This window comes from Salvia splendens, chromosome 16, assembly GCF_004379255.2.
Source record: "Salvia splendens isolate huo1 chromosome 16, SspV2, whole genome shotgun sequence".
Taxonomy (NCBI): domain Eukaryota; kingdom Viridiplantae; phylum Streptophyta; class Magnoliopsida; order Lamiales; family Lamiaceae; genus Salvia; species Salvia splendens.
The window spans coordinates 11,257,975-11,328,134 of NC_056047.1; the positions used below are offsets into that span (position 1 = coordinate 11,257,975).

Genomic DNA, 70,160 nt, shown 5'->3' on the forward strand with positions numbered 1-70,160 from the left:
CCATTATCTTCGTTCAACTCCCATAGTACTACTTGTAAATTGCTGCAACGTAGCTATCAAACACCCTCTAAATGTTAATACTTTCTTCGCCCCAAAGTATTTGCTCCATATTTCATTTTGAACCGTTGTAAGCTACTTGCAATATTTTCTTTTATTTATAAAAACTTTTATCTTACTATATATATCCTCTTTTTTTCTACTTTATGGAGTACTTTATTCTCGGTCCACTTACATTCAATCGACAATATTCTTAAATTTCATATCTAAATGCATCAACTAAATTACTAATACAAGATGGATGGAGTACTCTCTTTGTTCCTTGTTAGTTGAGACATTTTTTTCGGAATGAAGATTAAGAATAGTATATTAAATGGATAGTGAATAAATGAATAAAAGAATAAACTAAAAAAGATAAAAGAGAAAAAATAATTAGAGAAAATATTATTTTTTATTAAAAATAAAAATAACTCAATTATATTAGAACTTCACGATTAAAGGAAGGATAGGTGGGAGTGGGACGACGCCTAATCAGGTGAGTCAGGCGCACAAGACTGCTACTCATTATCTTTAAAAAGTGGCAATGGCAAACCCGTGACGTGAGCCCTTCAACATAACCAATCATATATTTACAACAAATCTTTTTGTTTTGTGTCCTTTTCTACTCCTAGCCATTCTGTCCTTTCCAATTTCACGTGCATCGCTTATTCATTTCTTCTTCTTCTTCTTTCTTTGGCCATGGAATTTCAACAATTGAACAAAATAACATGTGGAGTAACAAACAAAAAGGACTAGGCCCATTCTGAGGGGATCTTTAAATAAATTGGGGATTGCTTGAGCCCTTTTGCAATTAAAAAAAATGCTTTTAATATTGCCCAATAATTTGCTATTATAATATTTCTGAATTACTTATTATGATTGGTTGAAACTTGAAAGTCAATTGAGACAATGCCCGATTTCTTGATCATCCCTCTATACATTACCCAACTGATTCTGGCATATTAGGAAATACTCCTATGTCTGCCGATAGGAGTATTATTTTCCCATTTTAGTCCCACCACAGAAGTCACAATTTATTTTTACTATAAATGATAATATGGTCCTACATTCTATTAATTAACTCATTCTACTCAAATTTCATTTAAAACTAGTAATAGTAGTATTATAAAAGTAGAACTCATATTCCACTTTTTTCTATCTAATTTTGTTAATATTTTTTAAAATTTGTGCCGTTAAGAAATGAGACTTTTAATGATGGACGCAGTAGGGAGTACTAAGAAAAAGGCACACAATTATTGAACCACCAAATATGGAGCTGTCTTTTGTCCACTACAACTTGGCAGCAGCAATTCCTTGTTTTAAGTTGTCACGGTTCTAGATGCAACATTCGCCCACAATTTTATAATAATCTAGGTAGAATTAAATATGATCGGTTGCTAGTTTAACTTAATTAATTAACTAAATTCTGAAACTCAGATTAACCAAGGACCCTTTGCATGTACGAAATCTATAAATTCATTGATCATGTGTGAGAACTCTGCCTGCAAGCCAATTTATATATTTTTTTAATCAAAAAATAAAAATTAATTCACTAATAACTTATTTTTTTTATCTATAAATACAACATGATACCATCACATTTAATGCAATTATTTACAGTGTCATTTATTTTAATTTTATAAAGTGGATAATAATTAAAAAATATGAAAATAAAATTCAGTCGTGGTAATAGTAGAAGTATGGATAGAAAGAGGTAAGCGATTGTAGAAGTTGTGACCTGATATAGACATTTAGGCAAATGATAATGTTACATAAAAGGGGTATAATGAGTTCGGGTAAGAAATGTGGTGTATATTGTGGATAATTTAATACAATCTACCGTCGTTACTAGAGTTGACGCTGGCGTGGAAGACGCCTTCAGAGTTATTCTCTCGTCTCACTTTATCATGCATTATTGAAATCAAGACAAACTGAAAAGAATTTTGCAGTTTCTCACTTTTGTCACTTAAATTAGGTCTTATTGACATTTTATATGAGAATTTGATGAAATGCATGTGCTATTTTAAATTATATATTCTTCTTATAAAAGTAGTATAGAAAAAGAAACGTGAAGACGAAAACCACTCTTTGGGTTACCTAAACACTAATTATTACCCCACACCATGTGTTAATCATTTATCTAACTAATCAATAGTGATTAAAACGAATTTGTATGGTTTAGTTAGTCAATATAAACATACCATTTCAAGTGAACGGTCGTTATTTAGTGAAATGTATAGTTAGAACGTAACCATAGGCGGCGGTCTTAAAAAACCTATATTGTTGTATTTATTTCATAATGTACATTAGGTAACATGTACATTTAATAATAATTCGGTCCTTTAACAGCATGATTTTATTTTAAATTAACAAAAAACTCCATGCAAAAAGACAAGAAGGAAATATTTGATTCCGATAATCGAGTAGTTGGATTCACCATATTCACCTTCATCTTATTATTCATTATATATAAATATAGTTACATTGATACACAATAGAATAAATTATTCGTTATTGATATCGTATTACTAATTTTTATAGATGCAAGTGCAACCCACCACTTCTAATCTGGCTGGCTTTCCTCTGTTTTAATTACAAGAAATATACTGTTATGAAATATTTAAAATTTGGTTTTCCTTGTTTATACTGTCAATTTCATCGCTAAAACATATCACAATCTAAAAAGGTTGATATAACTAGTGCAACTAGCTCTCGTTATTACTTTAGGAATAAACACCATCAATTCTCACATTCTGTATACGGAATAAAGACAAATTCTTGTCTACTTATTCTAATTAAATTATTTCTAATTCTTCGTTATTCGAATATGTGGTACATCCTTTTGGCATAGTCCCTGTTCATCATAATTAACATTCCAATTGATCCAGTTCCTACGCACTATGTATATACAGACATAGATAAGGATTATTTATTACTACTCCCTCAGTCACTCAAGACAATATAAGAAAATGAGATTTTGCTAGTGGAAAGAGTAAAGCAAGAAAAATAAAAAAGTAGAAGAGAAAATACCAAAAAAAGAAATAACCCATTTAACCTGTGACGTCTTAAAAAAAGGAAATACGAAACACTTAATAAGAGTATCAACAATAGGGAGCCGCGGCAGGGGGCGACCATGGGCGCGCCACCTAGTTGGCTCGGACACGGCTCTTGGGCGCAGCCCGCTGCGCCCTATTGCAGCGGCCAAGAGCTGCAGCTCTACCCAACTTTTTTTTAAAAAAATTTCTTATTTATTTCCTATAAATATACTCATTCCTTTCATTATTTTCACTCCATTCCAATCTCCACTCTTTTAAATTAATTATACCAACAATTGAAAAAATAATTAGATTTTTTTATTGTGGCTTGTCCACTAAGGGAGATATGTTTTTTTGTGGTCCTGAACAAGTTTTTATAGCTATGAATAAGTTTTTGTGGCTTGGACTTGGGCATGGTATTCTTATTGTGGACACTCCAAGTGACAAAGGGTTGTATGCACAATGCACTCACTCAAAAATATCAAAATTACAACAGAATCACCAATTGACGGTTTAGCACTGAAACAAATAATTACATGTAACAACAGCAACTGCACTCATCATTATCAGAATCAAATTTTTTCCTATATATCTAAATTACATAAATCCAAAAACTCAAAGTAGCTAGCCCATCATCAAACTTTTTCCATTTTATACACACATCTCATCTCTTACCATATTCACCAATATAAATATATAAAAAAAACAATTACTACCTAAAAGCTTCCACTAAATAAATAAAAGTTGGATGATATGCAGTATTCATGGCACCACAACCTTATCAACAAAGCGGTTGACGAGCGCCAGAGCATTGCTGGTGACCTCCTTGACGTCGACGGCCCGGTCGCAGACGTCCGCCTTGAGCGCGGCGTCCGCGATCCCCTCGAAGCCGTCTGTGCACGTGTCCTCGTTGGTAAGCGCGGCGCTCATCCACGTCTGCACGTTGCTCATCTGGAAGCGGAGCTCCTCCCCACCTCCCACAAGCTGGCGCATCTGCTTGACCGAGCCGCGCATCTGCCCCACCGCGTCGCGGAACAAGCTGAAGCAGTCGCGGAGGGCCGACGCCGCGCGCGGCTCGGGCTCCGCCTGCCGGCTCAGGTTCGCCACGTACACGGACATCATCGTGGCGCGGGCCAGGCTCACGCCGATCGCCACGGCTGCCAGCCGACCCGGGTCCTGCTGCACCACGTTGGCGTACCCGTTCAGGGATTGGTAGCAGAGCTTCGGGTATTGCGTGCTCTCGCAATTCGTGCGGATGAACTCGGCCGCATTTTCTTCTGCGGGGCCGGGGGCCGGCGCGGGATCGGCCGCGGCTGAGGTAGTGAGGAAGAGGGCGATTGTTAGGAAAATTGAACGTAGAGCTCTCATTGTTTGTTTGTGTTATGTGCCATGGAATTGTGTTGGGGGAGTTTTAAGTAGGGAGGCACTAAGGGTGCGAATGACGGTTATGCCCTTGTGACAGGGAAGCTCATCATCTCATGTGAATATTTGGTATTGGTATAGTAGGGCCCGCATTCCTTCTAAAAATATTGAGTATTAGCCTCTTACCTATTGGAGAGAATCATATGTGATCATGCCAAATATTAATAAAGTTCTATCATGAGAGAGCTTTTCATTATTTAATTAGCATTAGTTGCGTTATATAACGTTGATTGTGTTTGTTTAATTAATGATATCCCCAAATTTTAGGGGTATCATGTGGTTTATTCTTTGTCTGCAATAAATGAGAAATGCCATAATATTTTGAAAACTGCTGGATACTAATTGTAACAAGCATGCAAGCGGCACTTCCGGGTATATAAAGTATTTCATATCCCATTAAACTATTTTACTAAAATTTTATCACTCTAGAAAGCTAATAAGAGTATATACAATTAGGCCTCGCATTTCATTTATAACATTTTCTTTTATACTATATTTCTTAAAATCCGACTCAGATTAGTAGGACGACTTTTAGGGAGTAAAGGAGTAACATATTTTGTGTCACCTTTTTTAATATACTAAGTAAAATTGTGTTTCTTAATTACTAGATTTATTTGTTTGTATTAATTCTTGGTTTCATATGATGGCAATCATTATCCCACTGGCAAATTGCCGGAGTTATGTATGAATACATATTCTAGTTCATGTGTTGGGACTAAATTTCTACTGTATGGTATTCGATTCCTCTAGAACCATCTATAAGATAATTTAATAATTCACCAATAAAGTAAAAGATTGGGGCTAGCTATCTCTTGTTTATAATCGTTAATATTTGTGGATGTGGTATGACTAACGAGGCAGCTTGCAATAGCGGCCTCTATTTGAGTTCTGGATGTCAGTACTCATTTTTGGATACTTGTACTCTTAGAGCATCAGCAATAGAGGCGTCAAAACCGCGACGCCGATTTTTCGCCGACGGCGGTTCTGACGCCGAACCATTGCGACCGGCATCGGCGAAATCGGCGTCAATTTCGGCGTACCCATGCCGATTCGTGTGGTGACGCCGGTTCTAACGCCGATCCCCACGGCGCCATTGTAGGCCCCGGATCGGCGTCAGACCGGCGTCATAATTTAATTTTTTTTTCGAAAACACTATATATACACGCTTTGGACGTCATTTTCATTCGCATCACTTGTTTTAACGAGTACTCTCTCTATCTTTCTTTCTGTACAAGATCAATTTAAGAAATGAGTAATGCCGGTGGTAGTGGTGGTGGTAGTGATGGGGATGCTGATGAGTACGAGCGCGTTACTGATATAATGTACGCCTGTATTATCATGCACAACATGATTGTCGAAGAGGAAGGTGTACAACTGACTGATTGGGCCAATGACGATGATGAAGCAGGTCCAAGCCACGGCGTCGCCGCCGCCAACGTACGAGGTAGGGTACCTCACGATGAAGAAGCCCTCCTCCAAGCACATGCCGACATGCGTCAGACGGAGGCTCATATTCGACTCCAAAAGGATTTAATTGAAGAGTTGTGGGCGCGGAGGATTGGAAGGCATTAGTTTTTATTTAAATTTATGTAATTTTTTTAAATGTATTTTTTTAAATTATTGTACTTTTTAAAATTTTAATAGTATTATTCAATTTTCCTGTATTTATCTCGTAAATTAAATTCTGTATGTTGCTACAATTGTAAATTAAATTTATATAATTGTTATTAGTGATGTGGATAGGCTATGTGAGAGCTATTTGATGTCCAGTTGCATGTCCAGATGATGTGGCAGGAGAATTTTAGTGCTGGATGATGTGGCAGTGGGAAAGCTATGTGAGGGCTATGAGAGGTCCTAGACCATTGTGGATGCTCTTCCAAGGGCCGACGCCGATCAATCTACTAGTAGTTTAAATTAATGGATTTTAAAATAATGAATTGCTAGCTGTAGGGGATTAATATTAACATCAAACTTAATAAAACTTAAAATAAAATAAAATAAAATAGGAGAGTTTCACTTTATTTTATTTCTTTTTATCAAACGCTGTCCGAGACGTGCATATACTGGATAAACAAACCTCTTTTGATATATTAAGTCGTGGTTGTTTATTATAATGTGTATCTATATATTTCAGTAAATATTGATTATGGTCGAAAGAGAAAGTAGTAAAGACAAATCTTAAAAATAAATGCCAAAAATTATGAGAGCGCACATATCAACTTTACACGCTGGAATAAATGTATGATACTCTTTAATAATGTGTGGAGACAAAACTAATGCTCGTGATAAATCGACCCCAAGAGGTTGACAATTATGTAAGTCAGAAATCAATCAGTATATAAGCTTTAAACATTTGGGATAAGAAAGTGAACAGCGATAAAATAGGACTGTAAAATTCACCAAATTAAAAGTAACAACGATAACTTTCTTAGACGTGTGCAGGTGCAGCATTTCAATTTTTAGCACCTCTTTTTATAATTACCTACAATACTACTTACTTATTTGAAAAAACAACTAGTACCCATCATTTTAACACATTATTGTCTTTGCATATGATAAGCTTTTCACTAACCAAATATTATACTCCATACGCTTTATAAAATAAATTTGATAATAGAAAACACAGATTTTAATGTAAAATTATAAGAAAAATATAGACAAAAAATAGTTGAAATTATTAGTGAAAATGGAACTCATCTCATTAGAAAATTAAATTAGTATACCATAATTAGATAGAGACTAGTATAGAAGGATGGACAAAGATGGATAAATAAGACTATTTTGTATTTAAAGTGAACTTGCTAAAATGTCGAGTAATGTGCTTAACTAGGGAGTAGTATTTCAATACAGGCGGTAGTACCAAAATTTCTCTTTGTATTTGAACAAATATTATTGGACAACTATAAAAATTGCATACTATCGGCACACAAAATTTGTGTACTTGTCGTATTACTGATGCCTTTAACTCTTTTATATAGAAGTATTTATTTATTATAAATATAAGATCTTTTAAAGTAAAAAATATACTCTTTCTTGAGTCGTACTCTTTTTTAGATTGTCCACTATAGCTGAGCCATTTTTTTCTTTATTTTTTTTGGCAAAAATCAACCTATTTCTTCTCACTTATTTTACTATTTTTACTTTATTTCTCCATCTCTCTACTTTTTTCCTTCCTATTTCATTCCCTCTTCACTCAATTCACTTTTAACATAATTTTTTAAATCTCGTGTCGAAAAGAAACGCCTCGACTACAGAGGGACGAATGGAGTACTATATAGATTAATTAGCCATCCGATTGATCTAAAATTTAAACATTTAAGGTTAAAGTAGAAAATAGCTAGTTCTGTAAATTTTCAGTCCAATAAGTCCAAAATTTGAATAAACCAATAATCGGTAAGAGGTCCGATTCACATCTTTAACACATAAGGTAACTTGTCTACACTTTTCTTATCTAGTTGTCTCGAGACACATGTCATTCCCATTTTATAAACTCCAGGGCCAATAAACTTTGATTTTTTTCTATATTTCTAGCAGTAATGAAAATCTGTTGCTTTTATTTTAATTTCATGAATTACGAAAATAAACGTATCGAATATTAATATAGGGTGTGCCATTTGAAAAATAAGTGTCGTCTCTATTGTGACAACTGACAACAATGGGACATGCACAATTATTTAATCGAGACAAGTAACTACACTCGTGATTGTTTGGTTATCAAAATTGTCACCTATAGAAGAGATGAACAATATTAGGAGTGTAGATGAATATAGCCAAAAAATGGTGTCAACTTCAAGCTTTATATAATAACCTATAATTGCGTCAAATTATTCATGTTTTGTTCATTAAAGAATTTGAGATTCTGAGCTGAATTACTCAAGCCTAGGTAAACATTATAAAATTAAATTCCGATTTCAAGTGACAGCATGCTTTTGAAATAAATACTCTCTCTGTTAATCAAAAGTGTGTAACATTCTTAGTACTACCAATTTCATAAAATCGTAGATCGATTGTTTATGGTGGAGAAAAAGTGACATTGTGGGTAAATAATTAAGTCGGATGATGTATGATAGTCGATAGACCATATTTAGTTTTTTACATAAAAAAGATAAGTGGTAGTAGAAAATTAGGAACACTAGAAAAAATATGTATAGTGTGTATATGAGTTGAACAAGCGTTAGAGAGGTTAATGTCTGGGGTCAAATATTTCAGATTTGAGTCCCTTGTGATGCGGCTCATCTAAAAAAAATTATATATATGTATATTGGTAAATAAGGAGTACTAGAAAAGAAGAGTGATTTTTTTAATAAAATAGATTGTAAAAATGTACATTTTTAATAGACACATTTGGCAGTAATTATAGCACATAATAAAACTCAATTAAGATATTACAGTCAAAAGTAAAAAACTATAAGTTGTGCATATTTATTAGCTTGATTAATAAAGCTCACTATTGAGATATTGGGCTCATAGCCGTCCGCATTCGACACAATACAAGTGGGCTTTATGATGCACTCAAATTCTGGCTCTGTCAAATTGATTTGGAATTGAATCATTCATATTTCTATTCGTGTAGTTGGATGTTTAAGTTTATTAAAATCCTATGATTGAGATATTATCAATGAAACATCAATATCGAAATCATTATCTGAATCAAAATCTGCGTTTTAAATTTTCAAGTATCCATAAACAAATTAATCTAAAGTGTTTTATTAGTAATGGATTCGGATCGACAAATAAAAAAAATTACTTACAAGTTACAACAAGGGATTATATAATTAAATTGAATACATAAAATTGAAAACTTGGAAAAGAATAAAACTTTTAAAACAGAAACATTATAAATCAGAGTATAATCATGTTAACTTTTAACATACAAATATTGCCTAGGAATGATGATATAATTATGTTTTTAGAAAGCTTATTATAGAGTAGTTGAATGGTAAAAGAGAAATTAGTAAGTCCGAGAGTGATTGCCTAAACAAATGGTGGATTAAGTGGTGTCAGGACGGAAACCACTAATGTTAATTATGGTGATTAATAAATGTAGCTAGTTTTGTGATTTTAAGGCCATTGATTTAAAAATGACAGCTATTTTCAGTAATCCGAAAGTGTATATAAAGATATTGAACCACAAATAACTTGCATCTTTTCCATTAAAATCTGAATAAACATGGATTATTCTAAGCCTACAGATGATGGTGAGAAACATCCAGCAGCGCCACCTCCTGTAGGCCCTCATGACGTGCACCCTGTACCGCCGACCAACCTGAATGTTCAGGGCGCCGGCCCTCCCGCCCGGTGGACCACCGGCCTTTTCGACTGTTTTGAAGATGTCCCCAATAGTACTATAATAATTCATATTCCAATGCTATTTAAATTAATAGTGTATTTCATTGTATTACATGACATTTCATTTTTGTACGTACAGGTATCATAACATGTTTCTGCCCCTGCATAACATTTGGACAGGTTGCGGAGGTTGTTGATAGAGGCTCAGTTTGTAAGTGAATCTTTTTCAAAAAATTAATCTTGCAATACACGGTAGAAGTGAAATTAATGAATTTTACTCCATTTGATTAACAATTAATCTTAATTAAATAGAAAATGTGGTGTGTGAAATTTGTAGCATGCGGAGCGAGTGGTGCATTGTACACGCTGATAGCAGTGGTGACGGGATGGCCGTGCCTGTACTCATGCTTCTACCGCACAAAGATGAGGCGCCAGTACGGGCTTCCTGAAATCCCGTGCCCCGATATCCTCATCCACTGCTGCTGCGAGCCCTGCGCTCTTGCTCAAGAGTACCGCGAGCTCAAAAACCGTGGATTCGACATGAATCTCGGTATACTAGTAGTAGTAGTAGTAGTAGTAGTATAATTTATAATTATTTATTTTGATTTTGATTTTGATTTTATAAAAAAACAACTCTATATGTAGGATGGGACGGCAATGCTAATAAGCAGAACCAAGGTATCACAACGGCCCCGGTTGTTGAAGGAGGGATGAACAGATGAGTTGTGCATACATATACTTATACATATAATCCGTTCATTTAATTAAATAATTACCCACCACATTAGGCTCTTTTTGGTCTTGCCAAGGTAGGTTGTATTTTTGTGGAAAACGTAACTTCTTTTTTCTCATTCTTTCTTGAATTTATCGATGTACAAAACGAATCCATGAAAATAAATTCATTCGATTTGTATTGTTGATCTAGTATTTTCTTTTATTTGATTAATATATACATCAACAAATCGCACGAGATCGATTTGAATCAATAGCTCAGTTTTTACTTTCCTTTGATCTGTGAGTGAGAATGGGACCGGGTAGGAGGCAGGGCGGAGCAGGAAATTAATTGAGAAGAGGCAGAATTAATATATAATTTTTTTAAAAGAATTTTAGGTTGGGGCATTTACGAAAGAAATTTGAAAACAAAAAGTACTCCCTCTCCCTCCGTCTTATAGAAATAAGCTAATAGGCCTCCGTCTTATAGAAATTGGCTAATTGGGAATGACACAGATATTAATATAATTGGTAAAATATGAGAGAATGAGAAAAAGTGGTTGAAATAATGTAGTGGATGGTGAAACTCATAAATGCTAAAAAAAAGAGAAAAAGAGGATTATTTCTATAAGAGGAACGAAAATAAAATCCAACCTATTTCTATGAAACGGATGGATTATTAATAAAATTTGTTGGGGGGTGGTGGGATTTGACCCTTATATCTCTCAAGTAGCTCCGCCCATGGAAGGAGGGGAAGAAGAGTTGGATGAGCCGGGTTCGAAAGAATTTACTACTAACGCCTCTTGACTATAAAAGATAGTAGTACTTCCTTTGAAACCTAATATATGTCTCACTTTGATCCGACACAGATTTTAAGAAACGTAATACTAGTAAAAAGTGGTTTGAAAAAATTAACCGAATATGGATCATACTTTTATATTATTTTTATAATAAAATGTGAATGAGAATTAGTTAATAAAATATAAGGTCTATAACAAAAATTGATAAAAATGAAATACTCAATTAATATGAATGGACTAAAATTGAAAATTGATAAATATGAAGTCCCAGAATTTGACACCGGAGTAAGAAAAGGTATGGTGGTCACAAGATAAGGATGTGCAATAATATCATAATATTGTGAGGCCCAGAGCAATGCGTTTGGTTGCATGATAGGGTTTTATTTTTCAGAGGAATTATTTGAGTGAAATTGTAGGGAGAAAAAAGAGAACAACCGTAGTTGAAGTGTTAGAGGGCGTTTCACGCCAGATTGAAAGAGAGAATGAGATTAATAATTTAATTCTTCATTCTGCTTAATAATAATTAAAGACTCCACACATATTAATAGTATGTATGGTATAAAAAGATCTCTTATAAACTACGAAAGCAAATCTAATCCTAAGCATTAGGGAAAGTAAATAAAATCATAACAACTAAATAATAATACTAAAAACATAAATAAACTAAGTAAATATACGGAGAGAATACCAACTCTATGGCAGCAAATGACATTGCCTAGTTTGTTGTCCGCAAGTTGACTTAGTAGTTGTTTTGGTCAGCACTTATTTCATTTATATTTGTATCATTATCATCCATTCTCAATTTGGTTGATCAATCATTGTGACCGCCAACTCCAGCGCTAGGGCATCTCAGCCGGGTGGTTACGCCACTCCGACTGGGATCCCAGTGAACTCCACCCCGCCAGAGAAGCCGGAGCCAACACCTCCTCTTCCCCCGAACGCTCAGAGTGAGCTCCCCTGGTCCACCGGCCTCTGCTATTGTTGTTCCGATTGCAACAGCTGTGAGTTTCTTTTCTTCGTTAATCCACACCGTCTCTCTTACTTCACAATTCCTTACTCAATTGTTTTTCTGGTTGGTGTGTTCATAATTAATCATGTTGCTTGACGTGGTGCTGCCCATGCATTGCGTTTGGCCGGATTTCTGAGATCGTCGACAAAGGATCCAGCTGTAAGTATACTAAACATATCTAATTTTCACTTCGTTTTTCCAAGTCACACTTTGACAAGACACATATTTTAAGAAAAGTCGTTGAAAAAGTTAATGGAACATTGATCCTACTTTTATATATTAGTATTATAATAAAATGAGTTAGTTATCAGAATATAAGGTCAATTACCAAAAGTAGTTTAGTAAAAAAAAGTGGGATAACTATTAAGGGATGTACTCAAATGAAAAATTGGAACTAGGGGAAAGAGTATTCAATTATAGTAAAAATTTTCATAATCAAGTTATTTAGTTATTATAGAATTTGGAAAGAATGAATTGTGGGAGTAGACTTTTAGGAGGACGACCTAACTACCAACTCTGGGTAAAACATTCTTTAAAAAAAATCTGGGTAAAACAAAAACCCTAATGTCAAAGTCCATGTACATCAATGCGTTGTTGCCCATAGGCCATAGCATTAAGTTTGTCTTTTCATGCTGATATTTTTAATCTTTATGGTGACTTTCTTATTGATATTTTTTTATTAGTAATATAGTACTAGTATAGTGGTATAATTGAGGGAGGTAGTAAGCATATAAAGTTGAATGAGTAATGAATAATTGGGATGGTGCAGCATGCTTAATGTATATGGGGTTTCCGTGCTTGTACGTATTCTCAATGCATATAGGGTTTCCGTTTTTGTATTCGTGTTTCTACCGATCCAAACTGAGGCAGCAATACTCACTCCAAGGATCTCGCTGCTGCGACTGCGAGACTTGTGCTCTCTGTCAAGAGTATCGTGGATTCGACATGACCATCGGTATGTTATTTCTATTTCTTTCTCAATATAGGGAGTACTAAATGTTTAATTTTATCACAACACTACAAATTAATCACTATATAGCGTTTTTGGTCGCTTATTCATAATCATAGGGAAAATATATAGTAACTAGAATAGTTTTGATGTGGTAACTTTGTTGCAGGATGGGATGGAAATATGCAGAAACAGAATCTGAATCGGGGGATAGCCAAGCCTCCCGTCGTTCAAGGAGGAATGACCAGATAATTATATTCCATGCAAATCTCTATCTATCTATATATACTACTATAATATTGGAAAAAACATGTAAAATGAGGGAAATTTTTGATGTGGCCAAACCTTTGGCTTTTCATCTTGTGTAACCTCCAAATGCATTATGGGATGCCTTAATGCCATGACTCTTCATGTAGGCACACATATCCTATAAATAGATGGAGTTTTGGGAGATGAGAAAACCAACAACAAATATTCTCTCTACTTTCTCTAGGCTCTACATTCTAGTGTGCATCTTAGAAGTATTGTATTGCTCGATTCTTGCTTCCAATTTAAGTTCACCGGAGCCTACGAGTTTGAGATGCTTCAACTCGATAGGAGGAAAGTGCTTCATCTTTGGGGACATTACGCCAATCCGTGAGCACTAGCCGAGGCGTATTTCGTCTTGCGGAGAGAGGGTCACCTCGACTCGACTTGAAGAATACTATAGTTTGCATCTTTTTACGTTCGTTGTAATTTATATTGTTACATTTACCTTCCGGTTTTTGTTCTTTTGTAATAGCAAGGGTTGCCCGTGTAAAGGCGGCAATATTTCCAACATATAATGCTTTCAATTCCATGCAAATCTCGTGTGTTTGTTTTTGTAATGTAAACCAATAATTAGGCTTTGTTGAACTTATATATTCAGTGGGATTGATCGATAATTATTGTTATTGTTTACTTACACAAACTTAGAATTGTGATAAGGCTCGTTTCATGCATCTATTTTATATATAAATTCTATTTTTTCTACGGTGCTAACATGCATTTATAAGTCCATGTGAGTGAATTATCTGCCAAGCCCAAGAACGAAGAACAATTACTAGGACAGGGAATTAGAAGAGAAAAAAGTGAAGAAAAAGAGCAAAATCCTCGAGGGCACAATCGTCAAATCAAGAAGACCGTTGCCCTAGAGATTTGAGCCACGCCTATAAATACCAGGAAGCTTGCGATAAGAAAGGAGATGAGTTAGAAAATTTCCTTGGCATTTCCGGCCCGCTCTCTAAAAACTCACTTAGCTCACGCACTTGGTTCAAGGGGAGATCTGGGGTAGTTAGTGTGGTGTTTTGTTTAGTTGGAAGGTTACACCACTCCGAGAAGGAGTGAAGAAGCAATTTACTTTTCGCACGTACTTTTTATCTCGTCGATTTCCTTGTCGGGAATCCGGCGACTGCTTTGTGACTCGTTTACAGTTTATGGTTAATCTAGTTTCGATTCTGTTTTCGTTTGATTCTGATGCTTATTGCTCTGAATTACTGTGTTGGATGCTTTTCGCAATTGATTTGTTGATCGTAGTTGAGATCGGTGTTGATCGGAGTTGATCTACTGAATTGAGATTGAATCGGAGTTGGAAAGATGTTGAAAGTTGTGGATCTGGCCTAGTTGGTGATGAATCTGATAGATCTAGTTTAGATTTCTTTTAATTGTTCGAATCTGAGTACGTAAGTTTGGATCTGCATGGGAACCTTTGTTATTGCTGATTACTTGGTTCAATAGATTGGATCTGATAGTTCTTAGTTTAATCTTAGCGTTCGTTGTTTGATTTGAAGCATGCTCTGTTTTCATGTTCTGTTCTGTTTGTTTCGTATTTGATTGTTGAAGAAGATGAAGTCGATCAGTAGTTATAGTCGAGTTTGCTTTAGTTTGTTAATTGCAGTTTTCTGTCAGTGGCCAATTAGGAAAATTTGTTTTTCCGTTTACTTTTGCATGCCTTGTGTTTGGTTATTTTTGGAAACTCTTTTAATTGACACGGGATTTAGTGAATACTCTCAAGTTGCATTTGGATACGAATCATGCATGCATTTACGTTTTACGTACTTTCAATTCTCCAGATCTGGTAGTTAGAATAAACTAGATTTCAATTCTAAGGCCTAGTAGTTAAAACTCAATCCTCATGTTGGGTGGCAGCAGCCAACCCTCCAAAAGTTCTCTCAATGTATTCTAACGTTTCTATCCTCGTGGATTCGATCCCGACTTCCCTATATTAGCCAATAGTGTAGAGGGTTGCGGTTTTGAAGCGGGATTTGCTGTGACAACGACTGCATTCTAAAAGTTCACGATTTTCCAAACCCTGTGCTCTAGCGAATTCTCTGGACCTAAGAATTTGCATTTAAAGAAGAGCTATAAAAAAACACACCGCATCCGCCCAGCTTCAAATTGTCTAGTTTATTTTCACGTTATCGACCAAATTGGATCTTTTCTGGCACAACTTTTCCATCAATTTGTACACATAGATTCAGTGGCGGACACAAGTGGAGGAGGTGAGGGGCTTAAGCCCTTCCCAAACTTATTTTTAAATAAATTTCTATTATAAATTTTTTCAAAATTAAAATACTTTATCTTCGGCCCTTCCCAAATTTATATCTTTTAGATTTCATGGCAAAGAAATTTAGTGGAAAGGAGGGGCTGAAAGATAAAATTACAGAAAAAAAAAACTTAACTTCTTGAAACAATGGCCGCGGGAGAATTGGGACGAGGAAGAAGATAGAAATAAATAAAACCTCTTCAAACTTAAATGAATATAATAATAACAGTTGAAAAAGTCAATCTCTACCCCCTACTTAAATGGTTGCACGATTTAACTTTTATCTCTCCAAATAATACGTATAGTGTAACTAAGTTTTAAATACTTATAGTAACATTTTTTAAATTGTTTCCTAAATTTAACGTTTTTATTCACACAACAATTACAACTTGTAATTGGTGAGGTGATAGTCAATTTTTTTCTTTTTCTTTTTTTTGTCATTCTCTCCCTTTTTTAAAAATAAAATTTTTAGAAGTAATACGAGTTTTAATCCAAATTAGTCTATTAAAAAAATAGAAAAAAGTAATGAAATTAATACTAAAAGGTCGTGGGATCCATTTCCTGAATGGAGAGTTTCTATTTTTAGAAAACAAACTAAAAGTAAAGAATTTCTATTTTTAGAAAACAAACTAAAAGTAAAGAATTTCTATTTTTAGGAAATGAAGGAAGTAGTTTACAAAATCACAGTTTGTTAGATAATTATGCATTTTTACGTATCAGATATTTATTGTTTTAGCAAAACAAACATAACTAGAACATGAATTATATTATTCTTTTTGTTAAACTTGGGCTGGATTAATTTTATATATTAGATATTTATGCATTTTTGTAATTTTTACTTCATTTATCTCAAGGTAGCTGGGGTGTTTTTTTTGGGCACATGATTTAAGAAATTGATGTTAAAGTTTAAAGTGGAGAGAGTAAAGTAAGAGAGGAAACAAAGTAAGATAGATTAAGAGAGTAAAATATAAGAGATGACGGAACAAAAAAATAGTCTCATTTGTGGACAGCACGGGTTCTAATGAGAAATTAATAAAGTAAGAGAGAAAGAGAAAAAGTAGGTAAAGTAAATGAGATAGAAAGAAAAGTAGATAAAAATATGAGAAAGAAACTTTCCATTTTTAGAAATGGGACTAGTCGATATCCAAAAATGGCAAAACGAGACTATTTTTTATGGACGAAAAAGAGTATGAGAAATTTTAGTAAAGCCCCTACCAAACTTTATTCCTGCGTCCGCCACTGCATAGATTAGAGGGCTATATATGAGACTCATCAAAGTGATTTAAAAAGTTGTTAAACAAGGTTTGCATAATGGTAATCTTAACCGAAAAATTCAAAACAGGAGTGGCAAAACAAGATATTTTGGCTCACATCAATACTAGAGTATAGACTTATCATATTAGACATACTAAGAATTGAGAATGATCGTTGTATTTTCTGCAAGGAAGATTCAAAGTCATTGGAGCACATCATTGTCAAAACTTTTGAATTTTTGGTCACGATATCATTAATTCCAAGTCTTAGCTAGTCCCTATCAAACGAATCCAAACCAACGGGTAGCAACGCAGTTGGCAGCACGGAGTTGTGATGATCTTGAGGTCACGGGTTCAAATCCCGCCACCCGCTGAAAGACTTTCGGCCTTAATCCGCAAACCCGATCATGCAGGATTAGTCAGATTCTACCAAAAGCGGGTTCGGTACACCTATGGTAAAACAAAAAAAAAAACGAATCCAATTCCCAACAAGTTTATTTAGTTTATATATGACAGTTATTAAATGAAGCTAAACAAAGCATTAATTCATCTCATCAAGGATCACATAAAGGATGCATTAAATTTCTTCAACAATAATAATCACAAGTTCTTAAATTTGAACAGGGTCCTCATCAATGTTTTAAAAATCGGACCGGCAAGCGAACCGACGACGTTACTGGTTCACGGTTCAATCGGTCCAACCGGTCGAACCACCGGTCTAACCGTTTACTGTTGCAAATATATATAAAAATATATTAAATTTAGTAAATGATTTACAATTAATAATATATCACAAAACATTAAACCTTATAGATAATTAGTGATGTATAAATATAAATAATATTAAAATTTAGTAAATATATTCAGATATATATATATATATATATATTTAATATTAGTTAGTCTAGATAAAAAAAATTAATATTTCATGTATTAAAATAGATAATGTTTATATTAATTTAAGAAAATTTATTTCGTAAAATAATATATAATTAAATACGAATTAAGTACTTATTAATTAGTTTAGATAAGATTATTCATTAATGTCAATATATATAAATTAAGTATGTAATATAAAAATTTATTTATAGTAAATAATGAATCTTATATGGTACTAATAATAATATAGGTGGTAAGTAGAGCATCATTAAAATATAAAGGATGATAATTATATATATTATAATTAACAATTATATTAAAGAATAATAAAATTAAAATGAATTATTAGTTTTTTAGATAAAATTAATGGTTAATGTATAAAAATATTTAATGTTCAAATTGTTCAATGAGTCCATGTGGTGGAGTGGTAGAGGTCTTCTTAACTAGAAGAGAGGTCATGAGTTCAATCTCTACCAACAACAAATTTTAAAAATTTTTGAAAAAAAAATAGAAAACCGGTTTCCGATTCACGGTCCGACCTGCCGGTTCCACCGGTTCACGGCGGTTCAATGCAGTGGTGGTTTAAAGGGGTGAACCGGACCGAACTACCTACCGGTTCGCGGTCCGACCGGTCGAACCAGCCGGTCCGGTCCGGTCCGGTCGAACCAGCCGGTCCGGTCCGGTCCGGTTTTTAAAACATTGGTCCTCATCTTTTAAACCTAGGCATCCGTTTAACTTAAACCCTTTTTTTAGTCAAAGCCATGCCTCACTACACATGCAAGATCTTTATTTAACAAAAACAAGATGATCTCCTCCAATCTACTTTTAATTGGTAATTTAATACATATTGATAGATATAACAATATATTTTACCAAAAACCAACTTACGCCAAACTGATTATTACAGCAACACCAATATGGTGACCAGTCTTCATAAAAAATAGTTAGTCCTTTTTTGTTTTCCAATAATACCCACGCCAATTCCAACAACATTGTCTACGTCAAACCATACAAATTTTATTTTTAAAAAGAGTGATGCTAAATGGTCATAATGTGGTCGGCCATAAAGAATTAATTTAGTCGATATAAACTTATATGTGTGTGAATGGACTTGTGAGTTGATACTTATCTTTGAATTCTATTACGTAAAACACATTAATATCACGAATTACTGTATACGTTGAGCAACAATCAAGAAATGACAGTAGTAATAAGTTGAACAAAAACTACGAAAGAGCAACACTAACATGTTGAGCAACATATAATGAAGATGATATAAAAGTAAAATCAAGTAGTATTAAACCAAAAATTTAAAAAAAAATCAATTTTTTTGTTATTTAATTAATTTATGGCTAACCATAACGTGGCCGCACAACATTATTCTTTTAAAAAACACTTCCTAAAAAGAACCAAAATTACTATACGCCCATGTTCAGTCATTGTAATCGAGGTTCTTGTTTGGGGCACTTTGCAGAAACCGAATTCCTTCTCATGTCCTTTTCTTACAAAAAACAAACACCTTTCAAATAGTAGTGTATCTTTTCTCTTTCTTGGACACTATACCAAATTACCAATCAATAAACCAACACCCTCTCTCTCTCTCTAAAAGCTTTGACTGACTGCATGATTGAAGAAAATACTAGTAGATGAAAACACCATCATCATCTGGTTGAAAATGGAGATGCAGGGAGCAGAAGAAGAGCTGGAGCGGAGAAGCAAATTCTTGAACAGTTTGATACAAAAGAGAAAGAATGCAGCTGAGCAGGAACAGAATCATGATCGCATGAATGTGCGTGTGAGAGCCTCGGATATGCCTCTGCCTCTACAAAATCACGCCTTTAAAACTGCTAGAGACATTATTGATTCCATGGCTTCTCTCAAGCTCAACAGCAATCGCCTCGCTCTTTCCCTCAAAAAGGTCCCTTTTCTTTTCTTTTTTATTATCAGTTTCTTGCACACTTGCAATTAGAGTTTTTTTAAACTTTTCTTGTTTTTGTAACCTTTTCCCATATAAAAAAGATTGAATTTTTAGCAAAGGGTTCATCTGTTTTTGTGAAATGCAGAATAGTTTCATGGGCTTGTGAAGGCTATGATAATGTGTAGTGTTGATTACTGAAAGAACTAACCATTTTTCCTATTCACCATTCGTTAATGTAAATGAATAGTATGGTGTTATTTTGTGGATGTTGGTTGTGCAGAGTTCTAGGAAAAGCTTTGAAAAGTTGAAACATTTCCTCAGTTGCAATAAAAGTTCATTTTTTTGAGAAGGTGCACTAAAAAAATGCTTTGACTCCTCTTTTTTTTCCACAGAAGACCAACTTTCTTGAAAGCAGCGTGTGCAAGCTTTTACTTGGTTTAAAGTTGAATAATAGTACTAGTAAAAACTTAGAAGTGTGTAGATGGTAATGCTATTTGAGATGTGTATGATGTAATAGTATCAGCTCATAATTCAGCATAAAGTTTGATAATGATCATTGCTTCCTACGGTAATCAACCTTTTAAATTTTCAGTAGTGATATTGGAAGAAACTTGATGTGGAGAAATCATGTTACATGAAGAATATATAGTAGTATTTCTTTCGCACCATTTCTTGCATAAGCTACTTGTGTCTGAGAATCAGACTTTGTTTGATTATATTCATGTGTTGTGAATGAGTACGAACTTTGTCTGGCGACCATGGTACATGAAGATATGAGGAGCATTTATGGTATTTGCAGGAGTTCGACTCAACATATGGTCCGGCGTGGCATTGCATTGTTGGAACCAGCTTTGGCTCATATGTGACACATTCCCTTGGAGGGTTCTTGTATTTCTCCATTGACAAAGTGTATGTTCTTCTCTTCAAGACTGCCGTGGACCCTTTGGAACAATGATCTACTGTTTCTTGTATATTTTATCCATGTTTTAAGTGGTAAGAAAATGTAGTTGGATTTAGGGGGAAATGTTCTGAAAAATGGAAAAAAGTACTACATGGTTTTGGTTGAATGTAGTGTGATGGTTTGAGGAAGTTGATTATAGATTTAAGCAGTTGCATTGGGTTTCTATTTCCTTATGTTGGCATTAAACATATATACAAAAGAGCAGCAGCATATACCCCAGTCCCCAGGATTTGTCTGTGCTACTTATAACTCTAAATTCAGTTGAGAAACACAAAAGGCACAAATCATGAATCATTGAGAAATTGATGTTTTGTTACACAAATGAATGAATCAATACTTTTCTACAACTCCCAGCTATGTTACACAAGGAAATTCTCACCCCTAACTCTTCTGGAGAGAACAAAATTGGGTGTGCTGGACTTGTGTTAGGGTTTCAAGCACGACTTAGTCGGAGACATGAATGTGGATATATATCATTACAAACATGCAGCAGTCCATAACACGAAACCAAGTAGTAGTACTAGAGAGTGCCCGTAAAAATCTTTTCTGCACAGAGAGCGCGAATGACCACCAGAAACCGTAGAATTGGTTGATGGAGCGACAGCTGTTGTATTTGTGATGGTGCCATTTCTTCCAGCACTGATGCAGAGAAAAATTCGTAAGAAAAACTTGAAATATGTTGCATTGAACAAGATAGAGGTCAATAAATAGTTTACTCCACATATATATTAATTGTATCAACTAGCAAAAAAATTACTAGTACCTTCCAGAAAAAATGCAAGAAGCATGACCTGCAATATGACAAAGCAACCTCTTGTGAGATACTCAAATCAAATTAGTTGCATAAATCTTGTCATGATCAAATGTAGCTGGAAATTCCCAATATAAGGATAGAAACGTGCTTTTGCGGACTTACTTGGGTCTGTTGTGGTGATCATAGCAACACCATTAAAGTTACAGGTCCCCTCACCCATTGCCATACGGTGATAGTATGCATCAAAAGCATACGAAGCATGGCTAGCAACAGTATCAGGTTCATAGCATGGCTGCCCCTGCAATAAAGGAGAGCAATCTACTTTCCCTGGTCCACACGCCCAATCTAATGCTGCCTGTAACATCTTCTTGTCAGCGCCTTCCCTTGCAACACAATAAGTCTGATTAGTAGTATCGTTTGCCAACACTGTCCCTGAGCCAGTCAGGCGCAGTATATAAACCGGCACCCCATTGCCATCAAAGAGCCCCCAGTTCTTCTCCGAAACGGGTCCTGGCCTAAGATCTTCATTGTATAGTTCGTAAATAAATGTACTAACAGCGATTCCAGGGTGTTTTGGGGTCCCCGTGTTGTTGAGAATGTGCCTTATGAGGTTACTGTTGTATGTGTTGGCGTTGTCTAGGGTGGCATCCGGCTCTGATGAGTCACCCTTGGAAGGCCAACCTGACTCTGTCACCACGATGGGGATATTAGTGAAGTTCAGATACGATGTTGCAAAGTACGCTGCATCAACTACAGCATCAAATACATTGGTGTAGTGGAGGAGCGTATTGAGATCAGTAGCTTCCTTGGTTGGAAGAAGAGGTCGGAAAAGAGCATAGTCCAACGAAATGGCACCACTAGCTTTCATGTAATCATAATATGGATAAACGTTTAGCATAAGGTAAGAGTCTGTAGATTGCAAAAACTTGAGCAACGGCACCATGACAGGTTCCCAAGAGCGATTGAAGAATGCTTGAGAGGGCGGAAACGGGTCAAGGATTATGGAAGACGAGTGTGGAGTGGAAACTTTTATGTGAGAGCCAAGATTAGAAGCCACGAGGGCAGAGTGAATAAAACTCATAGCAGAGACAAGAACTGGAGCAGCATTTGGAAGCGTGGTTAGAACTTCCGAGCCAACTGCTATCGCAGTTATATTTGTGGCAGGGACATAAGCAAGAACATTGCGAGAAATCCAATTAGTTGCAGTGGAATTAGACTGCCCAATGCCTAACAGTTGATCATTAGGCACGGATACGGTGACATGTATACCAGTATTAGCAAGAGCTAGTAGCATTGCTCTGTCAGCATCAAAAAGCCTTACATGCCGGATTTGCTGAGACTTTAAAAGGGCCACCACTTGGGTCGGATCTGGCATGTCCGAGAGGGAAGTGCCTATGTTTACTCCAATGAAAGCAGCTGGAGATGAGAAACCAAGACAATAAGATGATTTCTGGTTGCTTTATATTGGCAAATCAAAAATTAGATCTTGTGAACTCAGATTAACTCACAGTTACCCTAATATAGAGAAATATTACCATTCTTATGATCATTCTAAATTTTGCAGATAAACTCACAGTTATCATACACTAAGTCATAGCTTGCAGCCTACCACATGATTGACTCTTACAGAAAGAACAACCGATGTATCAAGAAAGCTTAGGCAGATAAAAGCCATGAGGTAATAATCTATCTAAGAAACATTATTTACCAAAAGAATGTTGCAATTATTACCTAATATGCACTAACTTAAAAACAAAAACTTGAAAGTAGCTGACAGACAGTTGTGGAAAGCCCTAGTTATTAGCCCATTTGATTAAACAAACTACAAAATATCAAGTGATCCATAATCACATGACTAACATGTCAGATTCCCAACTATTAAACTGGGACATTCAACAATAAGTTGGGGCACAACATGATGTCTTGGCCCTCCCATTACTCAATGGGTCTCCTCAACCACACTTGCATTGTGCTATTCATACACAAACACAGACATCAAAGAGGGTATGTGTAGAAATATATGGTGAAGAAAAAAACCCTGTACATATGGTGTGGGGTCAAGATTACCTCATAGAATCTTTGGTACAATAATTTGTGTCCAAAAGAAAAGCAACATGAGCTGGTTACCAATATACTAGGAGTACAAAACTTCAAATACGGCCAGGAAAATAAATAATTAAGGATTTTCAGTTACATGGAAGAACTTGCACAAGCAGAAATATTCTTATTTCTTCTAAAAACACAATCTTTATCATATTTCAGCTAAAAAAACAATCTTTATCATATTTCAGCTAAAAAAACAATCTTTATGTGCAGAACAAAATACCCCTAATCCAGAGAGCAATAAATCACAAAACTTAATAACAGAGATCGAAATGCAACTAAAAATGAGCTCAGTTAGAAATCCATAACAAGAAAGAAAAAGTAAAACATAACTTTCAAACAAATCAGCTACCTTCTTCATCAGCGCAAGAAGCAGAAATGGCCATGAGGAAAAGAGCAAGAAGAAATAAACCCATTTGGCGAAGCCTTTATGTTTCTTGAACTACAAAGCTCCAATCCAAAGAGCCAAGTGCCCACGCTATTTGAGAAAAAACCCAAACAAAATAGGCGGGTGAAGGGGTTGCAATTGCTACTACAGCTTTGGCAGTGGTTGAGTGAGGAGAGAGAGGAAATGAGCGTGTGTGGGGAAGGGGGTGCTGTCTGTAGAGGAATCGCCTGTGTGTTTTCTGTGTCGTATCACTTTACTGTACTTTGTCAGAAATCGACGGCCAATATTCAATTTCATTTTCTATACTTTGTTTTTTTTATATGCGATTGGCATGCTGTAGGCCGTTTGAACATTGATTGCCCTTTGCCCTTTCCTTTTTTATATAGGAGTATTTTCTTTTTCGTTTAACATTAAATGGAATTTGTAGATCGATTTAATAATCTTGTACAGATAATAATTGCATTTAGTCCATCTTGATCTAATGCAGTAATCTTGTAAATCTATGACCTATTTTATTTTTTTTATAATATGTGACTTTTTGTGAAAATTATGTAAAGGCTACTTTTAGGATTAAAGTTTATTTTAGTCTAAAATATATGTTTAGTACATTAATTTTGATAGCTTCGGGTACTTGACATTATGAATTTGTCCATTTCTACTCTTAATTAAAGTGACGGTTAAAACAATTTTGATTTTGATTTGTAGCTGAACTACCATTAATTAAACACTTTAAACACCATACTAAAGTTCGATTCCTAAACATCATGATGAAGCTTCGGGTCCTAAATGTTATGAATTTGTTCTTATTTTACTAAGAATTCACGGAGCCAATAAATTTTTACATTAAAGAGTTTTATTTACGATGCCAACCCAAATTTCGGCAAATATTCGATGTTTAAATGTAATGAAACATTAAGGACTTTAAAGTTAATAATCCAAATTTTGAATTTTCAAATTTATTTTGATTTTCTTAGACATAAAAAACTAAAATAATAATTAATGATGTTTAAGGGTTTATTAATAATTCTGTAAAGTTTGAGTGGTTGCGACATCGCATGCGGGAACTCATAAGCTAGATTTGCCTTCAAAGTGTGCCGCCAACGTACAATATAGTCAAACATCAGAATGTAAGACGTACGGAGTATATCACAATTGATTGGCAGTTGTAAATTGTACTCCCTTCGTCCCAACTAAGTTGAGTCGTATTTCTTTTTGGAATGTCCCAGCTAAGTTGAGTCATTTTTTTTTAAAAAAACAAAACATTCAATCACTCTTACTTTAATAAATCACCTACTTTACTCTTTTTTCATCTTTCCTACTTTATTCATCTCTCATATTTTTCAACACAATTTCTTAATATCCTTGTCCAAAAGTTTTGACTTAACTTAGTTGGGATGGAGGGAGTACTAGTTCTTAATTTGGCAAACAGTGCTATTAGGACATTGTCATTGGTTTTTGTTCAAATTTAGTTTCCTACATGTGCGTTAATTGGATTAGTTATAAGGAGATCATGATTAAGAATCATAGGTATGAACAATTAAGTTTGAGGTCAAGAATATGTTAATGAGTAAGAGAACTAGAGAAGATAGGGAGATTATGGCAGTCAATTTTTAGAAGAAAAAAAAAACGAATGACGAATCGTTTAGCCCATTTATTGTCGTGCAGTTCTTTATTTTAGATATTTACACCATGTTTAGGGTAGGTTATGTATGGTTAGGTACCAGAATCAAATGGTAATTATATGAGTAAACAATAGTATTATATATTCACGAAGCAAGAAGTTCTATTATTCAATTGTCATCGTATTATATATCGAATTAATTATCAACTCCCCTTATTTTTTGAGCTGCATAACATACTACTTCTACTAGCCTGGTTCGTAACTTTTTATACAGTATAATCTATTTGTATCTTAAAAGCTTTATTTTCACTCTGTTTCTTTTTTCTTTTTTCTTTTTTTTTTGTTTTTCGCTTTGCTGCATCCAAGACCTTCTCTGTCATTTTAGAAGTTTAGTAAATAAAAACTTAATTTTACACAAATTTTTACATGTAACTAAGAATTTATGTACACAATATATATATATAGAGGATAGTAATAAAATGCAAATTCTAAATATTGTACAAACTATATATATATAGTCCATAAGTTATAAGTGGAACAAAGTTGAATTATTGGTTTACAGTAGAAAAACAGACATGAGATTTGCATGGAATTGAAAAGCATTATATATAGAGAGAAATTTGCATGGAATATAATTATCTGGTCATTCCGCCTTCAACGATTGGAGCCATGGATATTCCGCGATTCTGTCTCTCCACATTTCCATGCCATCCTGCAACAAAACAAATTAACCACATCAAAACTAATAATACAGTTATATTTTTTCACACCTTCCTTTACTAGTAGTACTAATTTCCCAATGAATAAGTGAAGTGAAGAGATAGTATAGATTGCAGCATTTAGGAAGAAAGACTATACCGATGGTCATGTCGAATCCACGATTCTTAAGCTCGCGATACTCTTGGCAGAGAGCACAAGATTCACAGAAGCAATGGAGCAAGCAGTCGCAGCAGGGAGATTCGTGGAGCGAGTATTGCTGCCTCATTTTGGAGCGGTAGAAACACGAATAGAAGCACGGGCACCCTGTCACGCACGCTATCAATGTGTACAGTGCTCCATTCTGAATACAAGCTGCATCATCTCAACTTCATTACTCAATCAACTATACACGCTTACTCAATCATACCACTCTATTCAATAGGAAAGTCACCACACAATGATTATTAAGTGGTAAAAATATGAGGAGACAATTAATGCGATGCAGGGGCAGCAGCGCATTAACCTGGAATGGATGGTTCATAACATAAGGTTTTTACCCATAATATCCTTTTGTAATTTAGTTAGGATTCATTAATTAAATAACTTGATTAAGAGGGTGAAAATTAGATATGTATACTTACAGCTGGATCCTTTGTCGACGATCTCAGAAATCCGGCCAAATGTGATGCAAGGACACCAGAACGTCAAGCAACCTAATTAATTATTAATTCAGTAATGATAGATTCCAATTTGCAATTGTGAATTAAGAGACGGTGTGGATTAATGAAGAAACTCACAGTTGCGGACATCGGAAAAGCAACCGCAGAGACCGGTGGACCATGGCACCTGAGGCTTGGGGGGAAGAGGAGGCCTCGGCTCGGGCTTCTCGGAGTAAAATGTCTGGGTGGAGCTCAGCGGGATCCCGGTCGGAGTGGTGTAATCACGCGGCGGAGATACTGTGGCATCGGAGAACTTCTGATAGTCGGTGGAGTTGGAGTTGGAGTTGGATGAGTACATGATTGGTTCACTCAATCGATCGATGAATCCAACAATGGGAGAGAGAGATGATTGGAAATCAAATTATACTGGAGTAATAAATAGGCGATGGGCGAGTTCAGTGTATTGAACGAGTCAACTCGGGTAGTAGTCAATGTTGTTTGCTGCAACGCGCTTCTCGCCCTCTCACCATCATATGATCACATATCCAAGTTGTGGGATTTTTTTTAGTGCATGTGTCACCTAACTAAGAATTTCGTCCAATGCTGATTTTGTAAATTTATAAACCGTATTTTAAAAGTCGTTTAATTGGAGTTTATTGGAATGTTCAAAGTCGTGTAAATTTCGTCCAAGGGCAAAAAAAGTGAAGACATGTGTACCACTTCATTTATAATTTAATTCCATTTTTAAAAAAATTACTAGTTGAAAAATGTTAATATCATTTCCACTTTTAATATAATAACTACTCTATAATATTTTAGTGAAATATGATAATTATTCGATATAGAAAATATAAATGAAATTTTAATTGTGGATGTGTCTAATGATAAAATAAGACAATTGTCTTTTTCATAAGTAAGAATTTGTACTTAATTATCTAATAATCTCCACATCTCTTAAGAATAGATTTAATGGACTGCGCAAGCCGCAAATTTTTAATGAAAAATAGTATTAATTATAATGTTAGTGGAAAAAATATCTGGCCTTGAAATTTGAAAATATCTTAAATAGTTACATAGTCAAAGAAGTAAATATGTTGATTAGTCCATAAACTAAACTTTATAAATGTAGACAAATAACAGTATCCTTGTGGTGAAGAAAGGGTTAATTAATGCACAAACACTTATATGAAACAAATTCAATATTCTTAACCTTAATATGTATAATGAGTTCGAATAAGTATAACATTTGTTATATGAAATATATTCAATATTCTATCTGAAATAGCGGCACCTGTGAGTCTGTGACCCGTGTGTAAGTTTTAGAAACTTCGTGGAAGGTATTATGTAAATTACTATCATTGAATGCATAATACTGTCGTTAATCATAATATAGTTACATTATTTCATATTGACCAGATCTTATTGTCAGTATTCGTTCATCATAATATAGTTATCATAATGACCTTTCAAAGTTCAAACCATTAAAAAAGTCCTTGATAGCAAATTGTTGCATAAAAAATTGATGCCCCATCAATTAAATACTATACTATCTTATCCAAAAAGTCGCTCAATATATGAAACTACACCCTATTTAGGCCATCCACAATAGGAATAGCTCAGCAATAGCTCAACCATAGCCTAGCCGCAAACTCCTCTTGCCACATCATCAACACTAAAAACCATCCTGCCACATCATCAAAATAAGCAAATAGCCCAGCCATAGCCTAGTCATAGCCTAGCCACATCACTCAAAATTATATAAAACAAATAATTAACAATCACACAAAATACGGAATTAAATTTACGACACAGATACGGGAAAATTCAATAATAATATTAAAATTTTAAAAAGTACATTAATTAAAAAAAACACAATTCATTAAAATTAAAATAACATTACAACATCCTCATTAATGAGTTTGTCCCACATCGAAAGTGGAACATAAAATATTCAAGGATGTCTCTACAAAAGAGAAACAACCAAGAATGAGTTTGTTTCATAAAAAAACATTAAATAAAAAAATTTAAAAAATCCGCTGGGCGATGCGCTCGGCGATCCGGAGCTTGCAATGGCGCCGAGCGGATCGCCCAGCGCCCACACATCGCCTAGCACTAGACAATTTTTTTTCCGGAAACCGGCTCGGCGGTTACAATGGTTCGCCTAGCGGACCGCCTAGCGCCGGGGCTCGGCTAGGCGGTGCGCTAGGCGCCATTGTGGATGGCCTTATCATAGCCGAAATTAAGAAAATGTATTCCATTTTTAGGTCTGTTCAGTTAACTTATAATCAATAAGGACATGCACAAATTGATCCAAAGAAAAGAAAATTAAGTAATTGATACAATAGATTGTCATAGTCATAGATTCATAATGTACATCGCTAATTCTACAAGAATAAGAATAAAATACAGTTTCCACAAAAATACAAGCAGGCTTCACAAGATGAACTTTGCAAATATCTGGTGGAGAAACCAGCAAAATGGGCATTGGTTGGAAAAAATATCCTAATGAGAAGTGTAATTAATTAGAGGGATATTAACCAGATTATCTCATATGTTGTTGGCAACCATGTTCTCAGTTCTCACAATGTATCTGACATGTCTAAGATGGTGGAAATCCGATCCCATCGAATAACTTTTGTAGCCATAGCACCCATGTCAATGTCAATCCACTTTTTTACTCCTCTGAAATCAGTTTCTAAATTTGGAAGTGCCACCACATTATTTAACTTTAACTGAAATACAAGGCATTTGTTACAAGTACTGAAGAATGATACCACCACCACAGAGTATGAAATAGGTTACTATGTGTAGCTCAAGGCAATTAATGTCACTGTCAAACCACATAAACAGAGTAGTACTATTATATGGCATCTCTATCATGGAGTAGGGTATAACATACATTATGAAACACTCTGAATAAAGACCATTTTACGAGACACAATAATATAAGCTTCTTACATAATTTACGCACCAACAGTCATCAGTTATTCTGAGCAAAAGAATTCCAGCTATTTTTCTAACAAATTCTAAATCAGAAGTTTGAGTGAGCTGCACAAGGGTAGCTACAACTTCAAATATCAAAACATTTCATAAAGATTTCATCCAACGCAGTAACTCTGATGTACCATATAAACACATAATCATAAGCTATTAGTTACTACATTTGATAAAGATACGGACTCACCAGAGGAATCATGTATCCAAGGTAAGATAGTTCTAAAGCACTAAAAATAGTTCATCAAGACAATCATGGAAATGTCTTAGTGCAAGAAATTTTTCTTGCTTTGATTTGAATATTTGAGATAGGGGTGGGAATACGGATATCGGGTATTGGGTTTACCCGTACCCGACCCGATACCCGCCGGGTATTGGGTATCCAATATCCACTTTTATGGGATTGGATATGAGATTGGGTATTGAAATTTAAGATAATTCGGGTATTGGGTAACCCGAATGGGTATCGTGAATTACCCTAATACCCAATTTATTATTTTAAGTATTTTTATAAATTAGGTTGAGTCATTTCAGGCTTCAAGAGCCGGAATTTATTTACTAATTATAACTTTCTTTAAACTTATAGTATAAATAAGTCAATCTCTCTTACTCTAGATCACTACTTCTATATTTTAATTCAATGTATAACTTTTATTGTTTTACTTACATAACCAATCCTCATAAATACAATAGTGTACTTTAAAATAAAAGTGACCCATTTTTTTTAGTTTTATACTACAAAATAAATGCAACATTAAAGATATTAGTCTATTTAAATATTTTCTGTAGTTATATAAATATAATTTGATTTTGATTTTTTTTAGTTATTAGCATCTGTAAAGAGTCGGGTATTTGGGTACCCGATTCGTCGGGTTTGGATACTCGGGGCGGGTATTGGATTACCCGAAAATATATCAGGTCGGGTATCGGGTGGACATTTTAGATTATTTTCGGGTTTGGATACCCGGTTTTTTCTGGTCGGGTGTCCACGGATACATGTATTCCCATCCCTAATTTGAGACTATAATGCTTTGATTCAGAATTTGTGAAATAGAGGAGATTTACATGAGGTACACATATTTAACTATGTATCTTTATTAAAAATTTGATGAAATTTAGTTTAAGATAGTATTATGAATTTATTAAAATTAATTTATCACTACTAATATTTATAGCTTTATTGTACTTTCTAAAATATTATTAGTTGGCCTTGACGATTACTTAGGCTTCCTCTATATAGGCAACATGTCACTAAGATGTGGTCTCTAATCAATCAGTTTTAAGTTACTAACCCATGGATAGGTTTAGTATCAAATTACTCTTTTAAGAAGGCAAATTCCCAAACAAGAAAATATTTGATTGTAAATTTAGTCTTGAATTATCCTAGAGTGTTTCAAGCACCAAAACAAATTCTCTGTGACTGATCTTTTTTTTGTATTGAACTCACTGCTTTGATGTCTTCACTGAAAAAATATTTCAATTTCGGCATCGCTCTTGTTGTCTCTCACACAAACACAATACATACATACATGAATTAATGAAGAAGCAAGCGAGAGATCATCTTCTGCACAGCTTCTCCAAACCAAATACCAATACACGACTTCAGTCACAAATTTTCCGCAGCCGCCGCACAACATCCGCCGCCGATGGCCTACCACTAGGCTGCCGCGACGTGCACGAAAGCGCGACAAGCAATAGCTCAACCACCTGATCCTCCGATTCCTCGCGGCCAATCAGACTAGGATCGATCACCGCAGCCGTCCCCTTCTCTTCCACCACCGTCTGCACCCAATCAGGCAGCGCCACGTCTTCCTCCGTCAGAATTCCGTCGGGCTCCCTGCCCGTCAGCAGCTCCAGCAGCAGCACCCCGAGCCCGTACACGTCCGCCTTCTGCGAACCCACGCGCGTGTCCAACACCTCCGGCGCCCTGTACCCGTTCAGGCTCGAGCTCGACCCAACCAGTTGCGCTAGCCCGAACTCCGACACGCGCGCCTCGTAGTCCTCGGTGATGAACACGTTCGACGACCTGATGTTGCCGTGCACTGTCCCAGACCCCACCGAGTGGAGATACTCGATCCCCGATGCGACCCCCACCGCGATCCTGCATCTCGTTTCCAGCGACAGAGATTGGTTACTCATTCCTGTCATCGATAAAGATTGCAGTGTCAGTTTAATGTTTTTAAACAAAAGTAAACTAATTTTATAGTGATCATGTTTTTAAAAATAGAAAAATAGACTAATTTTGTAGGATAGACTAAAATGGCAATATCTCACCGTAAGAGTGGAGAGCGGCGGCGAGGCTGCCTTTGGTCATTGGGTGGTAGACAAGGAGCTTCTCCTCCGTACCGTAGAAGTAGCCGCGGAGAGGCTCCAGATTCCGGTGAAGAAGCGATCCGACCTCCTCGATTTTGGCTCTGAACTCGGCCTCAGGAACAGAGACATTCTTCAACCTCTTTACAACCACTTGAATTCCGCTCTCAAAATACGCCTTATACGTGGATCCGATCGTCCCTTTCCCCATCACCTCTGCTGAGGCGCTCAGCAGCTCCTGCAAACTGAAAACCTCATCCTCTTTCCCCAAAAACACCAATCCATCGCTGCCCTTCGTCTCCGAATATTCATTGTTACGCCAGTTGTATTGCTCTGTATCTGGAGTCCTAATGTCGCCGGCGGGGGAGCGCGGGGCCGGAGACCTATGCGGAAGGACTTTTCTGCTTCTGTATGTTTTCCACAAAACGAAGGCGATACACAGAATTATAAGTAATGCAGAGAATGATCCTATTGCGATTCCGGCTATTGCGCCGTCGGAAAGGTTGTTTTCACCATTACTTGGGCAAGAAGGAAGAGGTCTGCCACAGAGAGAGGTTCCTAAAAAGGATTGATCGGAAAAATTGCCTAATGCCGGCGGAATTGATCCTGTTACATCGCTGTTGAAGGAAATGTTGAAATTTCTAATGTTGATTAGGTTATTCCAATCAGGAATCGGTCCCGTGAACGTGTTGTTTTCCAGATACAAAGTCCTCAAATTAGTGAGGTTGTTGAAATTGGTAGGTAGATTGCCGGAGAATCTGTTTCCAGCGAAATTCACACGCAGGAGATTCGTTAACGTGAAAAAGGTATCCGGAATATCGCCGGAGAAGCTGTTCCCTTGCAGGTGGATATCCTCGAGGTAAGTGCACGACGATAAATCGGAAGGGAGTTGGCCGGAGAGGGCGTTGTTGCGGAGGCTGAGCACCCGGAGTTGGGTGAGGTTTCCGACGGAATTCGGCGGGAGGGTGCGTCTGAGGCCGCTGGCGGGGAGACGGAGCTCGACGACGCGGTTGGTTGTGGCGTTGCATACAACGCCCCGCCACGAATTGCAAGGGGAGGAGCCGGCGGTGGTGTTCCAGCGGAGGGTTTGGCCGCCGACAGCCGCTCGTAGGCGGAGGAGGGCGGAGCGGTCCGCGTCGATATCGGAGAATACTTGTGCCAGGGAGAGGAGGAGGTGGAGGAAGAGGAAGAGGAAGAGGAAGAGGTGGTGTGACATTTTTTTTATGGTGTGAATTTGAAATGTAGGACAATTTGGAGTCTTTGAAGAAGAAGATTTTTGCGAAGATTGAATGCAAATTGCTAAATTGAAGAGTTGTTTAGATGTTGGTAGAGCGACGGTCAACGATTAGTTGCGCGTTGAGGGTTGACTTGATGTTGCACGGAATTGACGGCTGCCGTGACTATTCTATTGTGTCCATTTTGGTTTACATGACTCACATTTTGATTAGGACAAATTCAGATTTATTATTAGTTAATTATTGTATTTACATGAGGAATGTTCATTACGAGTGCATATCAATATTTAATCATTGTGCAATAAAGAAAAATCGATGTTGGCTCATGTGTTGCCTTGAATTCTACCAAGTTTTGTATTCTACTTCCATTTGATGAATTTCTTTCTTTGTTTCTTCAATTTATCACAAAAATTAATCTACTCACTTTAATATCATTGCAATTTGCAATAGCGTGCAATACTTGTCTACAATTGGTGGGTGGGGTTTTTCAGTCGACGGATTCCAGATTAGGCAGGTTTAAAATAGTGGAAGGATGCCGGTAAATGGAATGGAATTAGGTATTAAAACATTTTGACAAATAATTGACACATTTATTACCTCGAGTTAACTAATTTTTATAAAATTATTATAAACGTAACACCGGATTGTCAAAGCTGATAAAGCCCTCATATGCTTTTCTTTTATGAAATTGACCAAAGGGGACATGTAAATTGGTTTATTAAAGTTGTAATTTGAAGCTAATAAATATCGAATTTAACTAGTTTACTTCTGTTTGATTTTCTTGGTTTTGCCTCTCTGTTGTTTGTTGCTTCCGCTGAATTATTTGTCCAACCATTAATAAATTATTTGACTCTATATTCTGCATCAAAAAAAATAAAATTATCTCAGGAGAGAAATCCTTTGTGATAAAGATAATTTTGAATGAACCAAAATTTATATTCAAATACTATTAAACATCAATAACAGGTCATGACCCATCATATGTTTTAACACAATATTTTTTTTTCGATTCTATTACGGAGTTGAGTATACAACTTAAATGTCATACAATTTTTGTACACTTTCTGTTGGAGATTGGAGAATATCTCGCAAAGAATGAGGAAGATTACGAGAATATTAGACGGGATATTTAGACGCAATTAAGGAGATTATGATTGAGAAAATCTTACCATGTATAATAATCCCTATGCCTGTATATGATGTATCAGTTCATTGTTAATATACATAACACAATTATACAATTCCACATGGCATCCGAGCAGGTTAGGCTCAGAAAACTATCATCATAGCCCCTAAACATACCTTTCTCGACCGAAACGGCGAGAAAACCAATCAAGCCAAAGAGATGGCAGACGATAAACCAGAAATCGAACCTGTGGCCGAGAAGATCAGGTCGAGTAAAAGTGTTACCATAGCCTTCAAATTGAACGGTTTGAACTATCCGTTATGGGCACGGCTGATGAAGGTGTCTATAGGCGGCCGAGGAGTCTACCGCCATATATCGGGAACACCACCACCGCCACTACCGACGGAGAAAGGGTTCTCCGATTGGGAGGAGATAGACCTTATAGTCTTCTCCTGGATAATCGACAATATGGAGACCAATCTAATCGCGGATTTCGTGCATCACCAGACGGCAAAGGCGCTATGGGATACCCTCGCCATTACCTTCGCAAGTTCAGCGGACTCGTATCTCATATATGATCTGCGAGACAAAGCAAGCAGAATTATGCAAGGAGATTCAACGTTAGAAACCTATTGGAGCAGACTACACGGGGCTTGGATCGACATCGATCGATGCCCTCAAAAAACCGTAAATTGCTGCGACAAGGGAGTTGCACAATGCCGAGACATCAAATCCGAGCTGCGTCTATTTAAATTTCTCACCGGATTAAACGAGAAGTATGATTGGGTTCGACGAGAGATCCTCAAGGAGGACCCCTACCCCTCAGCCGACGTGGCATACGGGTGGGTGAAACGGGAGGCGGCTCGACTCAAGATCATGCCACCGGCGTCCGATTCAACCCCCATTACCGTCGGAAATGATACATCATCGGGGGTCGGATTCGGAATCGGAGCTCGAGAGTACCGTCAACCACACCAACAGCCGCAACAGAGAGGACAGCCGCCACCGACGCAACGCTCCGTCGCCAACCGCAGGGGAAACAGCAAACCGGACAAATCTAGGCTATGGTGCTCACACTGTGGGATGCACAAGCACACAAAGGAAACGTGCTTCCAATTGGTGGGGTATCCAGACTGGTGGGAGGAAGAGAAGGCCGGAAAAGCCAAGGTTGCAATCGGAACCAACAGCGGGAGTAGAAACCCGACGGAAGGAAACCACGAAATAACGGGATTTCAGGAGAAACGGCCTGAGACCGGCGGTCTCCCAACCGGTGGCGGCGGACGTGGTGAGAACGGCGGCGGAGGGGGGAAGGCAGCGGAGGCGATGATCGCCTCGCTCAGACTCGACGGAGGCGGCGGTGAAATTGGAGGTAAAGGGTTGGGGATTGAGCACCCTAACCCTAACAACACCTATTTTGCTATTAAGTTTCAATCTCCCAAATATTATGACAAATACCCCCAGCTTACTGATAATTGCGAAAAAGACCCCATTTTATGCAAAAATTCGTTTGCATGCCTAGAAAACTTATCTTGTGCATTTGAGGCCCAAAGTTGTGATATTGTTGATGATACGGGTTGGATTTTTGATTGTGGGGCCACCGACACTATGTCATATGATAGACGTGATTTTTTGGAAATTCATAAGACTCCTAAGTCTCATATAAAAACTGCAAACGGGGGAGTAACACCTGTCGAAGGGGCAGGAACTATAGAGATTTTTCCGAATGTTCATATCCCCAACTGCCTTTATGTTCCAAAACTGTCTCAAAAGCTAATGTCAATTAGTCATGTGACTAAGGATTTAAATTGCACGTTGCTAATGCACCCAAATTTCTGTATGTTACAGGATATCCGGACGGGGAAGATTATTGGACGTGGCACTGAGCGTCGTGGGCTCTATTTTGTGGATGAGATTGCTCGACAAGATGGTGCGGCGATGCTTGCTCACGGATCCACTAATCAAGATACTTGGCTATGGCACCGTCGGATGGGCCACACCTCTCCGGGTTATTTAAAATCCTTATTTCCTAAGCTTTTTGTTCCTAGAAACTTCTCGTGTGAAGCATGTGTTTTGGCCAAGAGCCACCGAAACTCTTTTAAACCAAATGATACTCGTGTTGACACTGTTTTTTCTTTGATACATTCTGATGTGTGGGGCCCAGCGCCTATAGGAACTAGTTCTGGTTTTAAGTACTTTGTGATTTTTGTGGATGATTGCAGTAGAGCTACTTGGGTTTATTTCATGAAACATAAATCTGAAGTATATGACAAATTTTTACTCTTTTATAAAATGATCCAAACTCAATTCCAGACACCAATAAAAATCCTACGATCTGATAATGGGGGGGGAATTTTTAAATAGTTCAATGACAAAAAATTTTGGCGAAAACGGGATGGTACATCAAACTTCTTGTTCCCACACACCAGAACAAAATGGGGTAGCTGAACGAAAAAATTGAATCATCCTCGAAATGACTAGAGCCCTCCTATTTGATTCAAAGGTACCCCCTTCATTTTGGCCAGAAGTCGTAGCGACCTCCGTCTACCTCCTAAACCGTCTTCCCACAAAAACACTTAACCGAAAAACACCCATAGATCACCTTTCCACCTTAACCAAAATTCCCTCGGCCTTATCCCTACCACCTAAGACCTTTAGATGCTCTGCTTATGTGCATGTTCCTAAGCATGAGAGGAATAAATTTTCCCCGTGTGCGATTAAGTGTGTGTTTATGGGATATGGGATCAACCAGAAGGGCTATAGATGTTATGACCCCAAGACCAAACGGGTAATTACCACCATGAACTGCAACTTCCTCGAGACCGAATTCTTCTACCACCTTGGGACTCAGGGGGAGAGTGAGAGACAGGGGGAGACCCAAGAAGATGACTCCCGTCGGTGGTATATGCCAAGTAACTTTGATTCGGATCCAACAGAGCAAGCTGGCACTGTTCATGAGCCGATCCTGTCCGCAGAAACGATCCCGACAACGCTTCCGCCGCGCTCCTTTGATCCAACCGAAACGGAATCCGAGGTAATTTCTAGTCCGAGTCATGATCCTTCACCTATTGTTCCTGACTCACCTAGTACAGAAGAAGAAGAAGATACTGCAATTGACCAGGATACAGGGCAGTATGTGCTTCCTCCAAGAAGTACGAGATGAATCCCACCCAAGAGATACTCCCCTGAACGAATAGGGAGGAGAAGCAGATACTCGGTGGCTAACTTTGCAGAAGCAAACATGTCGAAAATGGCAAAAGCGTTTCATACAGCGCTCTATGAAGAGGAGATCCCCAGAACCTTCGAAGAGGCCTTCCGAGTCAAACATTGGAGGGAGGCAATGCTTGTCGAGATGAAAGCACTGAAACGGAACGGTACTTGGGAGATCAGTCCACTTCCTGATGGAAAGCATACAGTTGGTTGTAGATGGGTGTTCACGATCAAACGTAGACCCGATGGAAGCATTGAGCGATACAAAGCTCGATTGGTCGCAAAAGGGTATACTCAGACTCAGGGAGTAGATTACTCAGAAACCTTCTCCCCGGTCGCAAAGATGAACACTATAAGAGTACTACTATCAGTTGCAGCAAATCAGGACTGGCCACTTCATCAGTATGACGTCACCAATGCATTCCTCCATGGAGAACTGAAGGATCCTATCTACATGGAGGCCCCACCGGGCTTCACAGAAGAATTTGGACAGGACAAGGTATGCAAGTTGAAGAAAACTCTGTATGGGCTGAAGCAATCCCCGAGGGCATGGTTTGGGAGATTCACAGACGTTATGAAACGATATGGCTATCAGCAGAGTAACTCCGACCACACACTGTTCATCAAGCGGAGAGGAGAAAAGATCACCTGCCTGATCATTTACGTAGACGATATGATTATTACAGGGGATGATGCAGAAGAATTGAAAGACCTCAAAGGGCATTTGGCTGCAGAGTTTGAGATGAAGAACCTAGGAGACCTCAAGTATTTCCTCGGGATCGAAGTGCTCAGATCGAAAAAAGGGATCTTCATCAGTCAACGGAAATACATTCTCGACCTTTTGACCGAAATGGGAATGCTAGAGTGTAAACCAGCGGATACTCCAATAGTGCAAAACCATGGCCTTCAGATAATCAAAGGAGCAGCATCAACTGATCGAGGCAGATACCAAAGGTTGGTAGGGAAGCTTATCTATCTGTCCCACACTCGGCCAGATATCGCATATGCAGTCGGAGTGCTTAGTCAATTTATGCATAACCCACAGGGAGAGCATTGGGAGGCAGCACTCAGAATTGTGCGCTACCTGAAGGGAACAACCGGACATGGAGTATTATTTCGGAAGAATGGACACCTGGATATTCACGGGTACACCGATGCAGACTGGGCAGGGAACCCAGTTGATAGGCGATCTACAGGAGGATACTTCACATTCGTGGGTGGCAACTTGGTCACTTGGAGGAGCAAAAAACAGAAGGTAGTAGCCTTGTCAAGCGCAGAAGCTGAATTTAGAGGCATCAAGAGTGGACTTACTGAAATCTTGTGGCTCAGAAGGGTAATGAAAGAACTAAACCTCGACTCAAAGAAGACCTGCAAACTACTCTGTGACAACAAGGCAGCAATCAGCATTTCCGAGAACCCAGTGCAACATGATAGAACGAAGCATGTCGAGATCGATCGACATTTTATAAAGGAGAACCTTGAAGAGAAGATTGTAGAAATTCCATATGTAAAGTCCGAAGATCAACTCGCAGACATCTTGACCAAGGCAGTGCCTGCAAAGAACTTTCACGAAGTTTTGGGCAAGTTAAGTTTTGGGGATCCTGTCACTTAACTTGAGGGGGAGTGTTGGAGATTGGAGAATATCTCGCAAAGAATGAGGAAGATTACGAGAATATTAGACGAGATATTTAGACGCAATTAAGGAGATTATGATTGAGAAAATCTTACCATGTATAATAATCCCTAGGCCTATATATGATGTATCAGTTCTTTGTTAATATACATAACACAATTATACAATTCTACACTTTCCTCTTATTCAAAAGTTAGAGAAGTAGATTAGATTTGCTTTCATTTTTCCATCCGTTTTTCCATATGATTGGTTTGGAGACTGATTATATTCCATCCGACACATTATATGGGGTACGTTTAGTTTAGTTTAGTTATGTGGAATAATGTAATACTCTGCATAAAAGAGTACGATTCATTAAAATTGTTATTTTTTTAAGAGCTTGGTTTTTGGTACATGTCAATTGTAATGAAAGACTACAAAATGGTATACAAATACACCACACAAATAATTCAAACTTGGGAAAAGACAGAAAAAAAAAGTAAGCCATCATTTATTAATGACAAGGAGTTGCATGAAAATAGCATTGGTGTATGACTTATTCAAAAACAACTTTTTCGAGAATTACAAATAATTCTATGCCGTAATATTATATAGACCAGTTCTCCTATACAGACACGCGTTAAAGTATCAATTAGAGTGATTAATGATAAACATTAATCACAAAAATTAAGGTATTATTCATATTAATCCTCTTGATTAAAGTATTGATTAGAGTGATTAATGATAAACATCCCTTTTGAACTTGACACATTTTGATTAATTATCATTTAAATTTAGTGCTCCGTGGAGTATATTTTATCTAAATTCATACCGATTTGTTGGTTGATTAATTTGTCGGAGTTTTGATAGAAAATGACATTAAAAGAAGTTAAGATAGAAGTATAAAATTTATAATGGAGTAGTAATAGTTTACGGCTTTGAAGGAAGGAAAGTAATGATTGGGTGGTTTTTCCCCACTAATGACATGCTCTCATAAGCTTTAAAGTTTAAACCCTACAACTATTTCCTTTGATGGACTCTGCCTTCTCTCATCCAATCTAGTTGACCGGAGCTTTGAAGTTTGTGGTACTAATAAATTGAAGAAATTAATTACTACTCCCTTCGTCCCAAGGAAGATGACCTCTTCCTTGGGCGGCACGGAGTTTTATGCAATTTTATTTTGTGTGTTAAGTGGAGAGCGTAAAGTAAGAGAGAGATAATAAAGTAGAGAGAAATGTGTTTTCATTTATAGTAATGGGTCATCTTGGATGAGACAAACCAAAAAGAAAAGTGGGTCTATCTTTAGTGGGACAGAGGGAGCACTATTTTATATTTGAAGATGACTAGTTGAAAGCTTGCATTCGAGATCTAGTACTAGGCTCATACAATAAGTTATATCGTCTAGCAAAAAGAGGATTTCATCTAATCAACTATATAGTTTATTCTGGTAACTTTAATACCGTTATCTCTTGTTTTTTTTAATCTTATGTATTATTATTTCGAGTTATAATCTGGTGTGTAGCAAGCAATTACTAGCTTTCTACCTTATACATTTTCACATTTTTGGTATATGATGGGATTATTAGTCCTTATGAATTTAATTTGGAAAATATTGAAAAAAAATCGAACATTTATTGATATTTTTAATATTTCCTTTTTATATTATATTTTTCATTATTCTTGAAATAATAAGAGGCTAGATAATATTTTAATTATTCTCTAAATATGAGATGGGCCCATCGATTAAATATACCCTATGGGCCTATGTAACCAATCCTTTTCTACCATTCCTTCTTTGGGCTTTGGTGTTCTCATAGAGCTCATCATCAAAATTGGGCCACAGTATTCCTCAACTGGCAAAGTGCAAACTCAAGTCTATAGTTATACGAGAAAAATTGGCTAGAATAAAATATTACTACTATTATAAAAGAAGATGTGTAGAGGAATTTCACATATTAGGATCACTAATCACTCGAATAATTATATGAGAAACCATTCTAAAAAATATTTTCCGCCTAAACACAGTGTTTAAAACGCGTTGCAAATATAGCAGTAATATACTATATGCATCTTAAGCTGAAGGTTGTAGTGAGTCTTAAATTTGATTTAAAAATTATAAAAAGTAGTTTTGAAAGGAATCAAGTATGATTATTCGAACATTATTTACAACTATATTTTCTCTTGCTCCTGTCTCTACTTTTGCCTATTGGGTTTTCAATATTTTGTTTGTATTTAATTATTTGTATTTTTATTTTTGTGACTTTTTAAAATAATTAGCTATTAGTATGATTAAACAAAGTTTTAGACTATGTGAATGTGAGTACCCATTTTCTGCAAGTGCAACACTGCTACGTTTGTGAGCATGCTTATTCTCTCCAAAAAAATTGAACATTTTCTGTATGCTTGTCTTGTGAGTTGTGTGCACCAAACATATGGTAATTTCTTGACACAGCATCGCACCAAAATAACCTTGTCAATTTGTTATTGGAGTCTACCTCGAACACATAGTGAAAGCCTGAGCATGATTCTTTCTTCTTACTCATTTTATTCAGAATCAATTGAGCATCAACCTCTTTCAGATGTTCTTTCATGTCACGAACACAATTCCTGATGTCCGTTACGGTGCAACCAACCGAATCATATCCGCCCAACACCTCTCTTAATAGATTAAATGTCATTGTGGGACCAATGTTGGCTTTCATACAATCATCAATGAATTTCGAATGTAGTTGATCTAGTCGACGATTCGATTTCATGTAGCGCTTATGTTGATCCTCCACCATAGAGTGGTTGTGCTCCTCAATAAAGTAGTGAACAACATACCAAGCAACCCCACCTTCGGAGACAAACTTGAACGTTAACTTTGCATTGCATCCACATCTCTTTGATCCACGTCTACGTCTGTTTGCAAAACCTTGTCGAGCATTAACTGCATCAAATTCTCGTGTCCTCTTTATACCCTCCCTACTGCACACCATATACAGCCACGTAACAACATCCCCCGATGCTTTGTGACTGAATTTCCGAGTCTCAAAACCTGCATCTCGAGCATATTCAGCATAGAACGAACGTGCATCTTCAATTGATTTAAAGACCATGCCAACAACAGGCTTCAAACCGTCTTTGCATTCGGGTATGACCATAACTGCCTGACAGTAAATTTAAAAACATGAGTACTATATACGATTAAGGACAAATATCAATGTATCAAGAAAGCAACGTAAAAGACTAACAATATATCAACACAGATAAAAAAAAAGTCATCATACGGAAACAAATATATCAACCTAGAATCTGGCCAACCATCAGTGTACATAAAACTATATGAAATGAAGGAAAAGATGAATGAATCTGTCCATTTTCATTTTTATAGTGAGAAAAAATCAGCTAGAATCTGCCAAACTAGAAAAAATAAGCAATTTTCTGGCAGTGAGAAAACTCACCGACAAACAACCACGCGCTTGAATAGAACGTCAACTTCCGATGTGAAACAATAGATAATTGCATAGAACGCAAAAATATATGAAGGTAGGAAGAATATGATGAAGAACATAAATACACAATAAAGAATCATGGTTCAAGACAATGAAGAACATTATAAGAGATAGCATACGATTACCGTGAAGTTGGAGTTCCTGGGGGGAAGACACGAGAAGAGAGATGAATACACGAGAAGAGAGATGAATGTGATGAAATTTCTGTGTAGGAATATGAGTTGTATTTGTAGGTAGACATCTAATATTAGTGAATTAATGGAGACAGATCGTGTATCATAATTAAAATGGAAAGGAAGAGACAATCATGTGATTTAGTAACAGTCAATTATATAGATTTACATAATTATCCTTGTCTGATTTTTTCTTAATTTTGAATATTTAGTAATTATTAGTTTGTATCAATTTAAGGCCATGAGATCACCCATATCAAACGGCCATTAAGATGGTATTAGTTATTTCACTAAATAGTTAGTATTTGAACATGAACCTATATATATATATATATATATATATATATATATATATAGGGTAGTGATCAAGATATAACTAATCTTAAGTGTATAACTAGAGAACAAATCTCAGCCACACATCTTAATGGAACAAATATTATTTATATTAATTATATAAAATAGACTAAGGGTATTTTTGTAAATTACATTATGAGAATTAAATCAATTAAGCGGTTTCCTTCAGCGGTCACCAGCATCACGATCCACATCGGCCTTGGCAGCTCCTTCAGCGAACCGAATAATTCCCCAAACACCAGGATTTGCCCTTTCTTCGCCGGATCTGGCTCCGTCGCAGCTTGAGGGGTCTCCGTCACGAAGAAAAGGGTCATGACGGTGATGGAGATTAGGAGGAAGATGGCGATTATGAAGCAAGTCTTCAGATTTTACTTCAATACTGTAATATGTAATCCATTGTTCTATATGATACTTTAGAAATTATTTAATTATAACTATGATTTGTATTACTTGTATCACGACATATGCAATATTTCAAGGTTTTTATTTGTCAAAAACCGTCTATTTGAACAATTTTCCAACTTATATATTGTCGAAAAGAGTACATACTTTTAGATCAATTACTTGATGGAAAAAGTGTGCCAATTACATCTGGATTCGAAATTTCAAATGATGAGAATTTGTTTAAGATTGAAATTAAATTTTAAGGGTGCTTTGGAAAGAACAAAACACATCACTCTTATTATGATTTTACTTCACTCTTGTTTACAAAACACATCACTCTTATTATGATTTTACTTCACTCTTGTTTACAAAACTGTAATAGCCGAGACTTAGATTTCTCGGGAGTTATGAAATAAAATACTAGAACTTTTATTGACAAATGAAAGAGTATTTTTATTTCTTGAAAAAGGGTACAATTACAATTTTCAGAATCTCAAACTAAATTACAATCTTTGACAATGAAAATAAAAGTCGAGCTACACTACTACATTTAGAAATCCCTAAGGGCTACTTTGGCCTTCGTCATCGGGCCGTCTCGGCCCCAGATCTTTCAAACGAGCCGGGAGGGCGAGACCACGAGGGAAGACAGCCTCGTTGGCCAGTCGCAACTCCTGCCATAGCGCACGAAAGAGAACTAGTTGCATGAATAGAGACTGTTGGTGGATTGTGATAGCTCGGCACCAAGCTCAGCAGTTCGCCACCAAGCTCGGCAGTTCGGCAGGGAGCTCAGCAGTTCGCCACCAAGCTCGGCAGTTCGGCAGGGAGCTCAGCAGTTCGGTACCAAGCTCGGCAGTTCGGCACCAAGCTCAGCAGTTCGCCACCAAGCTCGGCAGTTCGCCACCAAGCTCGGCAGTTCGGCAGGGAGCTCAGCAGTTCGGTACCAAGCTCGGCAGTTCGGCACCAAGCTCGGCAACTCCGTGATCTGGAGAGAAAGATCAAAACATGAAGAAGAGCTCGGCTGTTATGACAACTCGTTTCAACAGCCGTTAGATCTCCTCAATTGTTTACAGAGACAACAAGAGAAGTGTATTAAGAAAGGGAAGGGGAAACAATACCTTTCAGAAATGTGAGTGAGTGTTGGACCGAAAGAGGCAAACTCCAGCCAGCAGGCTCCCCTCCAGCTAATACTCTGCAAAGCTGCAGGTAACAGCCCTTGCTTCCCCTACCCAAACCGGTTATAGTCCGGAAATCAGCCCCCACAATGCCACCTCTAGTGTGCACCTGCAAAAGAAGACAAAATTCATGAATGAATCAGAGTACAAGGCAGCACAAAACACCAAAATCAGTTAAAGGATGCTGCAAGGTCAGCCAACACTCAACCTCTTGCAGCTTTCAGTTACACCCCAGCTATAAGTATAGATCAGCCTCGGCCTCTTCCTCCCCATTTATCACAAAGCAACATCCAATTAAAGAAAGAGATGAGCCGAGGAAGGGGGAGGAGGCGAGGGTGAAACAAGAGCAAAGACAAGGACTAGCAGCACAAGTTCAGTGGAGGTAACCACACTTCCTTTCAACCTCTGTTAACCATATTATAGCATCATGTAGACATCACAAGCATGCTAGAGGAACCCCATAGTTTCAGAGAATATAAGTAAGCCGTAAATAATTAAAGGAACAACACTTTAGCCAACTGTCAAGCTCATCCCAGTAGGTGGACGATTAAGTTCAGACACGAACCAACGAAGTAGAGAAAAACACCTAAATAGCTAAGGTAGAAGACTTAGCCTATGAGTTTTCTGTTGAAGAAGGCGACGCCGACTGCGAAGCAGCGGCGAGCCGGCGGAGATAGCCGAGGAAAGGATCTGCAGCTCGCCGGAGAGGTGACGGCACCGGCAGGAGTGTGTGCTGCCTCAGCGCAACGGGGAGACCCGACGGAGGCGGCTACACAGCCGCGGCGTCGGCTGGAGACGGAGGCGGCATCGGCTTCGCGTCGGTAGGCTGCACCCAACGTGAGACGCAGAGAGGGAAGACGTCGACGGCGCGAGCCCACCAAGCTCCAGTGATGGCGCCGGCGATGGTGGTGCGTGGTGGCTGGTGTGGCGGTGAAATCCGCCGAGGAAGGAGAAGAAGATTAGGAATTTGCCTTTGTTTTGAGATTTGGGGATTTGAATCTTGTTGAAGATGGAATGAGAGAGAGTCGACGGGTTGGAGTATGGAATTGGGCTCCCCAATTTTTAAAACTGTTTGGCCTAGTTCTTTTTTTTAATTTGGGCCTCCTTTCATAATGGAAGAAAATAAATGATGATGATTAAAAGAGATGTAGGAATTGGGCCTGGTATTACATCCTGGCCCAGATTCTGAGTATTTTAACCACGTGGGATTAGGCCCATCGCTCTAAATAGAGCCGGAACTTAAGAAGAGAAATTTTCCCTAAGCCACGGAAGAAAGGAACTATATTAAGCCGTGTTGAAATAATTTTCGATAAGGAATTAAAGCGGACTTTATTAGTCACAAAAAGTATTTTAAAAATACTTAAGATAATCCGGGAAATAATTATAACCGAACGGGTCAGCCGGTTACAGAACAAATTAAATCACCGTTTTAATTAAAGATTTAAGACTTCTAATTTTAGAAGGGCAGAAATTAAAATAATAAGCACACGCTTAGGCATGCATTCATGCAAGATTGAATGATTACTCAAAGCCTAATTTAAGTACATTTTTTTTGAAAAGGGACGTCGTCGCTCGACGAGTAAATCTCAAGTCAGACAGTACCCGTTTGAAAGGGTTAAGCAAACGAGGTGGGCTTTTCTATCCTACATTATGTGTGGGCTTCTTTCCTTTTTATTTACAGAACTCTATGAGAATACGTGTGAACTTTTGAATGAGTTGTCATGCCATGTTTTATTTTGTGATTGCCATTCATGGTTAAGACGAATTCGGGTCCCAGTAGGTCAGTAAATCCTACTCGGACTAGTGTACACTTACGGACCGTGAGCTAGCGCAAGGTTGGCCGGTCTAGGGGTCGTGAGCTAGCGCCAGGTTGGCCGACCCAGTGATCGTGGAATGTGGCCACATTCCCGATTCACACAGCTTGACATGGTATATCATCAGAAAGTTAAAAGACTGCAGTCTATTTCAGAAAGAAATAACAGATTTTAGTGACCGGGACTTGTTTTCAGAAAAAAACCCCCGCGTTCACTCAGCTTGGCAGACAACTAAAAGAAAAACAGTTTTCGGCATGAGCCCACTGAGTGCATCAAGTACTCAGCCCTGCATTTTGTTTTCCTTAATGTGCAGGTTGATTGTTGTCGAAGCCGAGGAGGTGTTGGGACTGAAGATAAAATAAAAGAAGGGTAGCTAGTGTAGTATGTCTCCATACATGTTATACTTGTCTTGGAACTCTTCCGCTGCATAGACCTAGCTTTGTCTCAGTAAAGACAATGTCCCACATTTCACTCTGATGTAATAACTTGCTATCTTGATGACTTTTAGACAGTATTTCCTTAATTTCAGTAATTATGATGATGTGTTGAGACAGTTTAGTATTGTTAGTCGCGAAATAGCTGCGCTTTCTTTGACTAGGAAGTTGCGGTCGTGACAAAAACGCATCACTCTTATTATGACTTTACTTCACTCTTGTTCACAAAACACTTCACTCTTATTCTGATTTTACTTCACTCTTGTTCACAAACACACATCACTCTTATTCTGATCTTACTTCACTCTTGTTCACAAAACACATCACTCTTATTCTGATTTTACTTCACTCTTGTTCACAAAACACATCACTCTTATTCGGATTTTACTTCACTCTTGTTCACAAAACACTTCACTCTTATTCGGATTTTACTTCACTCTTGTTCACAAAGCACTTCACTCTTATTCGGATTTTACTTCACTCTTGTTCACAAAACACATCACTCTTACTCAGGTTTTACTTCACTCTTGTTCACAAAACACATCACTCTTACTCAGGTTTTACTTCACTCTTGTTCACAAAACACATCACTCTTACTCAGATTTTACTTCACTCTTGTTCACAAAACACATCACTCTTACCCAGGTTTTACTTCACTCTTGTTCACAAAACACATCACTCTTACCCAGGTTTTACTTCACTCTTGTTCACAAAACACATCACTCTTACTCAGATTTTACTTCACTCTTGTTCACAAAAACACATCACTCTTACTCAGATTTTACTTCACTCTTGTTCACAAAAACACATCACTCTTACTCAGATTTTATTTCACTCTTGTTTACAAAACACATCACTCTTACTCAGATTTTACTTCACTCTTATTCACAAAACACATCACTCTTACTCAGATTTTACTTCACTCTTGTTTACAAAACACATCATTCTTAGCATGATTTTACTTCACTCTTGTTTACAAAACACATCACTCTTAGCATGATTTTACTTCACTCTTGTTTACAAAACACATCACTCTTAGCATGATTTTACTTCACTCTTCACTCTTAGCATGATTATTTTTGGGACAATTCAACATTGATATTATAATTAGATCTGAGCAAGAAGAAACAGAAAGGGGCTACATCTGAAATGCATAGCTAAAATCTCACAAAATTCAAATACTACACTACATCCCATCATAAAAATTGCAACGATAGCTTATCACCTAATGTTAATTCCCTAATTAAAGGAAATCAAAACTAAGAAAAACAGAAGATAAATTGGGAAATGCAGGCTAAATCATATCATAGATCTGTGTGTTCCCGCTCAGGGTCAGATGCCACGATCATGTGCGACAAGATGTCGTAGAGCGGCCCGCCCTTGGCCATCGCCTCCTTCTTCTCCTTGATCACCGCGATGAGCTCCTTCCGGAGCGCCGCCGCCGCCTTGTTGACGGTGGCGGTGTTGTTGGCCGCTGGAAGAGTGATGATTGGAGACACCGATGCAGATTCCTTCGTCTGGGAAAGAGAGTCACTTGAATCGCGAAAATATTGATAATTTCCAATCGAATTCCTCTTCAATCGGACGAATCGACGGTAGGAGAGCTGAGAACTATTTTGCAGAAGAAGGAAGAGGAGGAGAAGAGAAGAAAGCGGTTTCTTTTTCAAATGCCAATGATGTAATCTAATTTTGGATGTGCAATGACCATTATACCCCCGCCTTATTATTGTGGAGTAAATTTGTGATTGAGGGAACTAATATCTCATTAAATTCAAAAATTAATACTAGCCCTTGATTTTTTTGATCTTGTAGCTATTATTTGTTCTCTAGTTATATGGTTAAGAGGTGTTTGCCATAGATCATGACCCTATATATATATATATATATATATATATATATATATATATATATGCTCATTAAGTGCTCCACAATCGGCGAGTGTTGTCAATGCTCTTAGATCGGAACTCGTTGAGTGCAGATAAGGCTAAAGGATTTAAATAAGTGAAGGTTCCTCATTGAAATTATTGAAACACAATTAGAAATGAAATGGAAGAACTAAAGGTGCACCATGACAAAAAAAAATACTACATTATATGCTGTAACAATTTAATAAAAAAACAGAAAAAGAAATTCACCACACGATTGCTAAGTGATTTGCTTATTTACCGCCACCTGCAATTGAAGAAAGATTAATTACTATGGATTATTTAATTCATCATTTACAAATGCAATTATTAACTCGTAATTAATTTTTGGGGGAGATTTAGGATGAGTTACCTTTGTGATCCAAAGCTTTACTCAAGAAAGAGAGAAAGACCACGAGTATTGCTACACCAGCTACAAGTCCAATGAAAATGGCTAGTGTTTTATTCAGTTCATCATCATCATCATCATCATTTTCTGTACAATAATACAGTAGATAATAAATTGTTGCTCTCCCGTGAAAAAATAATTAATCAAAACTAAACTAGAATGTGCAATGGAACCTCTAATGATTTTTAGTTTTAGCAATGCTTTCATATCTACACTATGCTTACCTATAAAACAGAGTACGTACACAAAACATAAAAAAAATGGAAATATAAAACCACCGGTTCGGGATTCATCGTTCACTTTTAATTTATGTTAAAAAATTTGTATTTTCGGAATATTTATTAAAACAAGATTTAAAAAAGTGTTTTTTATATGGCGGTTTAAACGCATATGAAATTGGACTAGCAATTAAGTTAGTAGTAATATTCACTAACAAAAAAGTTATTCTCCTAACCTACAAAAAATTGGACTAGTAATTAGTGCACTTCGCCGTTCCTTTGTATTTATGTATGCACACCGTGGATTCTATATAACTAAATTTTAAAGATAATATTTTCTATATTTCTCATTAAAAAGTTTAAAGTTAAACCTTTTTTGGGTGGGTTGGATGATGCGTTGTATGGGTGAGACTCTTGAAGTAAAAGAAATTGCCGGCCTTATTGTATTTATGTATGCACACCGTCGCAATGTTTTCTTCAACCTTAATCCGTACGTCGCTTGAACGATTTAACGACGGATTTAATCAAATTAAGTGATATAGGTAAAAAAAAAGGCGGGTGAAGTTAGTTACCGGGTTTGGAGGTGTAACCACGCTCCGAGTAGCGCGCGTAGCACTTGGCGAAGAACATATCCCCCCAAGAAGCCGAGCCGCACTGCGTCCTGAGTCGCTCGACAGCATCCGACAAGCAATCCTGGCACTCCCCCACGCTCAGGTCCTGCACGCACTGCGCCACTCCCTGCACCCTCCCGGCCTCACTCACCCGAAAAAACTGCCCCCCGGCCCCCAGATACGACAAAACCGAGTCGCGCCGCGCCAGCTCGGCCGAGTCGTCCCCCACGAGCGGGCCGCACCTGTCCGCCGCCACCGTCTTGTCCTCCGCCCCGACAAACGAGTCGTTGTCGAAGCGGACGAAGCAGCCCTCGAGCTGCAGCGCGCCGCCCGTGGCGAGCGAGCAGGAGGCCCCGAGGCGGGCCACCGCGGCCGAGACGCACTGGCGGCAGTCGGGCGAGGCGAGGTCGCCGCGGCACTGGAAGAGGCCGTAGGCGACGTCGCCGGAGGCGGAGCCCGGGAGGGCGACTTTGAAGTTGTTGTAGTTGGCGGAGGAGGCGGCGCTGACGATGGAGGTCAGGATTGAGTTGAGGTTGGACTCGTAGGGACTGCCCGGGCTGTATTTGAGTTGGGAGCAGCCTACGTATATCAATGAATTCAAAGAAGAGCTATAACAGTTTTTTAATGATTGTGTGAGGATTATGGTAACCAATATCAAGAGAGGGGGAGAGGGAGAGGGAGACTGCATGTTCATGTGTTGATTTTGATGTGTGATCAATTGGAATATGTGTTGAATTTTGAGTATGTGTAGGGTGATGAATATAAATAGGTATAGGGGAAGTTTCTCCCTCAAATTTATCTTTTTGTTATTGTTTGATTAATTGTTAATATTTTTTTGGTTGTATGTAAATGAACATCTTATAATATCGAATCGGCCATGGTGGAATAGTCTGAATTTGTAGAAAAGGCATAATGGTATATGTGAGTTGCAAAAAGGTGATTCCAATGGAGACAATTTTAGACCACGATATATGTGAAAATATACTCCATATATATAACATATTGTGGTTGATAATCTGTGTATGGTCTACAGCTAGTATCAGAAGCTAGATCAATCACATAGTACTTTTTCAAGAATAACTAGTGCTTAATCTTATTACATGAGCGTTAAAGTTTAAGAAATGTAGGAAATCGAAGAAAAGGGACAAATTGCAATAAGGAAAGGCTGAATATTTATGAGTAAGCACAGTATTTTCAACTAAACAATAATTATATAATTATGGCTACATATCAGAAAATGACATGTAATGAAAGATGGATAGTAATTAGGATTAGGTGATCTGTCCCATGACTGTATAAAGGATAAACACTAGGGATGAGGGGAAACATATAACCCAAGAGTAAATTGGAGTCAAACTCCACTTAATATACAGTTCGATCCCCATTAATGATTTAATCGTGCAATTAAATTAATCCAGATTTGAAGTCACCAGCACAAAAGAAAACTTGAAATTGAAACAGAAGAGAATGCTATATTATTCTGTAATTGAACACGAACTTGCTATGATAGTTTTCATACTTACGAGTAGTATACAATTTACAACCTGACCATTGATTCATCAAAAGAATGTGCAATAGATCCCAGCCATTATAAATACTTGAATAGCATAGTAATGAATAAGTATATAGCTTCTACCACAGATTAATGTTGTCATTTGACGATGATTGATGTGGAAGATGTTATACCGAGTGTCATGTCACTTTCACGACATTGTAATCATCACGTGTAATAAAATTATTAAGAAAATTGAATTAATATATTACTCCCTCCGTCCCATAATAGATGACACATTTGGAAAATGACAAGGGATTTTAGCACATGTTGTTTTATGTGTTGAGTGAAAAGAGAAAATAGTATATTATATTAATGTGAGAGAGATTTTTTTTTCAAAAAAAGAAATGTGACATCTGGTGTGGCACAAACTAAAAAGAAAAGTATTATGAGACGGATGGAGTATAAAATAATATTATGTATAAATATAGTTTTGAAATAAGTTCAAGTTTCATATAAATTGCATAATCTAGTAATAATTTATGATTATAAACTGATTATGCAAGCAATAATTTATGAAATTAAATGATTATGTAAATGATGAAAGGTCAATTTCGATTGAATGAATTGCGAAAGACTACTCCAGCATGCAATAGAACTTTTTGGCATTTAATTTTATACAGCATTGTTTGTATGTTAAACTTGGGAGAGAATAAAATAGAGATAAATATTTTTATTTTTGGAAATGTATAATTTTAAGTGAGATAAAAAACGAAAATATGTCAAGTGGAAGGGAAAGAATATATTGCAGAAAAGTAGAAAATAAGACAAAAAAGGAAGAAAAATTAGAGGATTAATTTGAGGAGGAGCTGCCTTTAGGCCAAGTTTTGTATTCTATATAGTGGGTCAAGATTTTGCAAAATGCTCAATTTCTTATAGTCTTATCAATATCTCAATAAATTGAAATGTACGTACGTTCATTATTCGTACACGACAAAAGTTTACAATTTTGCAACTCAAAACACACAATTTTTATTATCTATACAAAGTGGAGAAGCTAAAATAAGAATTAAATGGTTTGTTAAAAAATACACACTCATACATAATACATTCACTGTTACGGAAAATAAGCTACTGGGCCGCAACCTCATCCTCACCCTTTTGAAAGTAGAAAGGAGAGTTAATGCTGCTAAATATATATTCCTTTCAACTTTGCATATTTAAAAGTTCCAAGAAAAAAAAAGTAGGGATAAAAAGATCGCAATCTTAATTACTTTATTATTTGGCAGTATTTGGCTAAAATTATTCCTATGGAAATAAATTTACCTATAAAAAAAAGAACAATAATGAAATGAAACTAGTTTTGACTTTTGATTTGAAATTCAGATAGCTAAGAAATTATTAGCAATGCTATAAACTACATTCATGCTAAGAGATCAATTTCTCTGCATCGTATTATTAATGAAATTCATGCCTAAAAAATGAAATCACGAAAACAACAATATGTTGGGAAAACACAAGTAGGAGGCGCGAGTATTTTTATTTTACTGCCAAATTTATGTACTTATTATAAGGAAAGAATTTACTCTCTCCGTCCCAATTAAATAGGCTTGCTTCTTTTTTTTTAAAGTTTCAAATGCATAGATTTATTTCCATATTATACCACTATTTAAACCTTATATTAATTCTTTAGCATTAATCGATAATAATCAACCCAAAAGACAAGTAATTTTATAGAAAAAGGTCCAGTGATGGGATATTTATAGTTGGCTCCAACCCAGTCTCCCTATCTCTATATATTGCTTTTTTTAATCTTTATTGAAAGTACATATACTATATTGCAGGGTGGTGGAATATTGAATATTCATTTTCTATATGATCTAACTACGGATTTTCCACAGCAATTTGGCCGAAGCCCACAACCAGAAGCAGACTAGGCTAGAACAAGAAAATGGCTTTCGAATTTTGGTTGTTATATTAATATATTATCTATATTATATCTATCTTTTATTCAAAGTCCGGCACGTGTCAGTATTGTTGGTTTCTGAATTATAAGATATAAACCGGGCGTAATGCAACCCAAAAGAAGGAATACATAATGAAAAACTGAAACTGAATTACAATGAAATTTGAAACAATTAAACCGTGAATAGTAGTTAGCCGAGTCGAGGAGTCATCTTTCCGCAAGACCAGATACACTTCGCTAGTGCTCTCGGATTGATGTTTCGTCCACAAAGATAAAACGACTACGTCTCTGGTGAAGCAGCACCGCTATCAGCAGAACTCCGGCGAACTGGATGGATGAGAGAGCAGAGCTTCGACAGAAAAGACAATGCAGAGAGGGAGAGAGCTTATGTTGTGTATGCTTGTGAATTGGTGTAGAGATGCATGGAATGGCTAGCCTATTTATAGGCTCAACACGCTGCGCGTCTAGGTTCGTTCACGACGTGGACTTCATCACGTGTCAGCCATGTAGGCTTTACCGCGTCATACTGACGAGGTGTCATCCTGTTTGGCTCGCTGACGTGGAAACGTTGGTGCTCTAAAAAGAACTAGACCAACCAGCCTTGGGTCGAACCTAAGCGCCGAGTCCCATGACCAGACCCAAAGAACAGTCCAAAGACCAATTGCCAAGGACACGAGCTCGAAGAGCGAGACTAGCGGCGGGGCGGGTGGCAGTGTGCGCGCGTGCGCGTGTGGGCTCTACAGCCCATCTTAGTCCACTAGAATTATCGCATGTAATAATCATTCTTATTAAATACTTATTTAATAAGCTTGTTACTTTCAATGTGGGATAATTAACTCTTAATTAATCTCATGAGTTCTCTCATAGCTCATTTAATTAGCTCGCAATTTTGCGCGACTTTAATCCATTATTTCTCACTCATCGGGAATCGGATTTGAGAAAATGAATATACTATGGTCATCTACTCCGAACGTAGATTGACGCTATATCATTTAATTTCACAAAATTAAATGTCTCATTGGAAATATTATTGGTCAAAGTCCCTTGACCGGGCTTACGATTCCAACAATTATGAATATAAGTTTAAGGGACCAGCTAATGATTGTTTTGTGTCCTTAATATAAACTCAAAATAAAATCTCAAATTTTTGTCTAAAATAAAAAGCACTAAACGTCGTAGATCCAGGAGGAATTACACAATATAAAACATCTTCAATACGGAGAGGCTAATTATAACTTCGAATTCATACAGAAACACAATATAACAAATTGTACATTCCTCACAAAATACAACTTACAAACACACAGAATATACCTTTTTTAATACAACAAAAAAATAACAAATGACTGATGCATCAGTTGGTGTTATATCAACATGGTGAAGAATACATCAATGTCGAAACCCGAGGGTGAGATGAGATGAGATGAGAGGGACATCAAGGCTGATGGTCTTATAAATCTTTTGTTCATCAAACATGGATTGTGCTGCTGAAAAAGAAAAAAAAAATGTACTTGTATAACTAAAACACCTGCATTTACCGAATGAAACCAAATTAAAAAAAGATTACAGTTTTAACTTTTAAGCTACTCATCCATGGAAATGAATATTTACTTTTTCTTCTCAGATGCTTTCTCATCAGCCATTTTCTGGAAGAGGGATCCATCATAAGCAGCTCTTATTGTGTCTTTGTGCAGCATCCCGTGTTCGTCCTTGCAAAGGTAATGCAGTATCTTCCACTCTGTGTAACCAGCCAACCTGTCCACACAAATCCATGCTTATATTGTACATTACTCGAATGCTTGACAATATGAGAAAAGATTTGAAAAATGTACCACCCAGCATAGTCCTTTGGCTCCCTGTTGGATTTCATGAACTTTTGCAACTCGTCTGCGGTCAAGGCTTGTCGTTGTGTATGGGCATGCTTTGCAAATATCTCCTCAAACTTTTCAGAAACAAACCTTCCAAGTGAAATCAAGAATAGCAGTATAAGACACCCATATTTCTTTGTTTTCCATATGTTTGTTTGCTATAGTGCCACACATGGAAAGTTAAGGGTTTAATACTTTATAGTACTAAAGATCAAAATGCATAAAGATATGGAGTGTAAAAATGAGAGTAGTCACTTTATAATAGTCATGATATGGAAATCATATCCCACAGTGGAACTCACTATCAACTTATGTGATCAAGAAAGTATTGCATGTCACTAGTCATTAGCATGCAAAGGAATCATGGTCATCAAGCACTATAAATTTCTTTTTTGTTGGTCTCCTCAATTTTTCATAAGATTATAACAAAATATATTCCACTTGCATTATCAAACAATCATTTGATCAATACAAAATTATAATTCTCTGCTAAAGACAGTAAATCTTGATTAGAAAAAAAAATGCATGACTGTAATGATTGTTAAAACATCGAAGCTAGAATTTAGAATATCCTATGTGAAGACTTAGGTAATAATTAAAGTGTCTTGACATATACTAGTATTCATGTAAAGAATAAGCAAGAGAAGTGTACCTTCCTTCTTTGTCATAGACACCAGAATCACTAGTATGCTTTGCCAGTTTGATGTTTTTCACCTCAATTGGAAAATGAAAAGAGAAGGGTTGCCCCTGCATCCAATAAACCAACACAAAACTATAGATTAATTTTCCGTTTGTGGCTTCTAGATTATTCACTACCAAAAGAAAGTAGTAACTAGTAAAACCCTCACAATATATCTATCCTTGCTTGCACCTTGAAGATCATAAATAGTAATACTAAAAGGTCCATTCATGACAAGGTTGAGATGACAGTTTTTTTAGCAACGTATGATAATATAGAGAACTTGGATTTTGTCTTTCGCAATCATAAGCAGTTTAACTTGTCACAAAAGTGACAATTCAAATAACTCTCGTTCTCGTATAATGAATATAACAAGTCATGATAAATGGAAGCTATGGTTATCAACTTATCATTGCTACAGATAAGTAGAGATGACTAATGCAATCACACATGTCTTAAAATAAAACTAATTAAAAAAAAGTTCTACACCTAAGCTGTGTTGAAAAATGTTCTTCCTAAATACATCTCCATATAGCATACTAATCTAAAAACATACTTCAGATGAAAAATAAAAGGATGAAAGAGGGGCCAAGAAATGTCGACCTCATATCATTACTAATTGGCATGCGATTCTACTTTTGGCCTTCGCTTTAAACTTCAAGCGAGGTGTGTCGTTTCCATTTGTGTTGGAAGGTAAAAGTGGAATTTACTATGATTACTATATTTAATGATGGGTGTAATGTACCAGACTATTAGTTCTAACTTCCACCTAAAAACCATAAACTTTGCCTAAGATTTGGTATTTCCCATGAAATTTGAAATTGGCCTATGATATCACAAACTTTGCATTTTGTTTGATATTTCCAAACTCACTCAAATAAGATATTTTCATCAAAATATTATTTTACGTAGGCAACCGTGATACGTTTTATGATATTTTAAATCACTTTTTAAGTTCATAACATGTAGGATAAAAAGTCAGGTTGAAACCCACGTTGATTTATTTGTGTCAAATATAGGAGTAATAGTTATGCAGTGGGAAATACCAAATAAAGTGTAAAGTTTGTGATATTATATAGTAAACCAATTTTAAAGTTTGTGGGAAATACTAACTTTAAAGCAAAGTTTATAATTTTAAGGATCAATTTTCTTATAAATATTTATGACAGATTGTAGGAAAAGTCATAAATTTAGTTAATTTCTTATTAACACCGCATCTTTTAAAGACGACCGATTATATAATAATGTTGACATTCTTATAAATTGTCTCATAATCACAATGAGGTGATATTCAGAAAACACTATATGGACACAGTAACGTTTAAATATAGCAATCGTGTGATGGAGCTCTACAAAATACTGTAATTATTTAGAGCAAATTTTCAGAAAAACAACTAAATTTAGGAAATTTCTAGTCAATTCCACATCTCTTGAAGATAACCGATTATATGATAATGTTGGTATTTTTATCGTTTGTCTCAAAATTGCCGATTTACTCCATTATTGAAATGATTACTCCTCCCCGTCCCACATAGTAAAAATGGAAAGTTAATATCAATTTATTACTCACATTTAATTTTTATTTTTTTATACTCTTCTATTTTACTCATATTTTCTTTTTCTCTATCTTACTATACTCATTTTATTTTATTTTCTTTTATATTTTATTTTATTTTTACTTTTTTTACTATACTCATTTTATTTTCTTATATTTTAACAATTTTGTACTCCCCTGTCCATATAGTCTAATTTGTGGATAATTTGTGGACAAGTAAGAAAGAGAAGGAAAAAAAAGTTATGTAAGTACGTGAGAGGATAAAAAATAGGAGAGATATGAAAATGTGGGTAAAGTATGAAAAGATAATTTTCATATTTGAAATGAGATTACCACACATGTTAGATGGGTGTGGGTGGTTCCAAAACCAGACATGGTACACAGTGTACTCGGAATACAACCAAATTTCTACAAATATTGACCCCAAACATTTATGAAATTAAAAAAATAGGTGTGTGTTGGGCATTTAGGATGTGATTTAGGGTCCGGCATTTTAGGAAGAATGAAAATTCCTATTTTAAAATCGGTAAAAAAAATCTTGGTATGAAGTAGAAACGGTCCAATGGGTAACAAATCTACCGTCGATTTTAATATTAAAGCCTCTACAAAACCATATGGGCATTTAGGATGTGATTTAGGGTCCGGCATTTTAGGAAGAATGAAAATCCCTATTTTAAAATCGGTAAAAAAATCTTGGTAGAAAGTAGAAACGGTCCAATGGGCAACAAATCTACCGTCGATTTTAATATTAAAGCCTCTACAAAACCATATGGGCATTTAGGATGTGATTTAGGGTCCGGCATTTTAGGAAGAATGAAAATCCCTATTTTAAAATCGGTAAAAAAATCTTGGTAGAAAGTAGAAACGGTACAATGGGCAACAAATATACCGTCGATTTTAATATTAAAGCCTCTACAAAACCATATGGGCATTTAGGAGGTGATTTAGGGTCCGGCATTTTAGGAAGAATGAAAATCCCTATTTTAAAATCGGTAAAAAAATCTTGGTAGAAAGTAGAAACGGTCCAATGAGCAACAAATCTACCGTCGGTTTTAATATTAAAGCCTCTACAAAACCATATGGGCATTTAGGATGTGATTTAGGATCCGGCATTTTAGGAAGAATGAAAATTCCTATTTTAAAATCGGTAAAAATATCATTGTAGAAAGTAGAAACGGTCCAATGGGCAACAAATCTACCGTCAATTTTAATATTAAAGCCTCTACAAAACCATATGGGCATTTAGGATGTGATTTAGGGTCCGGCATTTTAGGAAGAATGAAAATCCCTATTTTAAAATCGGTAAAAAAATCTTGGTAGAAAGTAGAAACGGTCCAATGGGCAACAAATCTATCGTCGATTTTAATATTAAAGACTCTACAAAATCATATGGGCATTTAGGATGTGATTTAGGATCCGGCGTTTTAGGAAGAATGAAAATCCCTATTTTAAAATTGGTAAAAAAATCATTGTAGAAAGTAGAAACGGTCCAATGGGCAACAAATTTACCGTCGATTTTAATATTAAAGCCTCTACAAAAACACATGCACCGAAATATCAGTAAGAGATTTTACCAGTCGCGTTTTCCGGCTGAGGCCGACGTTTATGAAGAAGGCAGCGACGGAGGACAACACTAGCCCCGCTCCAATTGCTCGAAATCCTGAACAAATCAGCAACTCATCCCCATCAACTACATACCACTAATTTCACCATAAAACTCACAGATAGAGAATTAAGAGAGAGAGACCTTCAAAAGTTTCGGAGGGGTAAATAACGCCGTCGTTATTTCGATCGAAGAACATAACGTGTTTCTGTAGAGCGCTAATCTGATTGTGATCTTCCATTCCTGTATAGCATGCAGATTCTGTCTCCAATTAGTGAATATATATTGAAGAAACAAAATGGAATTGGGAAAGGAGAAGGAATAACTTGTTGCCTTTTTATTACTTGTTGAAACAGAGTTAGAATTAAAAAAATGCTGCTTTTACAACGGAGATATAAAAATTAAAGGAGAAGGAATCACTGCGGTTGGTTCATACAGAAATGGGGGTTGGTTTGCGGTATTTATAAAAACGGAATGATAGAGAGAGAGGACCTTAGGGCATGAATAACCCCGTCCCCATTTCCGGCCCCAAGTCCCCTCCACGTCATCATTCCTCTACAGTTGCGGCTCAGGCCTCAACTGCTCTAATCCTGCAGGCCGCAACTCGGACCGCAACTAATAAATGACATTATTCACAACTTCAACATATTTAACTCGTAAACGCAATTCGTTGAACAATTGAAACCTAGAAAATGCATTGTTCATTAGAAATTAACATTACATTACTAGACGAAGCAAATTTAAAATACTAGAAACCCGGGCCACGACTACTACTTCTTCATTTGGGCGCGAAGGTAGGCGATCATCTCAAGGTGCAACTCGAGCTCGTCGTCCGACATCTTCGATGTATCCCTCGATGTCATCTCCGTCAGCTGGCTCATCCGCCATGTAATACTCATCTCCGACAAAGTGTCGGACATCTTATCCAGAGACGGATTGGTCGGCGGTGGCACCATAGCGGAGTTGCTCGCAGTTGCCTTCCCATTTGCTTTCCTCTTGGCCGCCTTTGTTCCCGTCGGGCGGCTCTGAATGATAGGAGAGGAGCCGAAGACGTCGTCGTCCGTCACGTTGAGGTCGATCGCCGGACCTCCTTCGCTCGAAGAGTAGTTTCCGGAGGCGGAAACTTTGGTTCTCTTCGCCGCCCCAGTTGCCGCCGGCTCGGCACCGCTGGTGTACTTCGGGCTCTTCTCGACGAGCTTCCAAACCTCGAAGTACTTGAAGGCCTTCTTCCCGTCAGTGAAGAACGCATCCTTCGCCTTCTCGACGAGGTCCGCCTCGCTGTTCCCGCTCGGCCACATCCGGACTACGTTGGCCCACTTTTCATTCAACTTGCTCATATCCGCCTGGACACGGCCCCAATGCTTGCGCAGCTTCACGTAGCTATGCTCGATCGACCCTTTAGGACGGCCAGCGTTATACTTCTGAGCAATCCGCTCCCAGAAAGCCTTGTCGGTCTGCTGGTTGCCGATGATAGGATCCTCGGCGACGTCGATGTAGTTCCTCGCAAGCCACATTGTCTATTGCGGACCGTACTTCTTCGGCCCATCCTCCTCGCCGACCTTCTCCTTACCTCGCTCTTGAGCGGGCTCCATCTCACTGAGCTCGAACTCTTCGGTGTTGACCGGCGATGTTACGTCAACGTTGCTACCGATTCCCGGACTAGGCTGTGGCTGCGATGGTTGCAACCCTTGTATGTACCAATTGTTAGAGTTAACGAACTCCTCCATCTCACGTTCATCGCAGTTGAACCAATCCATTAACGCCGAAATAAAGGGTATAATAGAGATTGAAATGAAATGCACGTAAGATTGATGCACAAATGGAATGCTCGTATTTATAGACACAAAATAAAAAAAAAAAAAAATTGGACTTGCGGCCCGGCCCGAGAAGCGTGTAACGCTGGGCCGGGACTCGCGGATGCAGCCCGTCCCCCGAATAAAGCCGTCCCAGGCCGAGCCGCGGCACGGGGACCGGCCCAAGCCGTGCCGCCTCCTCCTCCAACGCGCTGGACGGGACAGGACTCACGATTTGCGGCCCGACCCTCCGCGTTATTCATGCTCTTAGTGTCAAATCTCTAAGGCCACCCGCAACGCGTTACGCGGGTGGCCCGTATTTCATTCCTCCGTGACGGAACTGTGGCGGGACACGTTGCAGCGTCTCGTCCCGTCACCATCCTGTCGGATCGCCCGTCCCTCCGCTGCCCGTTGCGAGACGTCTCGCCACGCTCTCCCGCGACGTGGCAAGCTCCCAGGCCATGCGTGACGCCCACTCGCCGGCCCGCGAGTGGGATTCGTCACGTTGATGCAATAAATCATTTTTTTTTAAATTCGAATTAAAATTAAAAAAATTTAAAAATTGGCAAACGGTAATATTACCGTTTTATAGCCGTTTTCCTTTTTTATTTTTTATTTTTATTTTTTTACTCTATGAATACTCTTAATTTATCCTCATTTCACACACAACTACACATCTATTCTTCCCAAATCATCTTCATTTCCTCTCCAATTTTCATCTCAAATCATCTTTCTTTTATTCTTCCCCCAAATTTAATCGATCCCATAGATCCGTATGAGCAAATGCGTCGAATAATGGAAGAATCACCTGAAGAAGATCGACGCCGGGAGGCGGAGGAAGCCGCGCCGCCCCAAAGACGCTCCCGAACTTACATCCATCTTAACCGGGAGGAAGCCGCCGCAAGATTAGTCTGCGACTACTTCTGCGATAACCCGGTGTGGGGAGATACCTACTTCCGTCGCCGTTTCCGCATGCGGCAACCGCTCTTTCTCCACATCGCAAATACATTGGCGGCCCGGGAAGAGTTCTTCCAAGAAAGGTTCGACGCCGTCGGCCGTCCCAGCCACACGACGCTGCAAAAATGTACTGCATCAATTCGTCAGATTGCGCCTGGACAAACGTCGGATGTGTTCGACGAATACCTCCACATTGGAGACAACACTGGGAGAATGTGTTTGCTCCAATTCTGCAAAGGCGTCCGGATAGCCTTCACCGACGAATTTCTTCGGAAGCCAAGCACGACAGATTGCCAGTTCCTGCTCCGCCTTCACTAAGAAGTGCACGGATTCCCCGGGATGCTTGGCAGCGTCGATTGCATGCACTGGCAATGGAAGAATTTCCCGGTGGCGTGGAGGGGGTCGTACACGAGCGGCCACAAAGGCACCCACTCCACCGTTATACTCGAGGTCGTCGCCGACTATCGACTATGGATCTGACATGCGTACTTCGGGGTCCCCGGCTCGAACAATGACATAAACGTGCTCCACCAATCCGACCTCTTCGCCGAAGTTTTGGATGGTAAAGCGTTGGCCATCAACTTTACTGCTAACAATCAGCGCTATAAAATGAGGTATTATCTTGCCGACGGCATCTACCCGAAGTGGCCAACCTTCGTGAAGACGTGCACTAGACCTGTGAACGCAAAGCAGGGGCTTTTGCGCAGAAGCAGGAGGCTGCTTGGAAGGATGTGGAGCGGGCGTTCGGGGTTCTCCAGGTGCGCTTCAATATTATCAAAGCCCCGGCTCGTACGTGGTTCATGGAGAGCATGGTCGACATCATGTATACGTGCATAATCTTGCACAACATGATTGTCCAAGACGAAGGACCCGAGGCGGGAAATTGGTTCGACCCTGAAGCCCCCGGAAGCTCAACCGCAAGTAGTCCGCCTCGAAGGGGAGTGCATCCGTCTATACAAGAACGGTTGTCTATTCGGGCAAGGACACGTGACTCTACCGCCCACGCCCAACTCCAAGATGATCTAATGGAGCACATTTTGGCAAACTTTGGGGGAGGAAATTAAATTATGTATTTTTAATTTTTTTAGGATTTTTAATTATATTTTTAATTTTTTTGAATTTTATGTTGTAATGTTATTTTATTTTTAATGAAGTGTGTTTTATATTAATTGAATATGTTGGAAAAAAATTTTTAAAAAAATGAAATTGAATGAATAGTAATTTAATGGACGGATAAGTGACGGAGGGTTGCAGGTTCCGTCCCTTAGTTAAGAGATGGAGTAAAAAAGCATAGTGGAACTCATGAATAGTAATTTAAGGGACAGATAAGTAACAGCGTTGTGGATGACCTAACTAATTTTAGTTTAATTCCATAAGAGAAGATGGGAGTGAAGGAGATAGGGCGCTGGCCGAATGTGTGAAAATCTGTCTTTTTTGGCAAAGAGAAATAAATCAAAATACCTAATCATTCCAAAATTGATTAATTCTAAATTTGTATACTCACCTCTCTCAATATATACCAAATTATCTTTAAAATTTCAAATATTACGGGAATATAACAAGCTTTTATTTGCCTTAAATTATTTATTAATTTGATTTGGCACGGTTACTGAAATTTATTATACTTTTTTTTTTAAAGAAATATTATTAGAAGATAGATATAGTACAGATTAAAAGTTAAAACAATGGATGGTTACATCATCTCGTTGGTCACGCAAATCGTGTTCTTTTTCTTTCGCCCTACGCTATAATAATTGTTTTTGTTATCAATTAATGTTAATTATCTTTATTCTTATCATACAATAGAAACAAATTTAGGCACAACTTCGAGCAGCAAATGCAATTTATTCCGTACATATTTAGCTGCATTAACTGCAAATTTATTTCGTTAAAAATGTCAGACGCAATATCCAAATTAAAGCCAACCATATTTCGTAACTAGATCTTATACTCCTTCCGTCCCAAGGAAGATGACCCTTTATGACCCCTTCCTTCGGCGACACGAAATTTTATGTAACTTTAGTTTGTGTGTTGACTGTTGAGTGGAGAGAGTTAAATAAGAGAGGGAGAATAAAGTAGAGATAAATGTGTTTCCATTTTAAGTAATTGATCATCTTGGTTGGGACAGATGAAAAATGAAAGTGGATCATCTTTAATGGGACGGAGGGAATAGTATAATAAAACGATTTAATTTGATTAATAAATAAATAGTAAGATCGGTACGGTTGGGCGAATTAATTTTGTTAGACAAAAATTCTTTTATTTATAGCTAGACCAACATTTGGTACCAAGTTGCCAACTCTTAACGTTGCCATGGGAAGAATGTTTGCGACTCATAGACTTATGATCCACATAAATAAATAAATAAATAAATAAATAAATAAATAAATAAATAAATAAATAAATATATTAGGTATCCGTATTAGATCACAACGTGGTACACAGAAATAGATTATAAAATTAAACGTGGGCCCTTACATCAAAATTAATTAATTGCTTAGCTAATAATAAAAAGGATATAAATTGTTGCGGCGAAGGAATCACACACAAACAAGCTACGTTTGTCAGAATTATTTTACTGCTTTGGTTTTCTAGTAGTATTACCTTAAATAAGGAAAAAAAAGAAGTTACTGTAGTAGCAATATTATTTTTTAAAAATATAAGTACAGTAATTCTAAATATAAATGTAAATTTGCTTATTGTGGAAACATAAGAAATTGTCTTCTTTCTTCGGTCTGTTATTTATTTTTGGATGTTTTAAGCTTTGGTTTTTATATGATTCCATTTTAGTTTTTAGGTCAAAATGAAAAAGACAGATGTATTGCAAAGGATCACATTTGATGCTCTGTTGCTCAGTTGCGTCAAGTCACAATTTACCACTCTTTAATCCCTTCCCCTATTTCTTTTTTTAGAAAAAACAAAAAAATCACAACCCTCTAATCTCTGAATTGCATGGCAGAAGCTTTCATTTGTTTTCCACAATCGTCGAGTCGAATACACTCAATGTTACTTGGCTATTAATTAACCGTTTGAATTATATTTCAAGCACCATATGGAAAAGTTGATATTGCAATACTGAATTGCATTCTCTCCTTAAATCTGTATCCATTTCGGAGAGAAGAAAATCTAAATAAATAATTTTAGTTACAATGAAATGTGCCGTGAGATATTCTTCCAAATGGCTAGCCCCCATCTCCCAACCACTTGGGTATATATTAATAAGATATATATTGAGTAAACTATATAAATGGTTTCTAGTTTTTTAACTTGGGATGTTTCCTCAGGAAAATATATCATACTCTTCTCAAATATTGTCTCACTTTGACCCGGCATGGGTTTTAAGAAATGTAATGAAAAGTAAGTTGAAAAAGTTAGTGGAATATAGTTTTATAATAAAATGTGAGTAAGAATTAATTAGTGGAATATGCGTATTTTGCACTTTACACATTTTAGGTACGGAATATTTTTTTTCAATACTTTTTAATAAACTGTAGTTCCAAAAAACACTAAAACAATAAAAAAAATGATTAACAGTCCATAAACTAGAATAATAACTCCGTAGTTTATACAGATACCAAAAAGTAGAAAGGAAAGTATTGTGGACAACAGCGCATAGATGATGTCGTCCAATCAAAGCAGCAGTTGTTGGAATAAATTGGATAGCCACTCAGACTTTGGCTTTAGCCTATATACTAAATCATCACCATATTATATATACGTATACTACTACGTTCGTCTCTTATTACCAACTTCAATTTAACTTATAGACATGATAAATACTACTACGTTCACTCTTTGACCGGGCACGAGTTTTAAGAAATGTAAATAAAAGTTAGTTGAAAAAATTAGTGGAATATGAGACCCACTTTTTTATATTGGTTTTATAATAAAGAGGGAACATCTTTTTTAGTATACCAACTATCCCAAATAAGCAAATTTGGTTCATAATATTTGCTTAATATCTTTTAAGGTCCATCAACTATAAGTTAATATCAATTCAACTACTTTTTGGCTATTTCCAATATTTTCATAACCAAATTACCCTTAAGGCCAATTAGGGCAATTCAATCTATTTACCCTCTCATTTTCATTAAAGTAGTAGTATGTAATTTGGGATAGTTGATGTACCAAAAAAGATGTTACCTGTAATTTTAATTTCAATATAAAAATATCTTAATGATATTAATATTCCATTACTATTAATTATTTCCGTTTAGTTTTACTTATTTGTAATATTTTAAATCATTGTACTATATTTAATATTAATAGTGAAATAACTTAGAAATAAATATATGTAAGCATAATAATTATACAATATTTGTATATAAAAGTAGTTCAATTTACTAGATGGAAGATTAATTTTTCAATCTTAAAGCTATACATAAAATATGTTGTTTTTAAGTACAATACAAAATTGATAATTAAAAATAAAATAAAATTTATTAACATACATAGAATCTTAAATAATTCAAAGAGCTAAGTTTTATTTATCTACTCTTATGTAGTGTTGTAGTCTAAAAAAATAGTTGAAATTATCAATAATCAATTTAATAAAAAAGACAATGACATTCTTAGTTGAATATATGATTAATTTAAATCTATGATTATTTAATTAAATGAAAAATCAATAGTTGCTATCGGTTGTTTAATATCACAATGTCGCGTCTTAATATTATCATTAGGCTATTTACAACATCATAAATTGTTCATAATTCTCATATCTATTCCCTTGACTATTCGTGAATCATATTTTTTCTACTTTATTAAATATTTATTTCAATATAGTATATATTATATGTTATGTTTAACTTAAATTTTCAGTTTAATAAAATTACGAGATTCATTAAAATAAAATATTTATCTTAGTTTTATTTAAATAATTGAAAATGTAACCTTATAAAAGTATTAACTAGCACTAGAAAGTAATATCATAGTATTCAAATAAGGTATGGTATATATTAGTAATAATAGTATAAGATCTATTAAACTTAATCCCAAATAAATTAGAAGAAAGAAAAAAGTGGATGAATAAATAGATTGAATTGCCCTTAATTGCCTTAAGGGTACTTTGGTCATGAAAATATTGGAAATAGTAAAAAACTAGTTGAATTGATATTAACTTATAGTTGATGGACCTTAAAAGATATTATGAAATGTCACGGACCAAATTTGCTCATTTGAGATAGTTGGTGTACTAAAAAAGATGTTCCATCTATAATAAAATGTGAGCGAAGTGAGTTAGTGGAATGTGGGGTCTACTTACCATTTATAGTAAAAATGAAGTGTGACAATTATTGAGGGACATGTCGAAATAGAAAAGAGTGACAATTAATCAGGGACGGAGGGAGTATTTAATTTGTTAGTAGGGTGTTTTAAAAAGGAACTATTCCCTCCGTCTTTCTCTGATGACGGTATTCCTTTCAAAATGTTACATTTAATCATTTCTTACTTTTCTTTTTTTTTTTGCTCGCAGTAAAAGAAAATTTAATACGAGTCTGCCGATCAAGTTAATTACCACCAATTCACAATGAAAATCATATCCCGTGACTACAAAAGTTGTCCCTCAAAGAAATCTAATATCAAACATATATATTACTGCAAGTCTTATAAATTATACTCCAGTATTATGTTATTTTTGTATGGGCAATCAATTTCGATTCCAGTTAAGTGTCTCGTTAACTAAATATTGAATGAAATCCATTCTTAACTTAAGACTTAAGAAATAACCATTTCCATTTGTATTTGGGAATTCTTTTCTTAAAGTCGTGATTATCTGTAAAGCCATGACCTGCTTGTATAAGCATAACTTCGGAATATTGCACATTAGTACTATTAATTTTGGTCTTTATCTTTTTCGGTTGTTATTTGTTAATCAATAGATAATTGCTTAACGAATTGGTGTTGGTGTTGGTGTTGGTGTGTGCTGCTTAACTTATCCACGTAAAGCATGCCTAGGGTTTCTAGCTAGACTGAGTTCACATTAAGGGCCACACGCGGGTCAGACTTGGGTCAGGCCGGGCCGGGCCGGGTCTAGTTCTTTTTCTTAATGTATGTCGAAATTAATCATTTTTAATCACAGAGTTGTTAATCCATATCTAATTGCTATTTTAAGCTAATATATACAGTTATAGCTTTGTTTAAACTTTAAATGGAGTAGAGTGTTGGTAAGTGTTGGGAATTGATAATACATATACACGCATCAAAAATAAAAATTATCGTGTGCACATTTTTGTTGTATTCGTATATAATTTATTATATAAGTATAATATTTATAATTATTTTTGTTTGGTGTTATACACTTTATTGCCTAATACAGTAGTAATATACAACACTTATATAATTTATAGGACTTTAAAGTTTAATCAAAATAATTCATGTCCGTTCAAAATAAAATACACTAATTAATTTAATTAATTCAGAATCAGACAGTTACGAAAAACTAACTATACACTTAATCTCATTAAAATTATTAAAGCCTGAATTGATGTTTTAACTAATTAGTTTCAACTATTTCAATCAATTCCCTGAAGATCAACTCTTTAATTATAAGAACCCAAAAAACATGAAAGTGTTCAGAAAATAGCATTCCAGTTTAAACAACAATTAAACTTATTGTGGATACGACAGATTGGATTTTGAACCAAAAAATCAAATAATCGAAAGACTACATTTCAACTCAATCATTGCAGCAAGGACTTGTTAGTGTCGACATAAACCCAATTCGAAACGTAACTATGCGTTGCATATATAGGCCCAAAACATCATTAATCAATTTTCTTCAACCGACAAAATTTTTCATTTAATTGGAATAATAACACAATGTGCACAATGTAAAAGCTTGTTAACAGCCCAACATTACAGCGAAACGAATTTTACCCTATTTGTCCACGTGTAAAAGCTAAAATGTGCACAATGTGAATACAATAACACAAATTATTGGATGGATAACGGAAGTGAGTATGTTACATTTGGATAATTAATACATATTCCACAAACTACATGGCATTTTACAGTGTTTTATGTATACAATGATAATGATAATAATAATAATAATAATAATAACAATAATAATTGGCTAAATTAGAGAATGCAGCATCTGATGACTATCCCTTTTTCCAACCTAGCATCCTCGTTACCTGTTAACAAGAAATCTATGAATTTTACATAAAATAAGAGAAAGTAAAAGATAATAGAAAACCAAACATGAATTAGAGATTCTTGTTTCATATCAATAACAAAATTCAAATAAAATTCTTTGACTAAACAGCCAGTTCCATAACATCTCTATGCTAAAGGCATCTCCTAATCCACAGTTCAGAGTAATGAAGGAAAACAAGCAAGAAGCTAGAGTGATGAAATGTGATTCATAAATTGCTAGTTCGTCTGCAAAGAAGCAAATTAGAAGAGACTGACCGTCAGGAGGCTGAGACAGTTTACGATTTTGGGGAGACATCATTTCTTTTTTGAGCTGTATCAAGATATCCTCCATTGTGCACTCTCTTTTCCAGTTAGAAAGCATAGGGAAGCGATTGGGTTCGACCTGGAAATTGTTCATTAAAGCACATCTGGTATAGCGCATAACAGGCCTCCTTAAGATGAGTACTTACCACACCAGTTTCTAGGTTTACACAGCTCATATTTATCCGTGTCTGGAACCTCACATTTGGCGGATTATCTGGATAGTCTTTCCCACAGAATAGTTTTAACTGGTATATGCGCCCTTCATGTACAGTCTGTTCATACAATT

General features: G+C 36.7%; 10 protein-coding genes across 16 annotated transcripts in view; 3 read left to right on the top strand and 7 right to left on the bottom strand.

Annotated features, from left to right (window-relative positions):
- Positions 1-3,558: 3,558 nt before the first annotated feature.
- On the bottom strand, positions 3,559-4,577 carry LOC121772746 (pectinesterase inhibitor 11-like). The gene has a single exon (XM_042169955.1). The coding sequence runs from the start codon at positions 4,437-4,439 to the stop codon at positions 3,834-3,836; it is 606 nt and encodes a 201-aa protein (XP_042025889.1). The 5' UTR covers positions 4,440-4,577; the 3' UTR covers positions 3,559-3,833.
- Positions 4,578-9,659: 5,082 nt separating this feature from the next.
- Positions 9,660-10,706, top strand: LOC121771103 (protein PLANT CADMIUM RESISTANCE 2-like). Its single transcript, XM_042167893.1, has 4 exons — positions 9,660-9,835; positions 9,922-9,993; positions 10,120-10,332; positions 10,428-10,706. Exons 1-4 carry the CDS (start codon positions 9,664-9,666, stop codon positions 10,502-10,504), a joined length of 534 nt encoding a protein of 177 aa, XP_042023827.1. The 5' UTR covers positions 9,660-9,663; the 3' UTR covers positions 10,505-10,706.
- Positions 10,707-12,391: 1,685 nt separating this feature from the next.
- Positions 12,392-14,151, top strand: LOC121770868 (the record flags this gene model as incomplete). The annotated part of the gene is made up of 4 exons (XM_042167652.1): positions 12,392-12,461; positions 13,072-13,102; positions 13,189-13,257; positions 13,421-14,151. Coding segments are annotated over 4 exons (369 nt in total), but the record flags the coding sequence as incomplete, so codon positions are not given.
- Positions 14,152-19,483: 5,332 nt separating this feature from the next.
- LOC121771606 (dynein light chain 1, cytoplasmic-like) lies at positions 19,484-20,953 on the top strand. Its single transcript, XM_042168442.1, has 2 exons — positions 19,484-19,864; positions 20,664-20,953. Exons 1-2 carry the CDS (start codon positions 19,622-19,624, stop codon positions 20,817-20,819), a joined length of 399 nt encoding a protein of 132 aa, XP_042024376.1. The 5' UTR covers positions 19,484-19,621; the 3' UTR covers positions 20,820-20,953.
- Positions 20,954-21,101: 148 nt separating this feature from the next.
- LOC121771601 (glucan endo-1,3-beta-glucosidase 3-like) lies at positions 21,102-24,397 on the bottom strand. Its single transcript, XM_042168432.1, has 4 exons — positions 24,035-24,397; positions 21,742-22,995; positions 21,589-21,616; positions 21,102-21,464 (listed from the first exon to the last, which is right to left on the bottom strand). The coding sequence occupies exons 1-4, from the start codon at positions 24,096-24,098 to the stop codon at positions 21,302-21,304; spliced, it is 1,509 nt and encodes a 502-aa protein (XP_042024366.1). The 5' UTR covers positions 24,099-24,397; the 3' UTR covers positions 21,102-21,301.
- A 1,769-nt stretch (positions 24,398-26,166) lies between these two features.
- Positions 26,167-27,567, bottom strand: LOC121771605 (protein PLANT CADMIUM RESISTANCE 2-like). The gene is made up of 4 exons (XM_042168441.1): positions 27,188-27,567; positions 27,032-27,103; positions 26,550-26,762; positions 26,167-26,403 (listed from the first exon to the last, which is right to left on the bottom strand). The coding sequence occupies exons 1-4, from the start codon at positions 27,405-27,407 to the stop codon at positions 26,327-26,329; spliced, it is 582 nt and encodes a 193-aa protein (XP_042024375.1). The 5' UTR covers positions 27,408-27,567; the 3' UTR covers positions 26,167-26,326.
- Positions 27,568-31,453: 3,886 nt separating this feature from the next.
- On the bottom strand, positions 31,454-33,810 carry LOC121771600 (probable inactive receptor kinase At1g48480). The gene is made up of 2 exons (XM_042168431.1): positions 32,318-33,810; positions 31,454-32,184 (listed from the first exon to the last, which is right to left on the bottom strand). Exons 1-2 carry the CDS (start codon positions 33,567-33,569, stop codon positions 31,646-31,648), a joined length of 1,791 nt encoding a protein of 596 aa, XP_042024365.1. The 5' UTR covers positions 33,570-33,810; the 3' UTR covers positions 31,454-31,645.
- A 15,540-nt stretch (positions 33,811-49,350) lies between these two features.
- LOC121771602 (plasmodesmata-located protein 6-like) lies at positions 49,351-51,380 on the bottom strand. Of its 3 annotated transcripts, XM_042168434.1 has the most exons (3): positions 50,462-51,350; positions 49,636-49,758; positions 49,351-49,530 (listed from the first exon to the last, which is right to left on the bottom strand). In XM_042168434.1, exons 1-3 carry the CDS (start codon positions 51,192-51,194, stop codon positions 49,517-49,519), a joined length of 870 nt encoding a protein of 289 aa, XP_042024368.1. In that variant the 5' UTR covers positions 51,195-51,350; the 3' UTR covers positions 49,351-49,516. The 3 variants fall into 3 exon arrangements, with proteins under 3 accessions (XP_042024368.1, XP_042024367.1, XP_042024369.1); XM_042168433.1 differs by lacking the exons at positions 49,351-49,530; positions 49,636-49,758 and adding an exon at positions 49,771-50,387 and having other exon boundaries at positions 50,462-51,380; XM_042168435.1 differs by lacking the exons at positions 49,351-49,530; positions 49,636-49,758 and adding an exon at positions 50,334-50,371 and having other exon boundaries at positions 50,462-51,364.
- Positions 51,381-55,149: 3,769 nt separating this feature from the next.
- LOC121771604 (probable peroxygenase 4) lies at positions 55,150-60,099 on the bottom strand. Of its 5 annotated transcripts, none has more exons than XM_042168437.1 (7): positions 59,997-60,099; positions 59,808-59,906; positions 59,635-59,720; positions 56,479-56,573; positions 55,791-55,916; positions 55,570-55,713; positions 55,150-55,486 (listed from the first exon to the last, which is right to left on the bottom strand). In XM_042168437.1, exons 2-7 carry the CDS (start codon positions 59,902-59,904, stop codon positions 55,348-55,350), a joined length of 687 nt encoding a protein of 228 aa, XP_042024371.1. In that variant the 5' UTR covers positions 59,905-59,906; positions 59,997-60,099; the 3' UTR covers positions 55,150-55,347. The 5 variants fall into 5 exon arrangements, with proteins under 5 accessions (XP_042024371.1, XP_042024372.1, XP_042024374.1 ...); XM_042168438.1 differs by having other exon boundaries at positions 59,808-59,924; positions 60,008-60,087; XM_042168440.1 differs by having other exon boundaries at positions 55,150-55,445; positions 59,990-60,079.
- A 9,233-nt stretch (positions 60,100-69,332) lies between these two features.
- The window catches only part of LOC121770181, a 9,354-nt gene continuing 8,526 nt past the window's right edge, over positions 69,333-70,160 (bottom strand). The window contains exons 10-12 of the mRNA XM_042166962.1: positions 70,021-70,146; positions 69,827-69,953; positions 69,333-69,549 (exon numbers count right to left, since the gene is read on the bottom strand). Of these exons, the coding sequence (XP_042022896.1) occupies positions 69,494-69,549; positions 69,827-69,953; positions 70,021-70,146 (309 nt within the window). The 3' untranslated portion in view covers positions 69,333-69,493. The remainder of the gene's footprint in view (positions 69,550-69,826; positions 69,954-70,020; positions 70,147-70,160) is intronic.

Excerpts from the sequence above, each read along its gene's own strand:
- LOC121772746 (XM_042169955.1), bottom strand. The coding sequence starts at position 4,439 with ATGAGAGCTCTACGTTCAATTTTCCTAACAATCGCCCTCTTCCTCACT.
- LOC121771103 (XM_042167893.1), top strand. The coding sequence starts at position 9,664 with ATGGATTATTCTAAGCCTACAGATGATGGTGAGAAACATCCAGCAGCG. Across the intron at positions 9,836-9,921 it reads TTTTGAAGATGTCCCCAATA|GTATCATAACATGTTTCTGC; the intron begins GTACTATAATAA and ends TTGTACGTACAG. Across the intron at positions 10,333-10,427 it reads TGGATTCGACATGAATCTCG|GATGGGACGGCAATGCTAAT; the intron begins GTATACTAGTAG and ends CTCTATATGTAG.
- LOC121771606 (XM_042168442.1), top strand. The coding sequence starts at position 19,622 with ATGGAGATGCAGGGAGCAGAAGAAGAGCTGGAGCGGAGAAGCAAATTC. Across the intron at positions 19,865-20,663 it reads TCGCTCTTTCCCTCAAAAAG|GAGTTCGACTCAACATATGG; the intron begins GTCCCTTTTCTT and ends TGGTATTTGCAG.
- LOC121771601 (XM_042168432.1), bottom strand. The coding sequence starts at position 24,098 with ATGGGTTTATTTCTTCTTGCTCTTTTCCTCATGGCCATTTCTGCTTCT. Across the intron at positions 22,996-24,034 it reads TTCTTGCGCTGATGAAGAAG|CTGCTTTCATTGGAGTAAAC; the intron begins GTAGCTGATTTG and ends TCTCATCTCCAG. Across the intron at positions 21,617-21,741 it reads GATCACCACAACAGACCCAA|GTCATGCTTCTTGCATTTTT; the intron begins GTAAGTCCGCAA and ends GTCATATTGCAG.
- LOC121771605 (XM_042168441.1), bottom strand. The coding sequence starts at position 27,407 with ATGTACTCATCCAACTCCAACTCCAACTCCACCGACTATCAGAAGTTC. Across the intron at positions 27,104-27,187 it reads CTTTTCCGATGTCCGCAACT|GTTGCTTGACGTTCTGGTGT; the intron begins GTGAGTTTCTTC and ends ATAATTAATTAG. Across the intron at positions 26,404-26,549 it reads TGGATTCGACATGACCATCG|GATGGCATGGAAATGTGGAG; the intron begins GTATAGTCTTTC and ends GTTTTGTTGCAG.
- LOC121771600 (XM_042168431.1), bottom strand. The coding sequence starts at position 33,569 with ATGTCACACCACCTCTTCCTCTTCCTCTTCCTCTTCCTCCACCTCCTC. Across the intron at positions 32,185-32,317 it reads CGCCGCTCTCCACTCTTACG|GAATGAGTAACCAATCTCTG; the intron begins GTGAGATATTGC and ends TATCGATGACAG.
- LOC121771602 (XM_042168433.1), bottom strand. The coding sequence starts at position 51,194 with ATGAACATGCAGTCTCCCTCTCCCTCTCCCCCTCTCTTGATATTGGTT. Across the intron at positions 50,388-50,461 it reads TGGTTACACCTCCAAACCCG|CGACGTACGGATTAAGGTTG; the intron begins GTAACTAACTTC and ends AAATCGTTCAAG.
- LOC121771604 (XM_042168437.1), bottom strand. The coding sequence starts at position 59,904 with ATGGAAGATCACAATCAGATTAGCGCTCTACAGAAACACGTTATGTTC. Across the intron at positions 59,721-59,807 it reads CCCCTCCGAAACTTTTGAAG|GATTTCGAGCAATTGGAGCG; the intron begins GTCTCTCTCTCT and ends TGATTTGTTCAG. Across the intron at positions 55,714-55,790 it reads CCAAAGGACTATGCTGGGTG|GTTGGCTGGTTACACAGAGT; the intron begins GTACATTTTTCA and ends TTGTGTGGACAG.